The 72,089-nt window shown below is 37.4% G+C and overlaps 2 protein-coding genes across 3 annotated transcripts; one reads left to right on the forward strand and one right to left on the reverse strand.

The window, feature by feature from the left end:
- The first annotated feature begins 14,140 nt into the window (after positions 1 to 14,140).
- LOC148874413 (MACPF domain-containing protein At4g24290-like) lies at positions 14,141 to 48,006 on the forward strand. Of its 2 annotated transcripts, none has more exons than XM_088965562.1 (7): positions 14,141 to 14,820; positions 25,334 to 25,572; positions 37,846 to 38,044; positions 38,123 to 38,203; positions 38,320 to 38,503; positions 38,835 to 39,001; positions 47,118 to 48,006. In XM_088965562.1, the coding sequence occupies exons 1-7, from the start codon at positions 14,578 to 14,580 to the stop codon at positions 47,826 to 47,828; spliced, it is 1,824 nt and encodes a 607-aa protein (XP_088821688.1). In that variant the 5' UTR covers positions 14,141 to 14,577; the 3' UTR covers positions 47,829 to 48,006. The 2 variants fall into 2 exon arrangements, with proteins under 2 accessions (XP_088821688.1, XP_088821689.1); XM_088965563.1 differs by lacking the exon at positions 14,141 to 14,820 and adding an exon at positions 21,487 to 21,700.
- Positions 48,007 to 60,368: 12,362 nt separating this feature from the next.
- Positions 60,369 to 62,838, reverse strand: LOC148874414 (rho GDP-dissociation inhibitor 1-like). The gene is made up of 6 exons (XM_088963806.1): positions 62,013 to 62,838; positions 61,836 to 61,902; positions 61,422 to 61,640; positions 61,193 to 61,317; positions 61,028 to 61,109; positions 60,369 to 60,746 (listed from the first exon to the last, which is right to left on the reverse strand). Exons 1-5 carry the CDS (start codon positions 62,319 to 62,321, stop codon positions 61,029 to 61,031), a joined length of 801 nt encoding a protein of 266 aa, XP_088819932.1. The 5' UTR covers positions 62,322 to 62,838; the 3' UTR covers positions 60,369 to 60,746; position 61,028.
- Positions 62,839 to 72,089: the final 9,251 nt, after the last annotated feature.

Consider the following 72,089-nt stretch of genomic DNA (forward strand, 5'->3'; position numbering starts at 1 on the left):
TAAGCATTAGAGAACTCACCCTTATGACATATCTTGAAACTCTCTACCTTTTTGCAGGTCTTTGGAAGCAATTTGGTTTGTCTACTCATGTCGATTACCCTTTTTCCTCCTCTTTATCTATTGCTCAGATTTGGATTGCAATAGATTGGCACCATCCTAGGAACTAAGCAAAGATTCCATCTCATTATGCCTTTGAAGACACACACCAACACCCATAGGGACTCCTACAATCAACTCTTTCTCAACAAATCTCTACCACCATGAAGGAATGTCATGATAACTTACCTCCACTACCAAATCCTCAACCAGCTCAAGAAGTCCAACCTATAATGCAAGAACAATTTGAGAACCTCCAGCGTTACATCAACAACCTCATCACCCTTTTGTCTCGTGATCATGAAGAACCTCAACAATAAGATTGAGATCCTGACAACCTCAGTAGTAAAGCAAAAATTTGTCTTAGAACAACCACAATCCTTAAAGCCTTTGGTAATTGAGTCCATGGTCTAGAAGCCCAACACAACCAGAAGTAGAACCAATAACCCTAAGACAATGCTTGGAACCTACCAAAGGGGGCTCCATCCAATGCAAACCCCTTCTAATAGTTAACAAGACCAGACCAACTCAATTACGGAAGGACACAACTAATCTCCAAAACCAAGATGGAAGCAAAAACTTAATGAGGAGTTAAAGGAAATGTGTGTTTGGCTCTCAACGATCAAGGAAGAAAGTCATGACTTAACCTAAGGCAGAAGTTATCCAAGGATCCACCATTCACAACATACATTCAAAATGAGCCACTCCCAGTAAACTTCATTATGTCAAACATGAAGACCTACAATGACACCGAGGACCCCATGGATTACCTAGAGAATTTTCAAGCACTCATGGTCCTCCAAAGATACAATGAGCCAATCACCAATCAGACCTTCTAGGCCACATTTACAAATGTGGTTCAGTAATGGTTTTTTGAAATGCTACCAAAGTCAATTGAGTTATGGGAAGAATTCTCCACAATTTTCGTTAATCACTTGATCAATAGTAGGAAGTATTAATGGACCTTGGCATCACTAATGGCAATTCTAAAAAAGAAGGACGAGCCCCTTAGAGACTTTTTTCAGTACCCAATTTTTGCTCAGTCCCTTTGACTTACCATTATATACCCTCTTTTGAAACCCCAAAACTAAAAAACCAAATCAACTTGATACTTGCTAAAATCCAAAAGTCCCTCTTTTAGCACAATCCGCACATCAAGCGCCCACCAATAAACTCAATCACAAATTAAAAAGAATATTGAAATCAACATCTAATGCTACATAAACTTCAGTATCTTGATCAAACACAATCCCTAGACTTAGGAAACTAAAACTTAGTTGCATGTTAAATTTTGTGATCCAACTCCAAAAATCCCATTAATCACACCAACCTCTCCTCTAGTTGTCATAATAGATGCAATGTTAGAACCTTGACTCAACAAAATCAAATCCAGCACATCCATTGCCTCGAGAATACTAAGATACGATTAACCTCTAAATATCACCACAAATCTATGATGATCAACCTCAAATATGCAAATATTACATTTCAATAGCCTTGAATGAATAAAACTAGACAAATAAGATCAATATATTCTTTCTCAAATCTAAACCTTCCACATAACTCTTCATTTTAATTTATACCTACACACCAAATTTCAAATCAAAATCCCCTTGTTTAACTGTTTGGTCAACAAAGTTTATAATTTGATATTTATGGTTAAAGTGCACAAGTCGTAGTTCGAATAACCAAACACTTCTTATTAAGTCAAAAATCCCCAAAATGTCCACATATTCAATTTTAGCCTTAAATTTCTTAATTTCCTTCTAAAATAAGCAAGGTTCTATTCCAAGCCTTGTCAATGGGTGATAAGCAATAAACTAAAACTTTGATTTAAACAAAATCTTTCAATCCACATTTTTGATAAAAAATTTGTCTCTTTCATCAGATTTTGAACGTTCAAAAATGCTTACCTACCAAATTTCGTCCCAAAATTCCCTTGTTTAACCTACCATTTAGCTAAGATTTTGTTTCAGTAAATCTCATTGATTAAAACATATCAAACTTTATAAATCTCCATCATCCAAGCCCTATTTGATCAATCAAACCTCACCAAAATATTCAAAGGCCCAAAAAAACCCTAATACATTAAATTTCATGAACTAGTTCCTCTATTTAGTTGTTAAACAAGCAAAATTTCATTTCAAGCCTTCTTATTAATTGATGAATCAAAAGCTAAAACCTTAATTTGAACAAAATCTTTCAATTTACACCTCACATACCAACCAAATTTCATCCTAAAATTTCCTCGTTTGACCCACCATTAAGTTATGATTTTGTTTCAACAAATCTCATTAGTTAAAGCATGTCAAGTCATAAATCTCCATCACTCAAGCCTTATTCGACCAATCAGACCTTACCACCACATTACCTAGTACATCAAACTTCTTGACCTAAATCATCCGTTTGACCATTAAATTAGAAAAAAAAAAATATTTTGACGCACCAAATTAAATGACCCCTTCATTTGTCCCAACCTAAGATCTCAAGAGAGTGGGGACTAATGTCCACCCTTTACTTAAACCCCTCTTTCTCATCAAAACAATTAGAACAAGCCAAATCACTAAACAAACCCAAAAACCCAAAATAACCCTTCTTGAAAATAGAAATTGGCATAATGACTCAAATTTATGTTTTTTGTTACTAACAAGTCAACTTCGAACCTGACATACACAGGTTTGAAAATAACCCCATTGAGCATGAGAAACCATAGAAAAATTGTGAAAATCTTGGTTTGATGATTAAACCCTTGAAGATCCTTTGGAAAAAGCTTATTAGACGAAATTTTTTAAGTCTTCTTGTGTGTTTAGGCTTTCCTAAAGCCCAAGCCTTGTGATGGGTAAGTTTCATACATGGTTTCCCTTCCTTTTCTCTATAAATAGTGACCCAAATCAAGCCTAAGGTTGTGTTTGGGAGTAGTGTAAATGCAAAAAATACCCACAACAAAACATCACACATTTGATTTAGGTGCATGCATTTAAGGACTAGATTTAGCATTAATTTACACACTTCTTGTTTGGCAACTACCGATGCAAAACGAGAGTTCTAAATTGTGAATGTTCGGATATTTTATAATGATACAAATTAACCTCTTCTCATTTTTGCACCAAAAATGATCATTTCCTTCACTAGTGAACTATGTCCAAGTTATAAAATAAAATTGTGTTGCTCAATGACCTATGCAACCCAATTAACATCTCGTTTTAGAATTGAGGTCAAGAAAAACCATTAACTTTATTAGTAAGGCCAATCTATTACCCATTAGTTCTATTATTGACTAGTGCCTCAAAACCCATTAACTTTGTTACCAACTAATGCCCAAGCTCTGACTAGTTGGTGCAAAAAATATGTGTTCTAAACTAAGATATTGATGCAGTCTAGTACAATTGTGCAATAAAATATGATATTGAATATCTGGTTTATAGCCTTTGTTTGCAAAAGCTAGACAAACAAGGATAAGGAATTACTGTTGTTGCCTGAACTAAAGCACCCCTGAAGAAGAATTCCATTACCACGATTTGGTTGAATATCAAAATACACAATCTATGTTCATCCGAGCAAAGAGTGCAACACTGTACCTTGCAGCCGAGGGAGAGGTCCTCTCTTGTCAGGAAGTGTTTGATCATTAAGGGCTGAGAGGTTAAGTGTAAGACCATTTAGGGCTTTTATACCTGATGGGCTATATCTCACTTAAGTCCATTGTCCTTGGGCCTTCATAGGATAGTTAGACTCAGGGACCATTTAGTGTAAATGTTGGGTCCATTAAGAGCCCATAGTAATGGACTTAGGGGTTCACTGTGTCAATAGTGAATTCGGCTAGGCTTTGTTATAGAAGCTAAGCTGAACCCATATGAACTTTTGTGAGGTCATTGTTACAGTCCCACGCCATACAAAGAGAGCCAAGTTAGCCAGCAATTAATAAGGGATGTGAGCCACCTCTTTAATGGGCCTAAAGCCCAAAGATTAATTGGATTAATCAGGAAACAATCATGTGACATGGGGGAATTTGTATGTGGATATGGGTTTGGATTAGCATATAGGATAAGAGGATAAGCCTTATCCACATAAAGAGTCCAGATCTAAATAAAGATTTGGATTAGGAAGCTCTTAATTAGATTAGGAGAGTTGCTCTTTAAGATCTATAAATAAGAGAGGGCGAACTGCTCTAGTTCACACAATACTGCTCTCAGTTCTCTCTCCCTCCTTTTACTCTTGCCGCCATACACACCCATTCGTTCTCCAATTCTTTGACTGATAGAGATCAGTCCGAACCTCTGATTTTGCAAAAAAATTAGATAAGTTTTCGTGCTCATACTCTCTTGCTTGATCCAAGCTGTTGGATTGCAGTTCTTGCTAAATGATTGAATTGTTGAACCTACTTCATCTCAAGCTACGCCATCTTCAGTGGAAGTGGGTTTTGGTACCATATTTGGGTGTGAACACCTACTTTGAGAACTACACGTGTGGATTCCATATCAGGTATTCCTGTCTCTTTCTTTTGGTTTCAGATCTGGTCCAGTTTGGTGCAAGAACGATCATTGAAAAATGCAATTTTTTCTAAAATTGGGAATACAATTCCCGGAAGGAGAAAAGAAATGTTTGAAATTTCACCCTACCACCCAACATGGTTTGGCCATCCATATGATGGATTTCCCCTTCCTTCAGTTAGGGCATCTATTCAGACTTGTTATGTAAAGAATCAATAAAGTAAACATTTATAAATTGAATTAGATCAAAGCATGAAAGGAATAAAAAGAGTGGTAAAAGTGGTTTAAACATGTATAGATTAATAAAAATATCTCCTCTCACTACCAAGTTAGTTTACTAAGTCAACTTAGAGATGATGGATTGGACCATTTTGACCCTATGAGGCATATCTCTAGAAAGAAATATTTTGGCTTCCCTATCATTTTAAGCAAAGTAGCCAAACATATCATCTAATTCTTCATTATCAAAACCATCCAAGTCCATGACCTCATTCCATAGCTCCTAGAGAAATTCTTGCTCACTTTGAACTGTGAGAGCAGTTGCAATTTTGTTTATTGTTTCATTCATCAGAACACTTGCACTTATAAACCCTATCAAATTTCATCTTGCTTCTATGGACCCTCTTCTTCGTATTTGTTGAAGAGGTATGTATTGGGCTCTAATTGAATCCCCTCATTGATAAGCAGCAGTGTTGAGGCATCATCATCAATATCTACATCATTTTCATCATAACTAGTTCCTTCAATCTATTTTTCATTTGCCAACTCAATACCTGCTCTAGCATCTTCACCTGTGGCTTGGTCAGCTCCCAATACCACTTGCATTTTATCATACATCTCCATGACACGGCCCTTTACATTAGTTGCAAGTGGATTGGCTTACATTATGTTATATTTACATGTAGATACTCTTCCCAAGGTTTGCATCCTACTCTTAATGTGTGGTGTTTTTAGTTCAACTTTGAATCGATTTGTTATTTCCTTGCATACATAAGTGTGTGTTGATGTTTTGAATCCCTTGTCAAACTTGTTGCCTAAGGCAACTCGATGAGAAAGTAGTTAAATTAATGCTTTACCCATTGCATCACTCCACCAAAATTGTAGAGTTATTTTATGCTTAGTAAAGGTAGAGTGAGAGATAGATAGGATGTCCTTACCCTTATCCTTTTGCTCCTAGTAGATGAAACTTGAGTATCTTTTCCAAAAACCATCCCTAATAAGCATTACATCTCATAAATAAATAGTATACGTGTAATTAGCAAATACAATTAAGAAATAAAACATGTATGAGTCAAAAATTCAATTAACATATTGACAAATCTAATTAAAGATGTTTATAATACAACAAACATGTTCAAAAAGCTAATTAAAGAACACATGCAATAATAAAAACAATGGTTCAACATCGATGATGTTCTAGTACTTAAAGACACATCATCAAATATGACCCCGATGCATTCTCCTCCAATCACAAAACATGTCTAATCCAATTTGATCTTTAAATGATGATCATCTTGCTAATTCATTCCTTTGGAGTCTTTGTGTTAGAGATTGTGGGAAGGGATCATTATTTACATCTCCAACCTCATCTACCATAAATTTCATCCCACGGCCCTCACATTTGACTCACTATCAAGCAAATATTTTATTTTAATAAATTTTATTGATTAAAGTATATTAAGCATAAATATCCATCATCCAAGCCTTATCTAACTAATCAGACCTCACACCATGATCAATGGCCTAAAAAATCTCCCAGTACATTAAATTTCATGACCTAACTCACCCATTTGGTCGTTAAAGTAGAAATATTCTATTTTGATGCATCAGATTAAATCGGTCATTCATTTACCCAACCTGAAACCTCAAGAGGGTGGGGTTTATGTTAACCTTATACTTGACCTATTAAAACACCTAGGCCAATAAAATTGAACCTAGTAGACTGAAAAAAACCCCAAAAACCCAAAGATGCCCCTACTTAAAGTTAGGAAAAAACAAAATAATAATTATGGTTGACTTAAATTTATATTTTATGTCATTGAGAGACCTAAATATGAGCTTACTGTGATAGGCACACCCAAAACTCTTATTATACGTGCAACCCCATGGAAATCAATTCCAAATTGAGGAAAAATATTTCACCAAGAAGGAAATGTTGACTTTAAACCTTATTCATTTGAACTTTTTCCTATTTTCATGAAAACACTCTCTTGAGACCTAACTTTTGTGGTTAGTTGAAGTCTTAGACTTGTTTTTTCCCTCTTACCTCTGTAAAAGGACCCAAATCAAGCCCAATAGGAAAGAGATGAGCTAGAAGTATTCCCAACCTTTGCAAGAACATCATTCTCATTTTTTCACTAAAAACTTCCATATCTAGTCCTTGAGCTTTTGACCTGCCCCAAAAAAAGCTTCTCCAATCTAGTAGACATTGCTCAACTTTGATTGACTTTGAAATAACTTGGAATCCTCTCCCATTTTTTTGGTAATTCAATTGGAGGCATCTTACCAACTTAAATCTTCTATAAAATACCATTTTCAAATTGTTCTAACTACTGAATATCAATAATCAAGATTACATTCAAGAAGTTCTAGAACTTATTTCCCTATCTCTTTAGTTTGTTTTAGATCATTCCAGATTTTAGTTAGGATCAAAGAATAAGGTAAAGATGAGAGGGACAACTAGTACATAACTCTTGATAACATCACCTCATGCCAAGTCTAAAAGGAAGTTAAGAATCTTTTCCTAAAGTTTTGGTGTTTTGGTCCTTCTTGCTTGAAGTTGTTTTTTGAAGTTTAATCCTAAATAACCCCTATATTATTAAGTTGTTACATGCAACTTGGAAAGAGGGGTGCCCAAAACCTTCCCTCTCCTAATCCATTTGAATCTGAAATCTCTTGGTTGAGTGTATTTTTCATAGAAAAATGGAGTTACTATCTAGAAAATAAAATCAAATTTTTGTAGCTGAAACAAGGGCGCATTTCCTTCAAAAAATGGGTGGTGACTCCTTCTCTTTGAACCAGCCATGAGCTTTCCAGATCTCCCTTTGAATTTCATTGGAGCATCCTCATTGCAAAAGATAATAATTAGTGTAGTGATTATAAATCTCAAGCAGTTGAAACAAATAATACTTCCATATCTTCTTCTTTAGCACCAGTATTTCTTAATACAATTGAGCTTAGATAATATTTACATAAGTTACATACTTAACACACCATTAGTACTCTTAATGAGTTTATTATCACTAAAACACATAAGGTCAACATTGGCCTCAGACTCACGCTTGACCTTGTCATCCACATTGACGATGTTCACTTCTATATTCCCTACCCTTGGCACCCAAAGACACAACTTAACTCTAGGCTTTAGCCTCTTCTACCTTAATCCCAAAGCGGCTTAATCCTCGGTTAAATAACTATCAACCTCACTCTCCCTAACCTCAACCTCCTCGGTTTCAACTACCAAGATGGAGTGGCCTCTTCTCAACTCCAACCCCAAGCCAGAATGCCCAAACTAGGAATTAGAACTTGAGCTAGAAGACATAATGAAAGAGCAGGGTAAGGGAACTTATCGAACCAACTAATAGAAGACATTGATCAACCAAGCCAAGCTCAACAATCTACCTAGCTCTGCTCTACTTTCTCAAGCTCTCTAGAAGCAAATGACAAAGTCCTATCACTCAAGACTCCTTCTTACATAAGAACTTTAAAGGCCTAGATTAGTCCACCATCAATGGTCCAAATCTCATCTTGATCAAACACCCAATATAAGTCTTGCTGTGAAAGGGTCACTCTGATAGATGCCTCGAAAGATGAAGCAACACACTAACTCAAAAGTGACATGACCCCCAAGAGAATGTGTACAACCCACACACTATGGGTGAAGAATGACAATACAGCTCAGATCCGGCTCTTCTCTCATTTAGTAACATTAATTTCTTCAATCAAGCTAACCTCCCAAGAAGCAAGATGATTACCTCTATCACAAAAGTGGGGGAAAATGTTGAGGGCCATAGGTGCAGACTAAGCCCGTGCCACCACGTATCTTGGAACAAACTAGAGAGCTCCCTAGTTACGTGAACTAGCTCGACTACCGAACCAACTAGCCAGGCTCCACTGTCTATGAAGCATGACTAGATAAGGACAAGACATTGAGAAGCTCAAGCCAACCCTAATGATCGTCTCCTTGCAGGATCAGGATTCCTTAGCATGACATGTCCTCTATATATAGGTATGGCATCCTCGAAAAATGGTATGTACGATACAACCTTCTCTTGCCTCCTTGCTTCTCACTTTCTTGGTTGACCAACCTCCTCTGCTTGGCCCAACAACTCATTGCCTACATACTAATACCTCAAGACTCTCAACTTTCGTGCATGTCTTCGGAAGCAACTTGGTCCATTTAGCTATATTGATACTCACTCTATCTAAAGTTGGTTTTAAACTTTTCCAAGAGTATGTTATTTTAAGTTACAGGTGTTAAAAATATTTTCTGAGTTCTTATTTAGTGTGTTCATCGTATGTTCCTACTTGATCGGAACTGATTTGTTAGGTTTTTCTAGGCGTGTACTTTTGTAAGTAGATCCTTGCAATTTTATAGATGGAAGAATATCCCTCATCATTGATAGATGCATTGATGGTCATACTATGGATTCTTCCATCCAACTAAAATAGTTTAATTTTTTCATTTATTTTGTTTTGAGACAAAATTGGAGTAGTTTTCTCAATAGACTCCCATTTCTATTTGGTTCTTCTTAATCACATGCATATATAGGTAGTAGTCATTGAAGATGAGATTGTTTCTTAATTTGTTCTCCATAAATTCAATATTATGTAACTTCTTCCATATTTAGTTTAATATTGTTGTTCCTCTATCTTATTCCAAATATCATGATATGTCGCCATTATGTAAGTTGTATTTGGTACCATGGCTATTTTTACCTGAAATTGTTTTGATTTGATCAATACAAATTGGTGAGAAATATGTATTTCAACTAGAATGTTTAGATCTCACCCACTCAAATGAATATATATATATATATATATATCAATTTTGACCTTTCAATTATAAACATATGGGGTATTCAACAACATTAATCAATTTGTTCTTAAAAACAATGGTCAATCAACAAAAATGTGGCAATTGTTTTTGTTTTAGAAAACAAAATCATTCATGTCAAACACCTTGTCAATGATTAGTCACATACATACATTTTTAAGGTATGCCTCTTTCAATCATGAACACCCTCAAATTACAGTTCTATTCCAATTTGTATTGATAAACCAGTTATGTAGAAATAACAATGATGCCTAACACACCGTGGTCCTAGCTATGAGTAGTTGTCCTTGTTATCTAACCATTATGATATATCCTCAAAATAACCCCACAATGAAGTGATGGTGTAACTTAATTGGGTAAACTTTTGTTAATTTTTAAAGGGCTTGGCCTAACAGGCTAGGCATGATTCAAAGTATCTATACTCTCAATACACAAATTTTGCACACCAAGGCCATGTTTGATTTGAAGGAAAAGGTAGGGAAAGGAAGGGAAAGATAGGGAAACCAATACAAGGTTTGTAAAGGTTTCCCTACCTTACCCTACATTTTCCTTCAAACCAAACATAACACAAGTTTATGTTGACCAAATGGGCCCTAAAATTGGGGATTTATGATATTGGGTTTCAAAAGCATAAATCCTAAAACTTATCCAAGCACAACCTAAGCCATAGACTTCAAGATACTTTCTCTAAAATGGAAAGATCACCCACATGGTGGTCCCTTCTTAAAAATTATTCATGGACCGAAGTTTGATCATTTTGACGTACCAATTAATAAGGCTACTATATAAAATTATGATATGGATGCAAATGATATTAGTCAAATATTATACATAAAAAAATAAGGGTCATTTATTAAAACACCCCTTGTTGTTTCATGGATTTACTAAAACCAACCCTATAGTTTACGTTTTATTTAAACACCCCTATAGTTTGCAACCAATTTACTTAATCAACATTTTATTAAGAATCCTTTGTATTTTTGTCTAAAAATGGTAATTTGACAATATAAACAAAGTGGAAAATGTTTTAAGGATATGAGCCCATACCTTTTTATTTTGATAGTACCCCTAAAACATCATATCAAGTTTCTAGAAAGAAACGATTTTTTATTTTTGAATCTATCAAAAATGTTTGGCTTCAATAGAATGAAGAGGAGAGAATAATGACATCCAGGGTTCTTTGTAACAATGGTATGCCTTCCTTCTTCAAACAAACAACAAATTTTACTAGATGGTTGCCTGTGTTTTACTAGCGACAATAATAAAAAATCCATTTTTATTTGTTGTATATTAAATTTGTTTGAATTAGTGGATGTTAAGGTTAAAACTATCATTTTTCCATTTCCATCTAATGGAAGGTTGATTAAGTAAATTGGTTGCAAATTATAGGGTATTTTAACAAAACTCAAACTATAGGGTATGCTTTAAAAAATCCATGAAAATAAAAGGGTGTTTTAATAAATGACTAAAAAAAGATTCTATTAAACTTGATAAAATAACCCTTTCATAAAAACTCTTATTTACTTTAGAATTAGTACCACTTCTAACCTTCCAATGCACATAAAAGGATCACCGTGGGATGTCAATGATTAAAAATGGGTTAGGGTCCCAAACTAATTAAATGAAAATGGGTATCAAATAATTAACCCCTCTTGCCATGTCCCAACACTCAATTAAGTCTTTATATACAAATATTCCAATGCTATACTGATGATCCAATAACTGAGTTAGTCATTCAACATCCCTCCAGAGATGGAAGAGTGGGGTCAAACCCACATAAATTGTAGGCTCTCCAAGGTAAGATCAATGGACCTCGCATCCACCCTAATCTGTAAGATCGGGTCAATGTGGGTTTATTCGTCAACTTGATCCATTTACATCCTCTAAGCCAGTCATGGTACAATTCAAATTGAAATTTCTGAATTCATCAAAAAAAAAAAAAAGTATAATTATATAAAGTTTGTAATTGACAAATTTAATATTTTATATTTATATACATTTATTATACATATTTAAATTAAAAATAATTAAGTTTTTTTTTTTTTTTTTTTATAAAATGTCATCATTTTAAACACTAAGATGATTCTAGAACTGAATCCAATATGTTAATCAGATGCCGATGCGGATTTAGAAATTTTGGATCCAGAGATTTTATAATTAAGTGCAAATTAATTAATCTGAATCCAATTCATTTACAGCCCTACTACAACTACTTGAGCATATTTTGGCTATTGGACCCCAATAGCTTAATTTCTTCCCTATGACACGTCAACCCATTAAAACCCTTTTTGTCTTTTTGGTCAAAAGATTATTGGATGCAATTACACTTTTCCCCATACCCATGATAGCGTGCCATGCAGCATAAGCTTCTCAACACTTTTCCAACTACCTTCTATAGTTCAATTTCGGGGAAGTCTCTTAAACTACCTCTAAGTTTTAGGAAATAGAAACAAACTTCACTTACTATTTATAAAATTTCTTAAAGTATCCTTAGGTTTTCTGACAATTGATATCACCATACCTTTGACAGTGTGGCAATAGCAAAACTAAATCAAAACCCTCCAAATCTCATAGAAAATTTCAAAACCATACCTTAAATTCATGCTAGAACCCATAGTCTATTTAGAGATGAATCACAACAGAAAAAACATTGAGTTTGGGATCCAAGCTGAAACGCACTTTGATTTTGCATCTTGAATCAGGGTCTAGGGGTGAAAACTCGGTTCAACTATTAAAGCCTAAACCTGCATTCAAAACTTTGAAGGCCCCAAATGAAGGCCATAAAGGACGTCAAACTTGACGTTGGAAAACAAAGAGTGGAAGAAAACCAATCTTCCAATTAAACCGTTTTCTAGGGATAAATTAGCAAATAAAGCATGTGGAAACCCTACCCTTACCCTTTGGTGAGTTCCTAGTTTGGTCACTAGAAAACATAGCATACAAATTATAAAGGTAGAAAAGAAAAAAAATGGGTATGAGCGGTTCACGGGATTTGGCTATGAAGATATGGGGGAGAAGACAAAGGAGTCAGTTGAATATTTTAAGGGTCGTAATAAATTAGGATTTTCTACCCACTCTCTACCTGCTGTGAATTGCAGTCACACATCTCTATTATGATTTGAAGATGACACCTTGACTCCCTAAACACAAATAAAACCTGTATTTGATCTATCATAGTTAAAATGAAAACCCTCAACCTTCTTGAAAGCTTCCGAAGCCAGATGTAGACCCATCCCATCCCACGATAACAGAAAGATTCAAAACCTGAAAATTTTCAATTTGTGTTTGTGAAAGGCTTTCTCCTTCGTCTTTCTTTGGGTTTGAAAGCATTTTATCAAAGCAAAACTCTTTCAAAATTATCACCAATGATTGACCAATGCAATGAGTTCTATTTTGTCATCTCTCAGACTAACAAGTTGGCTTTCCCATATCTTGTCATTTACATTATGGTATATCATATTAGTCATACCATTATGTTCACATTCTTATTCCCTGTTTTTATTTTTAGTAAAAGGGAGAATCATTCATTTAGGCTGTGTTTGGTTGCAGTGCAATTTTATTTGCACTAGTATAAATGCAAAAAATGTAAATTCTTATTTAATTTTGTTTTGGATTTTACTTTATTCTGTTTCATGCCTTAATTTAATTCATTTGTACTACAATCAAATAAAATAAGTTAAAATTTAAAACAAAAGTAGGTCAGAATTTAGACTCAAATCATTTGCACTGCCATAGTTTTGCATCAATGCAAATTTATTTGCATTACAACCAAACAAAAGTAGGTGAGAAAAATGTCTAGAATTCATATAAGACTCGTCAAAATGACTAGACTCTTTGAAACAGAACAAACGAATAAGCAGAGATAAGAGGACGAAAGGTCGCCTCTGATTAACAAAGGGCAAAATTGGGCAAATATAGTTCCAATCATCTTTGTTAGACTTGCAAAAATTTCCTTTTTTAATTGTCGTTGGTTAACAAAGGGCAAAATTGGGTTTTACAAAATTTACAACAGCCACATTATAATCACGTGTGGACGGAAGGTGACGATAGGGGGCAGAGTGATCAATGTTACAAAACATAAGGATACTTTAAGGATTTTTTAAACATTAGGAAAGTTTTAGTCTACGTGTAGACACTAGTTCGATAGATTTCCCCTTCAATTTAATGCACATAAGACGGAGGCTTTGGAAGGTAATCCACGTTGACCGAAAGTTTTCCAAACTACATTTGCTACGACTGTCTCATAGAAATACGCGGAAACAATGAAATCGAAGCCCTCGATCTCGATGTAGTGCAGTAGATCTATGGCCAATGGTTCTCGGTTTTAGTTTTAGCTCGGCGCCATGATACTGTTGTAGCAAAAACGAAATCAAACTTCTCTGGTCTCCCTTCCCCACAATCAGCTCTTTAAAGCGAACCCCACCAGAAGGAAACAACCTACTATTGGGTCCCACGCCACTGCGTCACATTTTGATATTTGACGCGGTCATGATATCCGTCTGACCGTCTCTAATCTCCGGCCTCCATCCGCGCGAGTCTTCGAAGAAGCCAAAGAACCAACAGTCCACCATCGAGGAGTCTGCTTATTTGAACAGGAGAAGGGAAAGAGTGTCGCTTTAGGTTGCGGAGATGTTTACGTCAATTCTTGTGTAAACAGACGATATGCCTTTCTTTTTTAAATTCATTCTAATCGATTTCCATGCCTCCTCTGGTTTTTAAAATCCTCTGTTTTCAGTCGTAAATGGCTTCTGCTGGAGTCAACACTAGGCCACACTCCTGAAGGAAGAAATCTTATTCCACTCTCAAACCTTCCCTAAGCGAATCCCTTGCTTGATCGCCTTTTATAGGGTTTAGTCAGTCTTTCTTCTTCTTCTTCTTCTTCTTCTTCTTCTTCACCAGAATCTTTGTTCTGGGGTTGTTCTCTTTGGTGGGGGGCTGATGGAGGAGCCGATTGAGGTCAGAGCCTTTAAGTCGTTAGGGTTGGGCTTCGATTTGACGAATGATTTCAGGTTGCAGTATGCCAAGGGGTTTCCTGATGGAAGGTTGGTTGTGTTGGATGAGAAGAATAGGAGGGACATTGTGATTCCTGGAGGGGTGACGATTCCTGGGGTCTCCAATGATATCAAGTGTGATAAAGGGGACAGAATTCGCTTCATGTCTGATGTGCTTGAGCTCAATCAGGTGATGAGTTTATTTCTGTTTTTTGTTTTGATTTGAATAAGTTGTTTTTGTTAGGCGTTTGCTCATTAGAAGAGATGGGATCTGTGACTGAAAAAAAAAATTATTTGATCGTTTGACAGACTGAAGTAGTAAGGATGTAGAAGTGGATTTAAAATCTAACTTGATTGTCCGTTGTTGTCACTATGTCTAACTGAACTTGTGGACATTATGTGATGCAACATCAAGTAAATAACAACAGTACTCGAATTCTTCATTTGTCAAAATGACACGAGCCTAATTCCAACCGATTGATAAGAAATATCTGGGACCTCTTGTCACCAAAATCCAAGTCCAAAGCCTACTGAACTCATCTCAACTCAGCCTTAGTCGAACTATTTGGGTGGGCTACAGTAGCCTGATGAACATTACTGTGATTGAAAGTGCATTTTGAAGTATCCAGATGCTATACAATATATATTTCAGATGAAGAATGAATTCGATATGAAGTTTAGATAAATTAAGATCCATACATTGATTTTCATGACAAGATGGAATGGTTGGGACTGGTCCAAGAAATTTGCATAAGCTGTAGAGCTTCGATAGCTCACTTTTGTTGATGTTTTTGGTTTTACGTTTGTTTCTATTTTATTTATATGATACGTGTTGGCTAACATGTTCCTTGCAGCCAGGCATGGTGCACTTTCTTTACCCAAAGAAACTCCGAGAGTGAGCTAAGAGAGGGAGAAGTGGCACATAAAGAGAGACAGGAGGAGGAACTAGAGAAGATATGGGAGTAGATATGTGCATTGCTAGAGTATAAAGAGAAGGAGGAGGGATTAGATCACAGGGAGTGAGCGGTAACTCCTCAGAAGAAGGACTGCTACAGAAGCTCTAATTTGGGGTGGGGGGGGAGGTGGTCAAAGATAGTGCATCAACTAGGAAGACCGAGGGTAATACGAAAAGGAAAAAGAAAAAGAGATCAGAAGTTGAGAGATTAATTTCAGATATTGAGGGTGATAACGAATTCAGTGGTAGAGGGGAAAGAAGAAAGATTTTACTGTAAGGTGGAGTCTTTTGGGAAGGGTTTTTTGAAAGAAGTTTTTCAATGAAAATCATCAACTGGAACGTGAGAGGTTTGGGGAGTGAAAGAAAGAGAAGGGCAATTAAAGACTTACTAAGAAGAGAGAAACCAGACATAGTGTTGGACTTTGGCTCCTTCTTGGGGAGTCGTTGGAGGTCTAGTTACCTTATGGAGGGAGGATGTTGTAGAATTAGTGGAGGTTTTCATAGGGAGATTTTTTGTGTCTTTAAAGTTCAAGAATGTGGGGACGATTTCACCTGGGTTCTAACCAATGTCTATGAGCCAAACACTTGCAGAGAAAGGAATGAGATGTGGGAAGAGTTGTATGGTATATGAGGCCTATGGGATGGTCCATGGTGTGGGGGGGGGATTTCAATGTAATTAGTTTTTATAATGAATCTAACAACCCCCAAAGAACAATTACAACCAGCACAAGAAAGTTCAATGAATTCATTAATACTTGTGGCCTAAAGGATTTACCCCTCTTACAAGCCAATTTTACATGGTCTAATTTCCAAGAAAGCCCCCTTTGTTCGAAATTAGATAGATTCCTCTTTAATGAAGAGTGGGAGAACCATTGGAGGAATTTGATAGCTAGAGCTTTACCTAGAGTCACTTCTGATCACTGCCTTATCTAGTTAAGTCCTGAAATACTAGGCTCTGGTCCATGACCTTTTAGATTTGAGAATATGTGGTTAACTCACCCAGATTTGGCGCACTTGGTTGGGGAATGGTGGAGAGAAGATTTGAGAGGGGTGAAGTGGAAGGGAGTGAGATTCCCCAAAAAGATGAAAAGATTGAGATCCAAAATCAAGGAGTGGAATAGGGAGCACTTTGGAAGGGTAGAGGAGCAAAAAATTAACTTGGTGTTTAGGATTGAGGAACTAGATTCCAAAAAAGCCCAAAGGATTATGAGTGAGCAAGAAAGGGTTTTGAGAAGAAACCTAAAGAGGGAATTGGAAGAAGTCCCTCTGAGAGAGGAAATTTCTTGGAGGCAAAAGTCAAGACACAAATGGATTAAGGAAGGGGATGGAAATACAAAGTTCTTCCATGCATTGGCTAATAGGAGGAGAAGGAAAAATTTTGTGGCTAAGTTTAGAGGTGAATGGGGAGGAAGTCACAAACCAAGATGAGATAGCCAAATGGTTTGTGGATCATTTCAAATCAATCTAGGAAACCGTTGAATATTAGGCCAAGATTGGAAGGTTTGGATTGGACTAGGTGCTTGAAGAATAAGTAAACTGGTTAGAAAGGGGTTTTAGTGAAGAGGAGATCAGACAAGCGGTGTTTTCAATGGGTAGATCCAAAGCACTTGGTCTAGATGGCTTCACCATGGCTTTCTATCGGAACTGTTGGGATGTGGTTAAAGAAGACCTTGTTGGGGTGTTTAAAGAATTTGTAGACAAGAATAAGGTAAGCCTTGGAGTTAATGCTACCTTCTTAGCCCTAATCACAAAGAAGATAGATGCAAAGGACCCTAAGGATTTTAGGCCGATTAGCCTAGTGACAAGTATATATAAAATCTTGGCTAAAGTGCTTTCTATGAGAATTTGAGTAGTGCTGCCCTCCATCAGTAGTCAAGCACAAGGTGCTTTCGTGCAAGGAAGGCAAATAGCGGATCAGATCTTAATAGCAAATGAGTGTATGGAGGACATGAGAATGTCGGGGAATCAAGGTTTTGCTTGTAAGTTGGATTTAGAAAAGGCCTATGATCTTGTGGATTGGTGCATTTTACTAGAGGTCTTTGGGTGTTGTGGATTTAGAGATAGATGGTGCAATTGGGTAAAGGGCTGTATTAGCTCCTGCCATTACTCAGTCTTGGTTAATGGGGTGGTCAAAGATTTTTTCCCAGCTTGTAGAGGCCTTAGACAAGGTGACCCCCTCTCCCCTTTTCTTTTCACCTTAGTTGCAGATGTCTTCAGTAGATTAATTTCTAAGGTAGATAGGGAAGAGGCAGTGAGAGGTTGGAGGGTAGGAAGGAACAATGTACGGGTGACCCACCTATAGTTTGTTGATGACATTATAATCTTTTGTGAAGGGGGTGATAGGCGAGAAGTGAGGAATCTCAGAGCCTTGCTACAACACTTTAAGAATGTCTTCAATCTGAAGATAAACCTAGATAAGAGTTGTGTGGTAGGTGTTAATATGAGTGATAGGGTTCTTGAGTTTATGGCAGATTGTTTAGGTTGTCCCATTTCTTCTTGTCCCTTGCAGTACCTAGGTCTCTCTCTAGGGGCTAACCCAAAGGAGAGCAGTTTTTGGACCCCAGTTTTGGAAAAGTTTGAGAAAAAATTAGCTTCTTGGAAAAAGAGTGACCTTATTGAAAGCCACCCTAGCAAACCTACCAGTCTATTTTTTCTCTACTTTTCGGTTCCTATTAGGGAGGCTAAGAAGTTGGAGAGATTAATGAGAAATTTTCTTTGGGAGACAAGGGAGGAAAAGAAAGATCATTTAATTAACTGGGAAATAGTTTGTAGGAGTAAAGAGGAGGGTGGCCTGGGATTAGGAAGGCTAGTTCTCAAGAATAAAGCTCTCTTAGGAAAATGGTTGTGGAGGTGGCCCATTAGAAAGGGAGAGGTTGTGGCATGAAGTGATAGTTAGTATACATGGCAGATTGGAAAATGGATGGGATGCTGGTGTATCATGTCGAGCTACGTTGGCAACTCCGTGGAAAGCAATCTAGAGTATCCTCCCTCAATTTCTCAATTTTGTCAGGTACGATGTCAACTCTGGTAACTTTGCTTTATTTTGAGAAGACACTTGGGTGGGTACTTTTGCCCTTAAGGGCCGGTTCCCGTCTCTGTATTCCGTTTCCCTTTACAAGGAAAAAGCTCTCTCTCATTTTCTCCCAACACATGCCTCACCCTCATCCTTAAGTTGGGACTTTGGTTTTCGTAGAGGCTTGAGGAATAATGAACTTAGTAGTGTTTCAGACCGGTTGTCTCTTCTTGGCAGTGTTTTTTGGACCCTCTTAGATTGGATGTGAGATTATGGTCCCTTCATCCAAAGGGTTACTTCACGTGTGCTTCCTTTTTTAAGGCCCTTTGCTCTTCCACGGGACAGTTGGGTTTTCCGACCAAGGAGATATTGTCTAGACCTGTTCCACCTAAAATTATTATTTTCTACTGGTAGGTGTTTTATAGAAAGATCAATACCTTGGACTGCTTGCAGAAGAAAAGGCCTTTCGTGTGTTTGTCCCCTAACTGGTGTGTACTTTGCAGGGCTAGTGGTGAGGTTTGCTCCCACTTGCTTGTATCTTGTTCCTTTTCTGTTGCTATTTGGAGTTGGATTTTTGTTTTGTCTGGGTGTAGGTGAAATCTGACCACAGACTTAAGTCAGCTGTCTGATCCTTTCTTTTTTGTGTGGCCTACAAAAAAAGGAAAAACTATGTGGAGATGTATTAGAGCAGCTGCCTTGTGAACAATCTAGGAAGAAAGGAATGCAAGGTTATTCAAAGAAAAGGAAAAAAAGCATTCAGGCTGTAGAGGATTGTATCTTGACTAGGGCCATCCATTGGTGGAGAACTGTGGACTTCTTTCATACATTTTCTTTTGATGATATTTGGAGAAACTGGATAGTGCTGGCTAATAGTCATACGAGGAAGGACAGGGAATCTGCAGTGTGGGTGCCTCTTTCTGAAGGTTGGGTAAAGCTGAATTTTGATGGTAGCAGCCAAGAAAATCCAGGCCCATCGAGGATAGGAGGAGTGCTGAGAGATAAGGACGGCAACATCTTAGCCTTGTTTTCAGGCCCTGTGGGAATAAGAGACTCTAATAGAGCTGAGATTTTAGCGGCTGTATAAGGTATTCAGATTGTAGAACAATTAGGAGTTCAGAATTTGGCAATTGAAGGAGACTCCCAAATTGTTGTGGGATGGCTGACAGATCCAGGTTCAGCTATGTGGCAATACAAAGACTTATTGAGTAAAGTCAATTGGCTCACAAGAAGCATGACTGTTACCTCTCTTTGGGTGGGAAGATCAGCAAATACCTTAGCGGATGGGTTAGCTAAGCAAGGGGCTTCAAGGGAACATTTATTTTGGGCTGCACTGTAATTTTATTTCTGTTTTTTCCTTTTTTAACTTGATGTAATACTTTGTTAGAAGAGGTAACAGCTCATGCCTTTCCATGGGTTTCCTGTAATGCCTTAATTCTCTGTTTCAACTATGGCCTTCACCTTGTCTAGATCAGTCTTCACATCATTAGCCGAAACAACAGGGCCAAGAAATACAACACTAGGCACCATGATACAACACTTCTTCAAGTTAACATAGAGCAAGGCAAGGGAAGAGGTGAGGAAGTTTCTAAGGCCTAAAAAAGCAAATTTGAAAAAAAAAGGGAGCGATAAGAATGAATGTCTCGGTTGAGATTAGAAAATGAGAGGAAGAGAGATGGGTATGGGTGATCACCAGGTTTGACAAATGTGACAAGAAGAGGATTATAGATGGTACAAAAGAGATTTTCAACGACTATCTGTTTTCTCCCGTGACTGGTGATGCCGGATGTTATTCTTAGGTCAGTAGGGGATCTAATGGGATTTGTGTTCACTCTGAGTTAGGGGCTATGAGTATGACGCTCTTAGTGGACAGTTGCGATTTGAGATTTTCCGAGTTTAGAAGAGCTAGACTCTACTGAAATAGAGAAGCTGGAGGAAATGTTGGGTGTTGATTTGGGTAAGGCTGGAGCCAAAAATTGAAGACGATGATGGCGGTAAGGCTGTAGGAAAGTAAGACTTAGATGATGGTGAGTCTTCTGGTGGACGGGTTCTAAGTCAGGTCGAAGATGGCCTACAAATTGAGGAGGTTGTGATTGGAAGGTTGAGTGTTGATTTGTGTTGAGGGAGCAAAATGGAAGAGGAGGATCAGTTTGGTGGGATAATCAGCAAGAAATAACATAATATGAGAACTCACAATATCGTTCATGTGACGAAGATCTTTTCAAGACTAAAACTCGGCTTGGTAGGGGCAGGATCTACAAAATGAATATAAATGGGTGTACAGAAGGATAAGGGTGAGAGGTAATTGGGACAATTGGTACTGATCATAGGGAGGTAATAGTGCAAGCTCAGTCTATGGCCCCCCCTTTCATTGAAGGAACAACAGGAAAACAAGGTGAATGATGTTGACCTTGAATCTGGTCCGATATGGCTAAGGCAGGATAATGATGTTGTTGATGAAGTTTCAGGTGAGGTGACTATCCAAAAAATAGTTGCTAGGAGGCCTTTCGAAGAATTTGAAAGAAAAAAAGAGGAAGAGAAAATGAAAAACAAAGTGCATCTGAAAGGGAGTAAAGGAATGGGACGGGGAATACTCAAACCAAGAGGATGCACTCACAGATGAAGACTGATTTGGGCATCTGGAAGGGTTCTTGTTTTTGTTTAGAGAAGGGTGATGGTCCTTGTTTTAATGAGGATTTTGTATTGGGTCTGACCCATGATCTTTATTTGGATCTGATTGGGTAATTTTTATGTTTGCAAGGTGTGGTATTCTTGGGCCTTTTTTGGGTTTCTTGAGGGTGTTTCTTGCTTTTGGTGATTTCTTATCACCATCTGCTGTATTTTACCTTTTATTTTAAGGAATTTTCATTTTATTCTTCAAAAAAAAAAAAGTGTTGGAACTGCACATGGACTAAAGCTTTCTCAGATGAAACCTTTGGACAACTCTTCAACTTACTTTTCAAGTTGGGAATTTGGGAGCCTGGGACAAAATCAGTAGCATGCTGGATGTTGCGCATTGGTAGCAACTCATTAGGAATTGTTCTGGTGCTACATCTGAAAAATCTGACAGGAACATGTCCATTTCTTGACGTGCATCTGCAAGTGGTACATGTGCTGTTTTCTCTACTTCTTTGGCTACTATTACCATATATAACCCCTCTGTCTTTGCTTTCTACCTCCAACTTCTTGGTGATCATGTGTAAGGCTTTCTTTGATTTAGTAGCACGCTTGGATGTCTTTTTATCATCATTTCTAATTTGTTCTGTTGACATTAGCCTTAAAAATAACTTGTTGGTTATTAAACATAAAGTCAAAAGTGTTTAGCTTTCCACACATCACGATCATATAGCCAAGATCGTTCAAGTAAAATGTGGGTAGCATTCATGGGAATAACATCACACCAAATAGAATCTGAATACTGATGAATGGAAGAAGAAACCAAGCACCATTTAGTTATCGGAAGGGAAGTGTTGTCAATCCAAGCAACTTTGTATGGGTGAGGATGTGATTCCATTGGCAACCTCAAGTGCTCAATAGTTGCTTCAAACACCATATTTCATGCAGCTACCAGTATCAATAGTAAGCTTTTTAGCTTGACTTCCACAACTAACCAAAGTTTGAAAAATAGTAGTACGTCTCTAATCCTCCTCTTTCTATGGAGTAGAAAGTATTCATCTCACCACATTTACAAGGGAAGCATTTTTATCATAATCAGCACCATCATAGTTTCCAAAATCATCCTCCTTGGGTGAGTCATACTCGTAATTTTATGGATCATGGGCTTTGTGGTTCAAACCTCTCTTCATGTTGCTCAATAAGCACATTCAAAGCCTTCCTTGTAGGACACTTATAAGCCATATGGCCATGTTCTTGGAAACTAAAACAGATTGGCCTCTTATCTCCCTTTGGTTGAGGTATACCATATGTGGATTTCCTTTAGGATGATATGGATCATTAAGTTTAGATCCGTTTGGCCGATTAGTGGTGCCATATGGTGGTGATGGCCGCATGGTTTTAGACATGTCAACAGGTCTTCTAGCCGTTGTCTCTCCAGTTTGAGAAGGAAATTTTTTAATATGAGGTTGTCACATGCACTTCTCAATCTTCAAGGCTATTGGAAGGCTTCACATCATAGAAGCGATGAACAACCATCTGGTTATTTAACCCTCAGTCCAAATGTGAAAGTTGGCGTGGATCTTCAATTCCTCTACACCAAACTTTCTCTCTTCAAATTTCTTTATATACTCCACAAGCGACGTGCTTCCTTGCTTTAAACTGTTGAGTTTATCAAAGAGATTGTCTTGATTATCATAAGGAAAAGACTTCCATTTTAACTTTAGCTTCATCTCCTTCCAATAGATAGTGGATGGTTGTTCAACATCTCTTAAATCATTCTCTATACTAGTGCACAACACTTTTAGGGTTGTCCAACAAGCTTCATGACAACAAACTTAACCCTCCTTTCATCTAACATATCATACCAATCAAAATGAATTGGGATTTACTCCTCATAGAGCACATCTCACACCAACCATGTATTGGGAACATCTCCCATGAATAAAATACACTAGTACAAAAGATGTTCTCAATGTGCAGCTGGGATGTGTTGTGAGGTTGGTGTGAGGAGAAGATTCGAACTCAACCAAAATTCCTTTCTAAGGTGGCAAGCCAATTGGAAAAAGATCGAGGATTGATCTTACCATGAAAATCTGTCCCTTCAACTTATACCTTCTTGGTGATATCCCCAGTTGCATCATAGGTATCATATCTCTCATGTTGATCTTGCTCCAGTACTTCATGTGCCATCTCCAAAAGAGATGGTTGAGGCCTTTCATACAATTAGGTGTGAGCATTGTTTGGTTAAAACCAGACCAAAAATTTTGGTTTTTAGGAGTACAAATTCTATTAACCGGAAAAATCAAATAAACTGAATTTTATTCTATATCATGTAATATATTAGAAGATGTATGATATAATATATTATTTCGCCAATATATATAATATTAATATATGCATTAATATATATTGATATACATTAATATATATGTGTGTGTGAAAAAAGAAATGGAAGTAGGCTAAAAGCCCTTGGCAATCACACCCCCAACTTGGCAATCACACCAAATTCTGCAGAGAAGCTTTCTTTGTTCATTAACCAAAATTGTTCTCCAAAAGAGCCTTACAAGGTCCTAAAATTGTTCTTCAAAAGAAGCTTCCAAAGGAAGAAACTTGCCCCACAAGCCATTTAAAAAAAAAAAAAAGATTAAACCTACCCCCAGTGTTTGCTTTTTCAGGACAGATAAGTAATAGATGTATGGATAACAGTCTTTTAAGGGACATCCACTATTTGATTATCTAAACTTGCATCCTAATGGAATGTCAGTTTCTCTCTGGAAGCCAATAATATTGTTTCTGTTATTTGGTCAATTGCCAAAGGCCATAGATCTTTCCTTGTTCCTTGTCTACCTGATCTTTGTTTTGGGACCTCCTTACCTTCAATAGGGATTCTCTCATAGCCCAAGAAACTGACTCCTTAGCCCCTGAACCAGTGGCAGGAATTTAGTTGTTGCAGTCACTGGATCCTACTGGGCCTATAATATAAATGAAAGAAAAAGGCAATGGTGGCCTTATACTCAGGAGCTATTGGGTTGGAGATTCACTGAAAGCTGAACTGTTGGCCTTGCTGCTAGGTTTAAGATTTGCAAAGCAATGTAGCTTTTGCAATTGAGGTTCACTGAAAGCTGAAGGGGACTCAAAATTGGTTCTCTCTTGGACAAGAATTAGCTGTCAAATACCGGATCTACAGGCATTCCTTCAGGGAGATAGAAAGCCTATCAAAGGAATTAAAACATCACCTTTAATTGGGTAAGGACTGCAAATGGGATGGCAAATACTTGAGCAAAAATGAAAAAAACGAAATTTTCTTTGTAATTTTGGACACTGGTATAATCCTTCTTGTACTATTGGGTGGTTGGAGTTCCAATCTGTTGTACTAATAAATTTTCTTTGCTGATAAAAAAACGAAAAAACTAAAGGAAGAGGCACAAGAGGGCAGCAAACCCTCAGCATGAAGGTTATAATGTGCAAAGAAACAACCGCTAAAAACCCTAATGAACACTAAGAGAATAAACTAAACCACAGATCAAAGCATCATAACTGGAGCCAAAATACCACCTCCAAATGCTCACATCATATATTGCTTGCATAATGCACTACTTACTACAAGACAAAAAAATGAAACAAAAAAAGAAAGGAGAGGCGGATAGCTGTCTTCCTAGCACTCATCAGATGCAACAAATAGTAAAGCTAAGCAGCTTCCTTTACAACTCCATCCATGTCTCCTACCACCATGTGGGGTTACTAATTTACCACCATTCATCTTTGAAACTTAACCACTTCAAAAGCTATTAAAGATCTGATTGCCTTATTCTAACAAAATATAAAAAAATGAAAATAAAAGACAAAACAATAAGCTTTTCAGTTCAGCCACTTCAGATGCTTTCAAATGACCTGCTATTATAGTTGAAGGCACTTTACCTCTGCAGTGCTTATAAAATATTATTTCATAGATTAATTATTGTCTTGCTTGACTATGAATATCTTTAGAATGGTGAAAGTGCAATTTATCCTTTGTTTTGTAATCTATCTATTGTATTTTATCGTAGATGCAAATTTAGAGTTCTACACTTAAATGCATAGTCTACTTTCTAATATTTTTGGCTTTATATTGCTTCATTGCAGATGTCAGAGTTTTTTAATCAGAAATCTTCCATACAAGGAAAAATTCCTTCAGGTTATTTTAATTCTATTTTTCAATTAAATGGAGCCTGGTTGAAGGATGCCACAGACAATAAATATCTTGCTTTTGATGGTTACTTCATCTCCATGTACTATTTGCACCTAACGGCATCTCCTTTAGTTCTCCAAGACAAAGTGAGGAAGGCAGTCCCTCCTAACTGGGACCCAGCATCACTATCTAGGTAGATATTTTCTTGTCATTCCTCATGCATAATACAGTGCTTTTCTTGAATATTGGTTATAAAAAAGATAGGGAAATTTACTGGTGTGAGTTATTGTTATTTGTCCTTGTCAAATTTTCAGGATGATATTCTATATGAGGTATGGACTATAAAGATATCAAACTTTCTAAATAATCTCCCAATGATCAACATAGCTTTTAAGGCTATTGTCTTACAACTTGCTTCAGGTTGGTAGAAGTATACAAAACTAGAAAAGAATTGGAGCAAAGAATGGGAAGAGAAGGAAAAAAAATGCAGGTGCCAAAATGTTCGGTTATGGCAGCCACAAAGTACTTACGTTATAAGGGTAGAAAGAAAGGGCCATACCCAATGTTGGTTCTAGTTATCGGGGTTCTTTGAATGGGTAGACTGGTTATGGTCCTAAGCTTTGGCATTTTTTTGCACAAAGAGGCCACCCTCATAGCTCATGTCCTCATGCTTGTCAGCCCAAGATTTCACTCATTACACCAAGTAATGGTCTCTATTATAAAAATATAAAAAAAAAATCTTACTGATTGGTAACTTGTGTGTTATTAATCACAAAAAATGTGTATATATATTTTCAACTTCCAGATAGCCCCAAATGGTGACTGCAGCCATTGTACCCTATCCCAACCCCTTCTGACATAGCCAAACTATATGTATCTGTGAAAACTGTCCAGTCGAACTGAGAAGAGAAAAAGAAAAGAGAGAAGGGAGAGAAGAAGAAGAGAAGAGTGTCGAACTAAGAAGACCAAGAGTCTAACCCAGTTGACCATCTAACACATTACTAAGATGGAAAAGACTAAAATACCCCTCTTTAGTCGACTCTAACACTCTCCCTCAAGTTGGAGAGTATATATCATATAATCCCAGCTTGTTACATGTATAGCTCACTCTTCCCGAACTCAACCCTTTTGTAAATAGATCTGCCCATTGATCACCTGTTCTCACATGCTCTGTGCTTATCACACATTGATGACTTTTTCCCTTACAAAATGGCAATCTATCTCTATGTGTTTAGTTCTCATGAAAAACTGGGTTGGATGAGAACTGCATCCCAGTTAGGCACTCGAGGATTCTACGTAAACTGGCTTACCATACTGACAGCAAATGAGATACCAGGCCTAGTGATAGATAATTCAGTTTTCCCACTAGCTTTCTATACCTTCCAGGATTATCAAACAATTCACCTGTGTCACTTCCCAACTTTACATTCAATTCCATGGGAGTTTCAATTGGTTTAGCACCTAGTAATCCTGTTTCTTCCAATAGGTCAAGAACATATTTTTGCTGACAGAGTTTTATGCCTTGCTTTGACCTAGCAACTTTTATACTTGGGGAATACTTCAACTTTCTAAGATCTTTTGTCTGAAAGTGATCTTGTAGGAATGTCTTCAATCTATCAATCCCAATTCTATCACTCCCAATTATGACTATGTCGTCAACATAAACTACTAGCAAGATCTTCCTGGCCACAGAGTCATAGCTAAATACTAAGTGGTCAACTTGATATTGTCTCATTCCACCCCATTTTGCAACTAAATGGGCTTTCAGGCATTCCATTCTCCCATCTGATAGATACTTAATACTATACACCCATTTACAACCAACAACATGCTTACCTGGGGGAAGATTGGTGAGTTCCCATGTATGATTGTGATGAGGAGCAAAAAGTTATTCTTCCATAGCTTTTTGCCACCTTGGCAAGGTAAGAGCCTCCCAAACATCTTTAGGTGTGGATACAGAGGACAAAAAAGTAATAAGCTCACGATGGGAAGCGAAAAGGTGAGATATAGAAACATAATTGGATTGTAAAGTGCAACTACGTTTATCTTTCCGCAATGCAGTAGGAAGGTTAAGATCATAAGGCAATTCAGGTGTGGAAGGAGCTGGATCAGCCAGTGGAGTAGAAGGTGGTGGAGGTGCTGGTCTCTGTCGATGAGTATACACTTGACGGATTGGTGGTCTTCAGTATGCTCCTGCATTGGGGAGGCTCAGGCATAATGGGAACCACTGGAATGGAATTATCAACCGGAAGAGGAAGAGGAACCTCTGTAAGAGGAGGGATATCAGGACCAGAGAAGTACGACACCGATTCAAAAAATGTAACATTAGGACAAACAAAGGATTTCCGAGTAATAGGATTGTAGCATTTATACCCTTTTTGGGTCCTAGAGTAGCCAAGGAAGATACATTTAATGGAGTGAGCATCCAACTTGTCTAGACTAGGACCAAGATTCTGAACAAAGCACACACATAAAAATCCTGGCAATTAGGGGATATGGAGACAAAGTGGGAAATAAGATAGAGAACGGAGAACTACCATCAAGAATGGACGAGGGCATGCGATTATTGAGAAAACAAGCAGTAAGTACTGCATCACTTCAGAAACATTTAGGAACATTCATATGACGAAGAAGAGACCGAGTTGTTTCAAGTAGATGCCAGTTCTTCCTCTCAGCCACCCCATTTTGTTGAGGGTGTGGGCACAAGATGCCTGATGAATAATACCATGTTGTTCCAAGTATTGCTGAAATGAAGAAAGAAAATACTCTCTGCCATTGTCGGAACGAAGAATTTTAAGTGAAACACCAAATTGGGTAAGAACTTCAGCATGACACTTTTGGAAAATGGAAAATAATTCACTTCTTTCTTTCATTAAATAAAGCCATGTCATTCTTGAATAGTCATCTACAAAGATAACAAAATATCTGTAACCATTATAAGACTCAATTCTGATTGGACCCAGTAGAAGTTCAGGACTATTATCAGTCTTGAACCCTAATGGATTTCAGGATCGAAGATAAGAAGAAAGGTAAGAGGAAAGAAGAGGAAGAGGGAGAGGGAGGAGAAGTAGTAGAGCACAAGGGTTGAAAGGAGGAGCAGAAGCTTGATGTTCTGCCGCTGCCACTTTAATTAATATTTATAGGTTATGCTCATTACATGGAAAGGACAGATCTGCCCTTAGTCTTTACATAACAAATAGAGCAAAAATAAGACTGAAATAAATACAACTGAAACAACTAAATGACCAATAGCTAACCCTAGGCAAACTAGAACATCTTCTACCCTACGAACACAGTGGGACCGTAGCTATGGGGCCCGCATCAGTGTTCTCTACACTCCCCCTCAAGTTGGGAATAAATGTTTGTCATTCCCAACTTGGATAGATCTGCCTCTTGAAAGAATGGTAGGATCCATCTAATGGACGCCATAAAGGTTGCGGAATGGGTGGGCGAATTTCAAAAATTTCCTACCTTCTCCCAACTGGGAATCATATTCCCTAAATTTAGAATACAATATTCAAGGATCCTACTTGAACCATAATCAAACCAGATCTGTACCAAAAGATAAATGGGAGGAATATACCTGATCCGGAGAAGCAGTATCTCCCAAAATTGGTGTTCACGCCCAAAGAATGCTCCAAGATCCGTTCCTGCTGAAGATGACACAACTGTGAATGGAACAGAACCAGCAGGGTGCGTCCTACACACTGGATCCTTCACAAGAATCCTCTGGAAGTACTAAACACTGAATCCTTTTCAGTCTTTCTTGCAAGACTGATGTCAAGAACAGATTTCTTGACTTTCTTTTCTGCAAAGATCTAATCTTGCAATGGCAGATGGCGGCGGCAGGAGGAGATCTCCAAAACGAAAAAGGCTGAACTGCTTTTTCTGTTATTTCTGGAGAGTATCAATTAGATCTGATCTGAATTCGCAGGAGATATCCTATACCTCTTCAAAGTGGTTCGAAATCTCCTCCTTTCTTCTTGATTAAGAAACCTCCTTTTTAGGAGTTATCCCAATCCAAATCAGTATTTGGATAGGGGATAATCTTAATCCTTTCTGCAGATAGAGTTAGCTTACTCCTGATCTTATCAGGAGGTTATCAGATTCAAATCTAATTTGAATTTGGTCTCTAAGAGTGGATAAGGCTAAAGGCCCAATCCTTTTACTAACTTTAATCTCAAATTCGCCCCATGGATGGGTGATCATATCAGCCCACCTCGAAATGGGCTTTTGGCCCATTAAGTGTTCAGTGTCTAATTACTTTCCAATCTGCTGCCCAGTTGGGCTTCTTTGTATGGCGTGGGACCCAAGCATTGATCTACACACCAGCCACATGGGTTCGGATCAGCCTCTAAAACAAGGCCCAGCCGAATTCACTGAAAAACTCAATGAACCCCTTGAGTCCATCATATGGACCCTATGGGCCCAACACTTACATTAAGTGGTCCCTGGGCCAAGCCATTTTATAAAAACCCAGGGACTGTGGGCAGGTGCAAGATTAGCCCATCAGGTATTATCCTCAACACCTTCCACCTTCATGTGGTCATTGTTCTTGAATAGTATACCTCTACCCGGTCATCTCTTCAAGTATGCTAGTATTATTTCTACTGCTAGAAGGTGCGTGGTTCTAGGAGAATGCATGTACTAACTGACAACACTAACGACATAACTGATATTTGGCCGGGTGAGGCATAGATATAGGAGCTTTCCCACTAACCGCTGGAACATAACTTTGTCTTCAAGCAGCTCCCCACTCTCTGCACTAATCCTGTGGTTCTATTCAATGGGTGTATCTGCAGGTTTGACACCTAGCTTTCTAGTTTCAGCCAAGAGATCTAAAACATATTTCCTCTGAGAGACAAAGATCCCCTGTTTAGATCTAGCAACCTCAATACCCAAAAAATACCGTAGTGTACCCAGATCTTTCACCTCAAACTCTTGATGAAGGAGCTGTTTGAGGGACTCAATCTCATGGTTGTCATTTCTTGTCACCACAATATCATCAACATATACTGCAAGTAGTGTCAGTGACGACTCCACCCTCCTGATGAACATTGTATGATCTGATTGGGCCTGTACATAACTGAACTTCCCAAGGGCTAGTCTGAATCTGTCGAACCAAGCTCTAGGTGACTGCTTCAAACCATACAATGCCTTATTGAGCTGACAGACCTTCTTACCTGCCTCTGTATCATAGAATCCAAGAAGCAACTGCATGTAAACCTCTTCCTGCAAGTCCCCATTTAGGAAGGCATTCTTAACATCCATTTGGTACAAAGGCCAATTGTAGCTTGCTACAAGAGCTAATAGAACCCGAATGGTGGTCATCTTGGCTTCCGGGGCAAATGTCTCCAAGTAATCTATACCATAAGTCTGAGTGAACTCTTTTGCAACTAGTCGAGTTTTGTACCTCTCAATGGAACCATCCGCATTGTGCTTCACAGTAAATACCCACATGCATCCAACTAGTTTCTTTCCTTTGGGCAAGTCAACTAGTTCCCATGTATTATTTTTCAACAAGGCATCCATTTCAACTTGCATTGCACCTCTCCACTCCGGGACTGATAGGGCTTCTTGCACTGTTCTCGGAATAGGGACATCAGCAACAAAGGTGAGATAGGACCTGTAGGAGGGAGATAGGCGATCATAGGACAAAAACTGGGAGATGCAGTGGACTGTAGATGTGGTGCAATGCCGTTTTCCTTTACGGAGGGCAATGGGAAGGTCAAGGTCATCTGCAGAGGGTGAGGTAGCAACAATGGAAGGAGTCTCTGTGGGTCCTGGGACTGTAATATCTGGACTTGGAGCCGCAGAAGAGATTGGAGCTGGTTGGGACTGCTGATGACCGGGATCAACCTGCCTGCATCGCCTGTGATAGACTCTCAACTCCAGATCCCTTTGACCACCCTCGCTACTACATCCCTCATCACCAACTGGAATAGGTAAGGGAATAGCCCCAAAAGTATTAACCCTGTCCTCACTGCACTCCCCCTGAAGAAAAGGACCCAAATCTCCATGCTCACTACTCTCCCCCTGAGGAGAGACCCGAGAATAGTAGGGTGTCTCCTCAAAGAAAGTGACATCCATGGATACAAACTTCTTCCCTGAGACAGGATCATAACAATAATAACCCTTTTGAGTTTGTGCATAACCAAGAAAGATGCATTTGGAGGCCTTGGGTTCAAACTTGGAGTGATGGGGACCGAGAAGTTGAACAAAACAGGTACAACCAAATGTCTTGAGGGGAATAGTGAACAACTCCTCATTGGGGTATAGAAGGGAAAAATGAGGTTTCATATCAAGAACCCGAGAAGGAATCCGATTAATAAGATATACCGCCATAAGGATAGCATCACCCCAGAAGCGAATAGGAACATTGGAGGTAAACATAATACTTCTAGCCACCTCCAAGATGTGCCTATTCTTCCTCTCTGCAACCCCATTCTGCTGAGGTGTATGAGGGCAAGTGCTCTGGTGGATAACCCCATGATTAAGGAGGTATGATGCCAATGGATTAGCAAAGTCTTCTTTTGCATTATTAGATCTAAGCACTTTGATCCTGGCATCAAACTGGGTTAGGATCATTTGGTGGAAGTTTTGGGTCAGGGCAGGCACCTCATCTCGTGATCACATAAGATAAACCCAAGAAAACCGGGTGTGGTCATCAACAAATAACAAAAAATACCTGTACCCACCCATAGAAGGAATGTGATATGGCCCCCAAACATCAATATGCACAATATCAAAAGAACTATTACTCATTTTATTACTCAATGAATAAGAGTTTCTACAATGTTTAACAAACTCACAACTTTCACACTTCAACTGAAATGACTCAATAGACTCAAACAAAGTAGGAAACTGACTCTTCAAGGACCGAAAAGATAAATGACCCAATCGGTTATGCCAATAATCGGACTCACAACCTGAGAAACAAGTAACTTCTTATCCACTGACTCTTTCCGACGAGAACTCTCCCTGAGTAGGTAGATCACATTCGTCTCACAGCCAGTCCCAATCACCTTCTTCGTCTCTAGGTCCTGAAAAACACATCGGTCAGGAAAGAAAGTTACTGAGCAGTTCAAATGTTTGGTAATACTACTAACGGAAAGGAGGTTAGTATCTAGTTTAAGAATATGCAAGACAGAGGACAAGGATATAGTATCCGACAGTTTGATGTCACCCTTGCCAGAAATAGGGACAAGAGAGCCATCAGCTATAGATACTTTATCCCTACCAGAAGATAAGTAATAAGTAGTAAACAAAGAGGGCAAGCTAGTCATATGGTCGGATGCACCTGAATCTATTACCCAACACGATTCAGTAGTGCCTGGAGCGGAGGCATGGTAGGCTGAGGCTCGAGTACCTGAGTGTGCAAAGGCCGATGTGGCCGGAGCTGATGATGACTGCGGTAACTGAGCTGAACTGCCAACTTCCTTCTCCAATTGTATTAGAGCAACCCGAACTACAACTAAGGTCTCTAATGGTGTGCCTCTCGTGCCAGATGAGGATGCTGAATCAGTAGTCATAGCCACATGAGCATTACCCCTTTTATTTCTCAACTTTGTTGGGACCAAATGTGGATGCAGCTTCTAACATGTTTCTTTTGTGTGTTTAGGTTTCTTGCAATGCTCACACACCACATCCCTTTTATCTTCCTTCTTTATGTCCCTCTCTGAATCGCCCTCTGTTTTGGGTTTGACAGCTACCAAGGCAGGTGTAAGCGGCTGAGGTTGCATCATGACTTTCTTCCTGGTCTCTTCACTGTGCACTAAGGAGTATGCCTGAGAGAGGGTCACACTATCTCTTGTCAAAATCTGCTGCCTCACAATATCATATTCTGAATTCAGTCCTACCAGGAACTCAAACACTCTGTTTGTCTCGATGTGCTTTCTATGTATCTGAGCATCTTTGGTACTCTCCCACTCAAGAGTCTCTAAGTGATTAATCTCATGCCATAGGGACTTCAAGGTAGAGAAGTAGACCGACACCGGTTTCTCTCCTTGTTTAAGGGAATTCACTTCACAATTCAACTCATATGCTCTGGTAACATTAAGGGGTTGGGAGTAAGTCTCTTTCATCACATTCCATATCTCCTTGGCTGTCTTTGCCCATAAGTAATTTCGGCTGATATGGGGCTGCATAGAATTACAGAGCCATGTCATAACCAAGTAGTTTTCTTGGACCCACTTGGTATACATAGGGTCTCCCTTGGAAGGTTCTGCCACATCTCCCAAAAGATACCCTACTTTGCCCCTTCCTCCAATAGCCATCATGGCTGATTGGGCCCATTCCAAATAGTTTGATCCATCAAACTTTACGGTTGTAATCTGAAAACCTATCTCAGAACCAGCACCATAATTGCTGTTCCCAAAACTGCCTTCTGCCTGATTTTTAAACTCCATTTTGGTCAAGAACCAGAAGTCTCAAAATTAGGGTTATTACAGTCAAAACAAACACTAGGACTACCAACCACAATCACAAAATCAGTATAGAACCAATCTGTACTCACAGTAGATGTGCATGAAATATGTATAAAACTGATCTGAAAACAACAACCACACACAACAACAACAGTCCGAACTGTTTTCAACCCTTTAGAAGTGTTTGAAACCCCAAAAGAAAACTGAAAAACAGTTTGAAGAACAATCTGAGACCTTAAACTGATCAATCTAATATGCTGAAACCCTAAAACTGAACTATTAGGATTTGCCGTAGGGATAAGATCACAAGGTTCAGTCCAATACTAGGGTCTGCCGCAAGGACAAGACAAAACCCTAGAGAATAGAGAGATAAAACCCTAGAGTGGTTCGGCCACCCTTGCTGGATAGGTCCAACCTATCTTCTCTGATGTTACTTCTCTCAGAAAATAAAAGACTTACAATAGGATGCAGATCGTTGCCTACCAAGGTTACCTGAACCCTAGCCTTCTCTGATTCTTCCTGATCACCAACTCGCTGCAACTGTGGCACTTCTTCAAACAACTGCTAATCCTTTGGAGATCTCCAAGAACCAATCAACGAACTCTGCTTTCTCAGCTTCCAGCCTTAGATGGTTCTCATGTGGTCGGCTGGACTAGACTCACATGAGAAGCCCTAGCTCTGATACCAAGTAGAAGTTCAGGACTATTATCAGTCTTGAACCCTAATGGATTTCAGGATCGAAGATAAGAAGGAAGATAAGAGGAAAGAAGAGGGAGAGGGAGGAGAAGCAGTAGAACACAAGGGTTGAAAGGAGGAGCAGAAGCTTGATGTTCTGTCGCCGCCACTTTAATTAATATTTATAGGTTATGCTCATTACATGGAAAGGACAGATCTGCCCTTAGTCTTTACATAACAAATAGAGCAAAAATAAGACTAAAATAAATAACAACTGAAACAATTAAATGACCAATAGCTAACCCTAGGCAGACTAGAACATCTTCTACCCTACAAACACAGTGGGACCGTAGCTGTGGGGCCCAGATCAGTGTTCTCTACAGACCCCAAACATCTTAATGAACTAAATCAAAAAGACTCAACATACGACTATCAATTCTAGGACTGAAGGAAACCCGATGGTGTTTCTCATACTGACATGACTCACACTGCATAGATGACATATGACTCAATGATGGAACAAGAAGCTTGAGAGCTTTAAGAGATGGATGGTCGACTTTACAATGCCATTGAAGAGGAGTCAAAGAGGTTTGAAGTGCAATTGTAGAACCACCACCGTCAAGGTAATACAATCTGCCAGCTTCATGCCCTCCACCAATCTTCTTCCCCGTCGTTAGATCCTGAAAAACACAAGAGGAAGGGTAAAATATGATAGAACAATTAAGGGATTTGGTTAGTTTACTAACAGACATAAGATTAAAAGGAAACTTGGGAACGTATAAAACAGAAGACCAAGAAAGAGATGTTGTGTTAACATTACCAACACCGTAAATGGGGGAAGTAGATCCATTGGCAAGGGTAACACTATTTGATGTGGAGGTTGGAGAAAGGGAGGAAAACACACCTAGAGTCCTAGTCATGTGATCAGAGGCTCCAGAGTCAATTATCCAGGGTGAAGGTTTGGATGTTAGGCAAGCTATAACTGAATGAGCAAGGGTGGAAGTATTCTGATGTGAAGTGGCTTGAAGGAATCTCTCATACTCCTCTCTTGGAATACTCATCATCTCCTTCCCAGAAGTAGTTGTGACTATAGAAGATGTTGGATCAACTGGTTGAGTATCATTGGCTTCACCACCACCAACAGCTACATGATTAGCCCATGTAGATGGTGGGCCATGCAAATCATAACAAAAGTCAACTGTGTCCTTTTCTCCCACAATGTGTGCATTTCCTTCTCTCTCTTGTTCAAACTGCACTGACAGAAGCAACTACTGTGGAGTTACGCTTGGTCAAGAAGAATTCGTTTTAGTCTCATCTAATCAAAACGTTGAAGTCTTGCTTGGGGGGGGGGATGAGAAAAAGTTTACAAAAGAGAAGGAACGAGAAGAAAACAAAGCTGGGGTGGAGGATGTTGTTGTTGATGGAGTGGGGAAAGGTGAAAGAACATGGGTTTTGAAAAAATTGTGGTTACACAAGATCAGATTGAGGAAGAAGAGGAGGGGGGGGGGGAGTTAGGGGGGAATGGAGTTGAGATTTCAAAGGATAGTAACTCTAAGAAGGGGACAGTGGGTATTGATTGACTGGTGGACAAACAAATGGAAATCGGGAAGATTATAACAAATCGATAGAACTTAGTGAAGGGGTGTGGTTTGGGAGAAAGGTTAAGAACTTTAGTAGAGTGATGGGGGGTTGTTGTAGAGTCCGCAAATGAGTTGGGGGGAGGGGGGAAAGGTTAAGAACTTTAGTAGAATTTTCGGGTTATGGTGCGTGGGCTAGACTAAGGAAGAGAGACCTTTTTGCAGTCAAGGTTGGAAGTGGGACAAGCTGATGGTGTTTGCTGGTTTTTATATCACAGTTTGGTTGAGTCTTTCTCTCTCTGAGTTGTCTAAGGCCAGGTGTGTTGATTCTGGTGATAGCTTTGGGAGGGGGTGGATTTCAAATATGTAATTTGGATATTTGAAGATAGGTATGTTTTTGTTTTTGTTGCTGTTGTTTGGTAATATCTTATCACCCTCCTAGTTTGTATCATTTTTTCCTTTTTATGAATTTTTATTTTTAATTATAAAAAAAAAGATGTGATTTCATTAGCTTTGCAAAGGAACAAGATAACAATATTATCTGCATTCTCACCATCCTTGAAACAGAAGACATGCATCAAGGGCAGTGTTTTAAAAGCACAAGGTGCAAGGCGAGGCACGTGCCTTTTTAAGCAAGGCACAAAAATAAAAAAAAGGCTAAAAAATCAAAAAATTAAAAAAATGCAAAAAAAATTATTAAACATAATATTAGTAGAAATATAAACTTTAATTTTAAAATAAAAGTTAAAAAAAACCTATTATCTAATATTGAAATACATAAATATAACATGTAAAGCATATTCAAATGAGAATTTAAAAATAAAATCAAATATATAAAACATTTTCCAGCATATAAAACCCCCAATCTCTTTTTTCCTCAATTGCATTACTAAAAGTAGCTAATGTGATGTAAAACATATTACATTCTTGATTCTACGAGCCGCCTTTGTACTATGTCCATCGAGGCAAGCCCAAACAAGTCCACATCAGGTCTTAAATTCTTAGTTCTCACACAAAAAAAAATAATGATTTTATAGTTTTAATTGCTTTTTAAGAAGACATTTTATTAGGATGAATGAATGAACAAAATTACCAAATAGGGGGTAAGACAATTGTGTGAGAACTAAGATTAAGACCTAATGTGCACTTGCTTGGGCTTGCCTCGATGGGTGTGGCACGGGGGTCTAGGGGGCGAAGCCCTCGGCCCAGCCGTTAGACACATAAAAAGCAAAAAAGCGTCACTTGAGCTGGTGTGCGCCTTTTGAAAGGGCTGCACCTAGGACCTGGGTGAGGCGCCTACCCTGAAATGTGTCTTGCCTGTGCGCCTAGGCGCGCCTTTTAAATCACTGATCAAGGGACAAATATTGATTTGGTCTTCTTCTCTGGAGCATCTCTCTTGTGCTAGTAATCATTTTAAGGCTTCCTAGCAAAAAATCTTTGACTTTAGGTGGAGAAGGGCTACCCTACACTGCTTTGACTGATTACAAAAAGGGATTGGGGAGAAAAGGATCAATGGTTTTGAAAATAGATTCACAAGAGAAGGATCTGCTTAACTGAAGAAATCAAACCTGTTGATTGTCATTTACCTTTTTTTTGCATCTTGTTAGTATCCATATTTGGACATATTAGCCTTGCCAAGATCCCAATATTATGTTCTTATAAATAAGTAATTATGATCATCAAAATAAACAAAAGTAAGTAATTATAAATAATGACTTTGGAGTTAAAGTAGGAATCTAAGTAACCTTGAATTAATTTGATGCTTTGCTGACTAGATTTATTTGATAGGTTCATTGAGACGTATGGGACACACATAATTGTAGGAATGGCTATTGGTGGTCAGGACGTAATTTGTGTTAAACAGAAACATTCCTCATCCATTCCTGCTGCTGAACTCAAAGGATATTTGGAGGATCTTGGAGATTCTATGTTTTCAGATAGGAGCACTTCTCCTTTACAGCAGAGAGCTAGAGAATCCAAGAAAAAGGTAATTTTTGTTTCACATTATGACTTTAATGTTCATCATATTTATGCGCTTGTTTGATGCATGTTGCCCGTTCTGTAGGTTCCCGAGGTCTTCTACCATCTTTTGCAGTCAAACCCCAGGCAGATTTCCAACACTGTTTTAGAAGCATCCAGCAAAGATGTAAGTCTTGTATTCCACTTTCTTCAGAAACTCTTGTAACACATTGTATTCATTTCCTGCTTAGAGAATTTCAAATGCAATTTCAATCTTGAGCGTATATGGATTGATTTGAATAGGGCCTGACCATCATTTGCTCGAAAAGAGGAGGGGATGTATATTGCCACAATCATTATAGTTGGCTCCAGACAGTGCCTGCTAAGCCAGATGCCATACTCCTTAAATTTGTACCCATCACTTCTCTTCTTACTGGGATCCAAGGCAGTGGCTATCTTAGTCATGCAATTAATCTATATCTTCGCTGTAAGCACCTCGGTTCTACTTTGATGGGAGAAAAATAGAAGTTTCTTGTATTTTCATTAGTTCATTGTCTTCATCGTCGTATACTAGCATGTTAGGATAACATGTATTTCACTCAGTCTATGAAATTATTCAAAAAGGAAAAGTCATATTATGTGCAAGGCAAATTAGATGGGGGAAATAGGACTTAAATTGCACTTCAAAATACCTCTATCTGGTGAAAATTCATGATGTTTATATATTTTCAGATTTGTTTTTAGTTCTATATGATTATCAATTTGCCAATGGAAAGCTGACAAGTTGTAATTTACTTTCCTCTGATTTCCATGCCCAGACAAACCTGCTCTTAAGGATTTACAGTACTTCTTGGAGTTTCAAGTTCCCCTGCAGTGGGCACCTATGTATAATGAGCTTCCTCTTGGGCCCCAAAGAAGAAAGACTTCTTGTCCTTCATTGCAGTTCCATTTCTTGGGTCCCAAGCTTCATGTCAACTCCACCCAGGTAGTCTGTCTATCATCTGATTGACCTTTTCCTTTTAAAATTTTCAATCTAACATTCTTTATTATCAGCAATTAAATATTTATTAATTCCTTAGTTACTGATTAAAGTATAAGAGATTTAAAGTTTCAACATTCTAGTGTCTCAGGTTACAACAGACTACAGTTTTTTTCCAGAATAAATAAGTCTTTCTGCTCCTTGGTTTGCTAGAACATATCCCAATCCATCTGCTTCCCTTATTACCCATCCAAAACTAGAATTGAACCTACTTGCAAGCAGGTCAATTTCTCTGAAGACGAATCTAAACTTCCAAGGTGTTGAACTGATTTGCTTTCCCAAGATATGACCAGGAGTTAATGTCTTTTAATTTCCAGTTCTGCTGCTCCAATCTGCTCAGTCAGTTTCAATCCTTGTAGGAGAGCCAGAGTTTCAGCCTGAATTGAGTCACCAAGGCTGTCCTGAGAATAGGGCCACTACTACTCGATGATTTCTAAACACTCCCCCTATACCTGCTCTCCCCGGTTTACCCAAAGAACTTCCATCAAAGTTCAGTTTTATTTTATTTGGTGCAGGTGGTTTCCAAAACCATCCTCACACTCTCTATGTAAATCTGTTTGTATCACTTTAGTCCAGTTCCTAAGAATGTTATTTATAGACATTCCTGAAGAGTTCCATAGTTTTAATCCAATGTGCAGATCTGATTTTCATTTATGATTCTTTGATTTCTTTCCTCTCAGATGGTCCGCACCACAGCCGCTCTGCCTTCCATAGACATTTTCCCTTTTTTCTGTTGCCTCAGCAAAGTAGAGCTGAAGAGACTTGCTACATCCTGTGGGCGGGCTCATCTGCAACCAAAGAGAGAACAATATTCCCAAATACAAGAAACAAAGAGTTGGAGATTAGTGAATGGGGTAGGGTTTCACCACAAGCCTTACAAAGGACACACATATGAGGAGAGAGGCACTTATTCGGCCTTCTTTTCTGTAGCACGTCATAGGTGTATACCTTCCCCAGAAACACTTCCCAACAAAAGGCTTGTACTTTGGGAGGGATTGAAAAGGTAATTAATACAACATGATCATAGAAAATTTATTCCTTATGCTCAAAACCCCATTATGAACCAGCCCAGAACAACTGTGGTCTTGTTACACACTGTTTAGCCAGAGTCAGCAAACTGATTCAATCTCCTTTTGACCCCCTTAAACTCAGCCCCTATGTCTTCTACAAAGAGAGAACAAAAAACTGATTCACACTCCTTTTGCATCCAAAGAGAAAAAAAAAACACCTAGATTCTTTGCACAAAGACGAGAATAATAAATGGGATAAGGTATCACCACTACCCGCACAAGACGTTCTCACAGGAATGCTCACCCTCAAAGGTTTAAAATGAGTAACAGACTAAAGAAAGAGGCACAATAAAATAATCCATCAGAGGTTGTGAACCAAATTCTACTATCAGTAACATTGTGGTGCAAGTAGACCTTTTCCAGGGTTGAAATCAAGAGAAGTAGGGAATCACATTTGTTAGAATTGTTAGAATGTACTCTGTTGCTAGTAGTTGACTACACGCAGAGATTTCTTAGTAGTCAACAACTAACAATATACTGTTTTTAGTAGTCGACTACTAGACAAAGATATTTCCTAGTAGTCGACTACCAGGGCACCGTTGTAATTTTTCTCTTTTATTTTGTTGCCCTAATATAAATAATAATGCTAGCGCCGCCAACCTATCTTCTTAACTCCAAATCTTCTCCTCTCTTCTATTCAACAACGTTTCTACCAAGAAGACAAGGTATCAGAGCATCGGTTTTGAGACTAAAAATAGTTTAGTCATTAGTTCTACTAAGTTTTCTTCTATTGATTGAGGTTGACTGGACTGTTCATGACACTATTCACGTCTCAACTTTTTGTGCCCTAGGGATAGAGAATGTTCTCCAGTCCTTGTTGGAAAGGAAAAGGACTCAAGAGGACTGATCGTCCCCTTTGAAAAGAGGCTTTAATGCCTGAAGTTGCAACGTTGTGTGAGTTGGTGGTGCTTTTCTAAAAGCCCTCTATTTGGTAGTTCAAAGAGGGCAGCCTTATGATGTCTCAAGTTGTGAGGTAAGTGCTTCTCAATGTGTGGTGGTTTGTGGTGTGGTAAAATCTTTTGGTAAGTGTGTGATCTTCCCCTAGTGTTTCTAAAGTAGGAATGGCAACGGGTAGTGTACCCATGCAAATTGCCCTACCCGTTCCTGAACCCGCCTATGTATCCCTGATTCCAAACCCGTCCCAAACCCATCTAACTTTTCCTCTCAATTTCCCAGATCCATCCCGTCCCAAACCTGTTAAACCCATCCTGACCCGTCCTACCCATTAAACCCCTTGACCAAAGATTTTCTACTAAAAAAAGTTTCTTAATGCTTATAGTGTGACTTGAACCCGAGTCAATTAATGATAATGCCAAATCTCTTAACACTACTTTAAGCTACTAAGCCATCTTGCCTTTTGTGTTATTTAATGAAATAAAATAGATTTTATTAACTTCTGTGTTCATCAAAACAATCAATACATGTATATGATTAACAATTCCAACTAAAAATTAAAAAAAATAATATTCAAAATTAGCATTTTATAACTAAATGAAATAAACAATCTATCAAATCCAAATTTACCTCAAATGATGATTTTAATCCCAAGAAATTTATACAAATAAATATTAATAATAGAATAATTATCTTAGTACTTAAAATTTATAAATTTGTGCATGAGATATAATATAATAGGTTCATATTTATGCATCTCGAGTATCGGTTATCGGATACCTTAAAGTCAAAACCCAAACACTATAGGGTTTTTATCTAAAATCCCAAACCCTATTAGGGTTGGGACGGGTCGGATACCCGAAAATTCCTGCGAAATTGCCATCCCTATTATAAAGTAGAAGGGTGGTTATTCATAGTGTTTCCCAAGGAGAAAGTGTACTATAGTAGGTGCATAAATTGTTTAACCATTTGCCTAGGTGACACACTAGCAATCTCTTCTCATATTCATGGCTTCATCAAGTGATAGCACCAAACCTATAGTAGTTGTGCAATCAAATGTCATGACTTCTCAATTAACTATAATGAAACTTAATAGTACTAATTATATCCCATTGGCCAAGTTGGTTGATTTATCCCTCATTGCAAGAGGAAAGTTCAAATTCATCAAGGAGGGTCCATTGAAAAGTGAATCATAAGGGTACAATGAATGGGTACAAGAGAATGCCCAAATTATGACATCTCTTTAGAATAGCTTAAGTAATGAGCTTAATGTTTATTGACACCTATCTATTGATTTAAAGAATCAACAAGAACAAAGAGAATATCTAGATGTGGGAAGGTTTTTATCTAGGTTGAGGTCTGAATTTGAACCAATGTGGGCCCAAATCTTAGGTAGTAGTGATCTTCCATCCTTGTCCGAGGTTTTCTCTCACATAAGGAGAGCCTCAAATCCACATAGTGATCATTCACCTTCAAAAAGATCAGCCATGGTGGTTTCCAGAGGAGGTTTTCCCAATAGAAGTATGCATGGTAAAGGTGGAGGTAGTGTGAGGGGTTTTGGCTGTAGGCCCAAGGGTGGACGTGGAGGTGGTAGAGAGGTTGGCAATGCAAGAAGTGATGGTGGTCGTAGTGGTATTGGGCGTGGTTCAGCTCGTGAGTGCTCACATTGTGGACGAGGTCACACAGTCAACTTTTGTTATGATCTTTACGGCCCTCCATCTTCTTGGGCTAACCATGTAATGGCGGAAGGTGACTTTAGGAATCTTTGTATGATTGAAGATTCTCTTGCTTCTAATGTTGGTAAGGATGAAGACAATTTCTATCCTACGTGAGGAGTTAGGTATTGCTTGGCAGTGGGCGTGGTTCTCCTACATCCTCCAGTTTTACCATTGCTACACTTGTGAGGTCAGGTACTACATGCCTCGTTTCTAGTTCTACACCTTCAACCTAGGTAATTGATTCTAGAGCCTCAAACCACATGACTTGCTCTTCAGATATGTTTGTCTCGGTCACCACTTTCTACATTCCTAACTATTTCTTTAGCTGATAGTTCTTCTTCTACTATTTATTGGTACTGGTAATGTGTCTCTTGGTTATGACCTTAGTTTACGCTATGCTTTTTATGTTCCCAAGTTTCCCCTTAGTCTCTTGTCTGTAACTAATTTTACTCAAACCCTTCATTGTTCAGTAAAATTTTGTCCTAAATAGTCTTTCAAGATCTCAAGACGGGAAAGATGATTGGTGGCAGTTGTGAAGTTGGAGGACTGTGCTAAATATTGTCTTCATTCCTTTCTTACAACACATCAATGGCATTGTCATCCCGACCATCCTTCTATGTGTGTTTTGAGAAAACAAGTCCCAATGCTAGAGTATGTAACTCAGATTGTGAGTCATGTCATTTAAACAAACATCATAAAGTGTCTCATTCCTAGATATGATAAGAGCGTCTTAAGTCCTTTTGCTTTAGTCCACTCGTATGTTCAGGGTCCTAGTTGTGTGTCAACTTATAATGGATTCAGATACTTTGTAACATTTATTGATGACTATTTCAAGAATGACATGGATTTACTTAATGTAGGATTGTTTAGAATTGCTCTCTATTTTTCTATCTTTTTCATGCTGAAATAAGGAATCAGTTTGGTGTATGCATTAAAGTGTTTCGTTTTGATAATGCCAAAGAATACCTTCATAAAATGTTTCAGTCTTATTTTGACTCTCACGGTATTATACGTCACTACTAATGTTTTGGAAATCATAATCATATCGTAAATCGTAGAAAATTGAATCGAATCGAGTCGTGAATCATATCGTAAATCGTAATATTTTTTCTATTTGATACAAACTTGTCAACAAAATTAAATATAGATATACTAAAAGGCTAAATATATATAGGAAAGTGATTTACCCTATTTTTGATCTATATCTACCATATATGTACTTAAAACAATAGAACTTACCACTTATACAATAGAAGTCTAAGATGATATAATCAAGTTTGATTTGAAAATCAAACAAGTCTAAATACAATGCCCTTCAATGTATATATGATAGAAAATAAACTCAATTTCTGGTCTTGAATAATGTAAATAAGTCATTTTCTAGTAAGGGCTTAAAAAAAGAGTCTCCCACGGCAAAACTAAATATAAACAAAAAAAAAGTAGAGAACTAATTCTTAATTGAATTTATTTGAATTGTCGTGAATCGTAAAAATCATAAGATTTATGAATCATATCATAAGATTCAAATCGTGAATTGTATGGCCCAAAAATATATTTGGATTCATGATTCAATCAGCACTACCCTTAAATATATTGGAGTGATGCAGTCCTCACGTCTTGTTTTCTCATAAACCGTATGCCCTCTTCAGTCCTAGATGGTGAGCTATCTTTCTCTATCTTGTTTCCTTCTACTTCCCCCTTCCCTCTTCGTCCTCATGTGTTTGGTTGCGTGTTTTATTCACAAATTGGGTCTAGGCCATGATAGACTTGACTCTTGAACTATCAGATGTGTTTTCCTTGGTTATTCTCGTACTCAAAAAGGTTGCAAGTGTTATGATCCTGTTGTACAGAAAGTTTTTGTTGCTCTGGATGTTACCTTCTTTGAGAGTTTACCCTATTTCTCTAGACATGCACCTACTCCTATTTCTCTTCCCTCTAACTTCGGTGATGTCCTTATTCCCTTGCCTACTGTGGAGGAGCCTATTCGACTATCTATTCATCTTTTTGACTCCAAATCTCTCTCCTCTGTTCCTTTCTTCTCTTCTCTCTTCTATTCAGCAACGTTTCGACCAAGAAAACAACATTCATTATCTCTCATACCACTTCTAAACCCAAAGTCTCAAAATAGGCCCAACTCTAAATGCACACCAAACCTAGCAACAGGTTCAGCCTTAAGTTTTGACAAGGAGTAAAGTTCAGGGGACTAGACATTAAGGGGCAAATTCCCTATCTGTAGGTCTTCCCAGAATAACACTTTATTTATCTCTCAAACTACTTCACAATCCTCACAGGAAATGATAATATCATTTGCAAACTGCAAGTGAGTCACCACCACCTCCAACCTCTAAATTGATTTTCTTGATGAGCCTTGATGATTTTGCCTACTTAGGACCTCAGCAGCAATGGTGAACAAGGAGGGGGATAGGGGATCACCTTGTCATGGTCCTCTTTTTGCTGGAAAGAAATTATTTGCTACTCTATAAAAGGATTGAGAAATGTGCCGAGTTAACACAACCTTTGATCTATGATCTCCATCTTTCACCTAAACCAATCTTTTCCATGACTCAAAAGGAAAGACCAGTCCACCATGTCATATGCTTTTTCCAGACCTAGTTTACACATTAGACCTTTCCCTTCTTTTTTTTTTCTTTGTTGCCACATATTCATTTGCCACTAGGATTTGATCCATTAGTTGTCTTCCTTCCACAAAGGCTCCTTTGTTCTGAGAGATATCCAAGGGTAAGATAGTCTTTAGTCAACCAGCCAGGACTTTAGCAATGATTTTATACATATTGCCCACAAGGCTTATCACTCTGTAGTCCTTTGGGCTCTTGGCCTCTTTCTTCTCAGGTACTAGAGCAAAAAAGGCTGCCTATTGGCCTTGCCTAGGCAGTCCAAAATACTTAGTTGTCTGTTTAGTTTTCTTGATTACTTTGACATATGTTTGCAATTAATGGACACTTAAAATTGGGTAGAATTTGTGTCAGACATGTTTTGGCACCAGAATTGACATAATAATTGAGGGTCTATTCTCCTTGTTCAATCTGTAATATGTGATTAAAGAACCATGAATTCTTAGCATAAATCTGGGGATTTGTAATACTTGGTAAAATTGTTTCCAACCCATGGTTGAACTGGCTTGGTCAGACCAGTTGACCCATCACCTAGCCAGGCTTCCAGGTCCATTTAGCCCTCAAACCATTTACTCACAAAAAAAAAAAGAACTGTTGACTCAGTTAACCATTTACCCAGTTGGTTGAACAGCTGAACCATTTGACTCAATCAGCAGGTCATGGATTAGACATCAGTTATCCTTTTCTTTTCTTTTCTTTTTTTGTGTGTGTGTGTATCCATTTCTATCACTAATGACAACAATTCTCATTTTTGAACTATTTTTTGTTTAATAAGAGATGAATATATAATATTAGAAACATGCTTAATTGACTTATGAAATAAAATGTACTCAATTGGACAAGCACTTGAGTTAAATTATTAAGTAGATACTGTTAAAATAAATATTTCAATTTACAGTTGAAAATTGTAAGTATGTGGTTTTCAACCAGGAATGCTTTTTTAATCTCATGCAATGTGGATTGGAATATGCTATTTTAACATGAGATTTCAAATATCATGTGACAAGTTCTCGTATGTCAGCTTTTGTTGATTACATTTTGTTTGGATATATAATACTGCATCTAAAATATTAAACATCGCCAGTTTGCATAATTGGAAGTTAACATTTATTTATTATCTAATATACCATGTCTCCATATATTTGTACGAATTGAAAGTCCTGCCCCAGCTGAGTCCCCCATAACCCAAGATTTTGGAGAGACAGGTTCGACTGTGTGATACATATCGACTTGTTATTCAAACCTGTATAACATGTCTTATGTTGCTAGGATCATGTTCATGACAATAATTTCTGTAAGATTTTAAAGTGACAGGATCTGCTGCCAGCAAATAGCATGCTAACATGCTGATAGCAGAGCTTCCAGATGCACATCAGGCACTTCTCCCCATAGCGTGTTAGCACACTTTTTGCTGGCACTTGGCTCAATTTTAAATGCGTTGTGTTTGTTTATTTTCAATTAAAAGGATGTTTGTCAAATACTTAATTCTAACTTCTGCTTATTCAAGTACATCTTGTTCACTTTTGAAAGCTTAGATTAGTTACTAGGATTTTTGGTTGACAATGTGGAGAAGCTTGGTCTTTCTAGCTTCATGGGTAGTCCGGTCCTTGAGTTGAAGTTTGTATTCTTATGTGATGTCATATTTGTCTTCTAGCTCTTTCTGATTCTGCATCATATTGGAATAAAATATCTTGGTGGTATAGCATAAGATTTTCTGCTTAATTATTTTATCTTGGGATCAATTTAGGTCTCAAGTGATCGGAAACCAGTGACTGGCCTACGTTTGTACTTGGAAGGAAAGAAATGTAACCAACTAGCCTTGCATGTACAGCACTTGTCAAGTGTTCCACATATGCTAGAATCATTGTGGGCTATTTCTACCAGACCTTGGTCATGTCAGTGGAGAGGGTCTGATGATGATTTATGCAGCAGACAATACTTGGAGCCAGTCAAATGGAAGAGATACTCAAATGTATGCACAGCAGCGGTTAGGCATGACCCCAAGTGGCTGCAGAGGGAACCTGGTGGTGTTTTTGTGGTAACAGGTGCACAGCTTCTCACCAAGGGGAAGTGGCCGAAGACAGTGCTTCATCTTCGGCTGCTCTTCACTTACCTGCCCAGCTGCAGTATTCGTAAGGCTGAGTGGGCAGTTGCACCAGTTGGTTCTCACAAGTCAAGTTTCCTCACAAACCTCAGTACAACATTCACGCAAAGGGAAGCAGCCACCGCTCCCCCAAAACAAGTGCCTGCTGTGCTGAACTCAGGTGTATATCCTGATGGCCCACCATCGCCAAATCAATCCCCGAAGATGCTCAAATATGTTGAAACAACTGAGGTGCTGAGGGGTCCGCATGATGCCCCTGGGCATTGGCTGGTTACAGCTGCTAAGCTAGTAACAGAAGGTGGCAAGATTGGCTTGCATGTAAAATTTGGCTTGTTAAATTATTCTACAGAATAAAGAGTGTTGTATTTATGATTTTTCTTTTTGATTTGTTCATTGTAGTAAGGTTATTGCTCGTTGCTGCTAATACAGATGTAAATAAGAAATAACTTTGGGTACAAATGGAGCCAATGAATATACATATTGATGTTATTTCTTTGTATATAAGAAATATAGAGCAGATGATTTAATTTTAGTTTGGAAATTGTCAAATCTGCTTGCGAACTGGGTGACCAGGTTTAATTGTTCAAATCTTGAAAACAGCCTCTTTGTATATGCAGGGGTAAATACATCTGTCCCTCTCCACACCCTGCATTGGCTGGAGCCTCTGCACTGGGCTGCTAGCCATCTGGGTGCCATTGAATCTCAAGTTAATTGGTATTCTCTTATATGTAACATTAAAAACTATCCTAGTTGTTCACTTGTTTGGCATCGCGGTGTCTATTTAGCGTTGGTTGAATCAATTTACCATATTAGCCTTTCAGCCTTTGTAATAAATGGGCAAAGAAATGCAGCACTATACTCTAGAACTTCATGAGGAAGACTAGAGAATGATTATAACCTGGCCTAGGGGTGAGTATGGCTCGGTTTGGTTCGGTTCCAAGGAAGAACTTGAACCTACCCTATAGGGGTCAGTTCTAGGGTCCAAGGTTTTAAATATTGATACAGGCTAAAATGCTCTACTGGTGTATCGACCTGTACTGGTGCTTTTTTTTTTTATGTTTTATTTTTCTTCAAAACTGATTCAAAGGGTTGGGTTTAAGTTCCGGTTACTCTTTGAACCATGACCTGATCCGGTACACCCCTGTAGGGGCGTATCGGAAAAGTTCTGATACGATACGTATTGGTCGGATACGTAACAATATTTTAAACCTTGCTATCTACGGGTGGAATCTGTTCTAGGGTCTACGGGTTCAATCATAATAATTAAAGCATATACTATCTTTATTGGTTAAATTGAGTGATTTAATGATATATTAATATATGCTTCAAAACTTATTATTATAACTTTATTTTTGTAAATATTACCTTTTACATTATTTATTATATATATCCAAATATTAAAATGAAAAAAAATGATCAAATTACTTGAGTGACTCAACGGTCAAGTGAAATTAGGGCCTTTGTAACCATGGGTGTTGAGGTTCAAATCCTTACATCCTCAAAGTATTTTGGGATTTATTTTAAGGCAAGTTTCATTCTAAGGCCATTTCCACCAAGGTCAATCAAGGTCGGTTGTCAGTTCGAGTAGGACAAACCCCTATGCCTTAGAACTAGCTTGGGTGGGGTTAATTCTTAGAATTTGGAACCACACCCTACCCAATAACAGATTGGATAGAGTCAGTTCAAGGTTGGTTCCAACTAGAACCTACCCATTTGCTAACCCCTAAGTTGGGCCTGGCAACTATGGTAAGAACTAAAGGATGGAATTTGGCGGGCTGGGTTGGGTTGAGGGTTGAGAGATGAGTGAACAGTTGGAAAAGGTTAGTTTTGTCATTAAAAAATATAATTACATTTATGGGTCACTCCTATCATGGTCACTTGATGGAAAATCTTTGAAGAGAGAGAGAGAGAGAGAGAATGATAGTGTTGTTAATAGACTTCGAAGGTCCAATACCTAATTCTATTATGAATCCAATTATCTCGAATTTAGATGTTAGAACTTGCATCTAATTTATAACTGGATTGGATGTGGATTTAATCCCATTGGATGCAATTAAAATCCAAGTCTAATAAAAAATATTATTTATGTATATATGTAATATAATTATGTATTTAAATATATATATATATATATATATATATATATATATATATACATTATGTTTTTATAATATACAAATATTATGTGTATTTGTATGAAGTTTTTAATTGTTAATTTGAGTACTTTATATTATATTTATTATACATATATAAGTTAATTATTAAGTTTTTAAAACTTTTAATTTTTTTGGTCATTTAAAACACGTATAAGAGAATTGGGATTAAATATGAGTCCAATACGTTTACAGCCCTAGAGTACAAAGCCTGTTTGGGAGAGCTTATGTATTGATTTAGTTTTGTTGACTGAGTCACTTCGAAGAAACTACAAGGAATAAGCTCAACATAAAGTTGATTTTCCAGCTTATGTAAGCCTACTTTATCTTTTTGGATTTTCCACCAAACACTGTTGGGGAAGATGGGGTCACTGTAACTTTGGAGGAGAAGCTCTGAGGCGCATCTGAAGACAGTCTTTATAACGTTATTTGCCCCCACTCAATTTTACTGAGTTTGTTGTTGGGTTACAGGCAAATTCGTTCCCAGGATACAACAGAGCCTTGGACCAGAATCTGCAACCAGCAAAGTTGAAGAGTCTCCAGAAAAACCTTCTTGGAGACTGTAGTAGACCAGATTGAGAGAGAGAGAGAGAGGGTGAATTTCGATATTGTGTGATTTGGAGTCTGATTCATGCTCCTTAAATAATTTGTGAAGAGATATGAAGAAAATGTAGGTGCTGGTTTAGAGAAGGCACCTTGAACAGTCACAATTTCAAACATTGTAACTGTTTAAAAAATAGTTAACAGTTGGTGACTGTTAACTTTGAATTGTGCCTTTTGATCACACCGATCGAATCGTGTTTGTTGATCTCATCAACGGTCATCAACGCACCAAAACCAGAGCCGTCCATCGCGAGCCACGTGGGTGCGAGCAAAGTGCAAATAAAGTGCGCATCTAAAGTGCCTCATTGTGCCACACACATGCGCGCGTTGCGCGGTATCGAATCCCCATACTCTCCTCTACTAATTCTAAGGAGTGTAAATCAGCTCCTATTGAAAAATTGAAAACAAAACTTATAATTTTCCAATGTGGGACAAGTTCAAAACTGGGTTTTTGTAAGAGAAAAACTGATTTTTCAACCAAGTATGCAGGTGCAATTTCTCATGTAACTACAAGGAATAAGCTCACCATAAAGTTGATTTTCCAGCTTATGTAAGCCTACTTTTGTCTTTTTGGATTTTCCACCAAACACCACTTCACGACTTTCCATGTGGAGCCTACCTTGCAACACTAGAAGCCACTACATGAAAGCCCTCCCAAATGGGCACTACATTCTTAATCACCAAGATGGTCACTATTGTTGACCCCATGTATTTTGATGATAACAAAGTCATAGAGAGTACTAATCTATATCTAATTATTAAATGGAATGTGCCAAGGTGGCACTTTCCTACTGCTTGGTTTATTCTAAAAGGCATTTTATCTTTTTTTTTGTTTTTTTAATTTTAAAATTAAACAAAAGTGGTCAATCACCTTTAAGACATTTAGCTCTCCTCATTAACTCACTCCTCCTTCCCATTCCATGTGGAGCCTGCCTTGCAACACTAGAAGCCACTACATGAAAGCCCTCCCAATTGGGCACTACATTCTTAATCACCAAGATGGTCACTATTGTTGACCCCATGTATTTTGATAATAAGAGAGTCATAGAGAGTACTAATCTATATCTAATTATTAAATGGAATGTGCCAAGGTGGCACTTTCCTACTGCTTGGTTTATTCTAAAAGGCACTTTATCTTTTTTTTTTTTTATTAATTTTAAAATTAAACAAAAGTGGTCAATCACCTTTAAGACATTTAACTCTCCTCTTTCCCATCAACTCTTTTAATTATCTATCATTAATTATACCATTAATTCTCTCATTTAATAACTCATGCCATTAATTCTCTCTCCTCTTATTACTCCATTATATGCCTAAAATTCATTAACTTTATCTATATCTAATGTATGGAGCCATATAATGTCTAATGTATAATTTTATATGCATTAGATATATTTTCACTAAATTTTAATTATTAATAAAGATTGTCATAAAAATTATTAATAAAGGTTAATTATATTGAAATGGAGATATTCAATGATATATTATTAGGTTAAATAATCTATTTCCATTTAAAAGCTTGATTTTTAAGTTAATTAATCAAATAATTTGCATTTCAAAATAAATATTATTTACTTCACCCAACAAATAAATTGTGCTTTAAAAATTGACTTGGAGGCTGAATAATTTTTGCCTCTAGGTCATAGGTCAACTATTTAACTATCGGGTTGGACAAGTCAAACCAAAATATGCCATCTATCCATCTATTTGTTTTTAATATTTTTTTATAAATATAACAACTGGATATTGAAATTTTAGGTCAACAATTGAGTTTTTCTTTTTTGGTATAGTGGGGATGCAAAGATCATAAGATATCCAAAAAGAAAAAGATAATCCCCAATCAGACAACTGAGCACAAAGTTAAATCCTCCAAAAAGTATCAATACATTGTATATTATAACCTATGACCCAATAAGTAGGTCAAAAGGGTTAATGGTTCAACTGCCCAAGTTGAACAAGGCAGGTTTTAGGAAATACAAAATTAAAAATAGGGTATAGTGATGGTTTGAAAGGTTAAGCTATTTGATTCAACGATGGATTGAAAACATTGAACAAAACATCATAAAAATTATTATACATTTATATTCCATTTGAAAATAATAAAAAATAATTAACCATAGTAAGAATAATTTAGTAAGTTACTTACATAAAAAAAGAATAATAATTATTTATTTTTATTCATAAAAGATATCAATAAAAAGGAGTAAGATAAATTAATAAAAATAACTTAATTAATAAAAAGGAGTAAGATAAATTAAAAAGTAATATCAATTTAAAATGAATACAAAACTATCTAACAATTATTAGTTTTGTAATTAACTTTTACTAATTTAAAACCAACTTAAGCTCTACTAAAAAAATAAAAACTTAATATAGTTAACTACATTTAATAAGGATTAATAAAAACAAAAGCTAATAAAAATTATTAATTTTAAATATATTTTAATTAAATTTAGTCTATATCAAAGACCACTTGTTCTTGTTTTTAGTTTTTTTTTTTCTTTCAATCTAGTTTAGGGCGATTGATATACTAGCCTATATCAATCTAGTTTTTTTTCAATACGTATCGGCCGACACACCTTGATACATTGTGATATTTTGATCTTTGATATAACCTCTTTGAGTTATCTAACAATCCTATGAAACTCCCCTATGTTTTGACTTTAACAAAAACGTCCCATATTGTTTTGAAAAAAGGTGCAAATTCCTTCCTTCCGTTAGCATTCCAAATAAAATGCTGATGTAATGCATTATTTTTTTTAAATACCATATTTACACTAATTTAAATCAATTTAAAACCCATTTAAAAATAGGAAAATTATAAAAACCTCCTTAGATTTTCTAGCAGCCCTATGAAATTCCCCAATGTTTTGACCTTAACAAAAACCTCCCCTATTGTTTTCAGAAAACGTGCAAATAACTTCATTTTGTTAGCATTCCAAATAAAAAATGTTGATGTAATGCATTAATTTTTTTAAAATATCAAATTTACCCTTAACCAACTTCATTCACATGTAAATTTACTAAAATACCTTGAAAAATGTTTTTTTCCTTTTACTTCACTTTAGCCTTTTTACCTTCATCCAAAAAAAGTAGGACATTTACTCTTTGAAAGTTCTGTAGAAAAATAAATTAGTGGAGGATAAAGTTAAAACTATAAATTGTGTACAATAATGCCTTAACAATGACAAGGGTATTTTGATAATTTAATGCCCTTGCTGCTAAAAAGTCAAGGGAATGAGGTACTTTTTTTTCAAAACTATAAAGAAGGTGTTCATTAGGTCAAAATACAAAGGTTGTTTATAAAATTGTTATAAGATGAGGTTTTTTTCATATGGGAAATTTCTTAAACTATCTCTACTGTTTAGCTAATTGACAAACTATACCCTTACTGTTTAACTATTGTCTTAAGCCACCCCTATTGTTTTTGTCAATTGTCATCGTCATTAAATAAAAATGGAAATGATGAGATATACCTTTTGCCCTTGGTTTCTTCCTCATTTACCTAATTGAAAAAATTTATTGTTCATACGAAGCTAGACAAGCTTGAACGCAGGCATGTTCCTCATCTAAAACTATAAGTGGTCAATGGAGTTTATGGATGCCTGGGCAAAAATGGGGCTATAGATACCAAATTACAAAGTGGGAGAAGACCTAAAGATCAACCTTATCGAACAAGCTCTTCCAAGAGGCCAACAATCAGTTGGGTCTAGTTTGCTTGTTTATTGGAGGAGGAGAATTGGATGGACAAGATTTACTTGGAGGGAGGTTGTCGAAGAGTTCCACCTAGAAATACACAGAAACCCAGAAAACCCACTGACAACAAGTTCCATTGATTAGGACTTTCATAGGGGAGCGAGAGAGAGATGGATGTAAATCAAGGAGGTCACCGAAGAGTTCCACCTAGAAACCCAGACTTCGCCGGATTTGAGTGAGGATAGGGGAAGCTTTGCTGGGCATTTACATCAGAAATGGAAGCCTGAGTGATTATCTTTCCATCTCCTTCAATAGCTCCAATATGTTTTTTCTCTTCAACAGTTACCAAGTTATCGGAAACCCACCATAAAACAGGAGAGATGCTTTGCCCCGACGGTTTTCCTTTTTCTTCAATAGCTCCATTGTGTTTTTCTCTTTAGCAGTTACCAGACCATTGGAGATCCATTGTAAAGCAAGAGATCTGCTCTTCCCCGATGGTTTTCCTTCTCCTTCAACAACTTCAATGTGTTTTTCTCTTCAATAGTTACCATGTCACAGTTGATGCTTTTTCTACTACAGATTTCTCTCTGAGCAGCTTCGGTTACTTTGGCTCGAGCTTCCAAGGAAGCCAACCAATCGATCTTCTTCCTCATTTCTCCACCTATACTCTCCTCAAACTCTCCACCGAAGCAATCAAAGCAAAACCCCATCTCTCTCCCTTTCCCTATCATTGAGTTTCACACTCCAAACGGCACCAAAATGTGCTTATGTATTCCCATTGGCAGCTGAGGGATTTGTGCCATCGAGAATATCAAGGAGAGAAAGAGAGAGAGAGTGACTAGAGGTAGAGGGGGTTGTCGTTGCTAGGCATGTGCATAAAAAATGGAAGTCAGAAGTATAACTTAGATTGGCCACTCTCGCTAAAGTATAACTTAGATTGTAATTGGATAAAGTATACATACTTCGAAATGTCATAGAGATTCATCATCAATTTTTCTTATAAATAAAGCTCATGCATCACATTAGTCTTGACTAGTATTGTAATTAAGTGTGGTAATCTTTAGTAAGCTTCTTTCTGCCAAAAATACATTAAATCAATAATGCTACCAAAGATGATGAAATGGAAGCTTTATTGAGTTATCTGCTTAAGCTACATGATCTCTACACCATCACCACATCTCTCCAAGTGAGGATGTTTCAAGCAATTTAAGAATATCAAGGTTGCTAAAAAACTTAAATAATTTTGGAGCTACTTAAATGTTAACTATTACAATAATTCATTGAGGAGAAAGCTACATCAAGTTGTGCTCAAAATGTGTCAATGTTTTAGGATCTTGATTCAATCAGTTGCATATGATGCACTTTCTTGATACTCAACAAAACTGAACTCAATATAGATAACCTTAGAAATCAATGGCTAGAATAGTTTTGGTTCTTAGGCTTTCTTGAATTTAAACAAGTGATCATAATTAGAAAAATACATATTGAAAGTCAACGAAATTAAGATATCCCAAACCTTTGAATAAGAATTTCCAAAGATTCTAAATGTTGGTTTTTTGTTAGGCAAGATTGATCATGCTCCGTAGGGTAGTCAACTACTTAGAAATGTATAATTGACTAACTATGACAACTGAGGTAAGTTCAGCCTGACTATAAGACATAGTTGACTATCCAAAAATGTAGAATCAACCAATCATGGCATCTACAAATAGAGCAATTTTGCTTGATTCAAAAACAAGAAGCACGAGATTAAAATCAAGTTTGTAAAAACAACTTGTGCTTTTCTTGTTTATATTGTATAGTTGTTTTTAGTATATGCAGTGTGAGGACGGTCTAAGTTCTAGAGACAAGTAGAATGCAAAGGTTAAACCGAGTCTAGGATACTTTGGAAAAGTCCCTTATTGTGCTAGGAGTCTGACTATTTATAGGAAAAAGTAAGGTTTCTTTGGGAATGTGCATGAATCAAGAATTCTAGAATATTCTTCGAATGGTTATGGGTTTGAATCATGGCATCATTGGGATGGTAACACATGTCAGGCTGTGATGTGTGGAATTTGCTCTGATTCCTATGTTCACATGCGCCTATTACGTCACTTTAGGGGGGAGACATACTCTGATTACACTTAATCATTCTTTTAGTTGTTGATTCCCTGAGCTTTGCCTTTGACTTTGGGTCTTTATGAATGAAGTTACATTAGGTTACATCCACGGCAATCTTACTGGGTGAGCTTTGCTGTTTCAAGGTCCGTATTATGTAAGTGTATTCCCTTACAGTTGTAGATCTCTTTACTAAGTTGAGCATTTATAGAGCAACTGTAGTAATTGAATAGTTTGTGCTTTTATTGTTATATCTACCCATTCAGAGCATCTATAAGCAGGTAGGTGTTCAAAGTTTTTGGGCACCATTAAGGTCTTGTCGGCACCTCTATTAAGCCTAACTACACAAGGTCTTATAGGCACCCAGAAGTCTTACTGGTTAAGTCTTGTTTGTACCCACGAAGTCCAATTGGTTTAGGTCTTATAGGAACATATGAAGCCCTAAAGGTTGTAAAAAGCTTTGGTGGCACCCAGAAAGTCTAGCTAATTAGTGAAAATCTTTAGTGATGGTTTGAGGTAGAGGACATAGGCAAGGTTTGCCAAACCTTTATTAAAATTTTGTGTACTTATGTATGTGCTTTTATTTTCTTCAAGCTTTTCAATTTATTTGTTCACTAAATTTACTAACATTCTCTCATAACCACAATAACTTGAGATCTTGCAATCATTGCTTACTTTGTTTCTTTTTCTTTAGATCTATAAGATACAAGAGATCATCTAGTGCAGTTATTAACCTACTAACCTCACTAACTTTATTAACTGCACTAGCTTCTTGGTTCAGCAATTTGGGCTTTATCTACTAGCATCTTCCATCTGTTAACCATTTACATTAACTATTTTACATTTATTTCTTTACAATTGCTTATCTTTATTGTTCATTTATTATTCAACTATGTTTACTTTCAACAGTTAATTTGTTCTTGAGATTCCTATAATATCTAACATGTTCTTGAATCTTAAGTTGATTCAACTTGGATAGTTGGTCTTTATCTTAGCTCCCATCTTGTAGCTGGTCCTTCTCTTGTGGTTAGTCCTCTCTCTCCAGCTACAATGCATATGGCATTTGCTTTTAATGTTCATTTATATTCAATCGTCCATTTATATTTCTGGATTTAATTTAATTTCAATGTTTATTTTATTTGTTTAACTACATTACCACAAACCAGATAGCAGGTTGTAGTATTTGCATGTCTCAACTGCTATCATCTTGTCAGTAGTTATTTGTTCTTACTATTTATATTTGTGACCTTAATTGCAACTCTTGCTATTAGATTGCTTATTTGTTTTTGTAGTTACAACTCATGTTCAATAGTTATGTTACTCATTGAGATCAATATCTTGATTAACTATTGAACTTAACTCACTAAGCCTTTATTTAGGTGCATATTGATTCTAATTATCAAAAAGTTTTAACTTCAATTTTAGGGGAAGAGTTTGAGCTTAACTTGGTTTTAGTCAAAGAATTTAATTTTTAAAGCTCTACCCAATTCACCCCCTCCCCCCTCTCTTAGGTAAGGTCATTGGTCCCAACAACTCTCACTTAACATTTCTTCAAATATGGAGGCATGGGATCAAATCTGCAAAATTATAGGCTCTCCCCATTAATGTCATTGGACCTCACCACAGTCACTTTGATTCCCCCAGCTCCCCCCCCCCCCCCCCCCAAAAAAAAAAAAATAATAATAATAATAATAATATCAATTTAAACTTGAAGGAAGAAAAGAAAGAAAAAGATGAATTTAAAGTCAATTGGGAAAGGCCCTTGGGGTAGGACCATTTAAACTTGTTAAAAAAATGCTCTTCTTGAATCCACCCAAGTTGCAACCCTCCCATTTTCTTTATTTTGTTTATATGTTAAATATACTAGGGATTACCAAAAGATTTTATGTTAAAATATTCAAGGTGAATGGCGGAACCATTAAACCATCAGTTAAGAAGGAAAAAAAGAGTAAATTATAGACTGCAACCCTAGTTTTCAGGGACAGAAAAAAATGCAACAAGAAAAGAAGAAAAGTGGAAAATAACACAAAATATAAAAAACAAAAAATTGCAAAAATATATATATATATATATATATATATATATATATATATATATATATATATATATATATATATATATATATATGCACACACACAAATATACAAAAAATAGAGAATTGCAAAAGAACAAGAGAAAATACAATAAAACACAGAAAATTGTAGATAAAGGAAAAGATAAAAGTATAAAAACATAAAATAGACATTTTCACAATTTTATCTTTACTATGGAGCACAATAAATAAGTTCAGAGTCGGTCTTTGTCCCAAATGAAAATTCGGGGGCTAAAAAAACAATTCAACATTTAACTCAGTTTATACAAAAATGTTCTCAATGTGCAACCGTGGTGATACGTGGTAGGTGTAGGTAGGGTTCATGTGGGCAAGAATTCACGATTGGTTTTTAAGACATGAACCTAAAATGATATCTTTATTTTTTTTAGTTTTATTGATCTGATTATTTTAGAGAAGAAAAAGGAAACAAAAAAATGGATAAGTACAAACAGACCCAATGTAGATTTCTAATTTTCACTAAAGAGCTATAAACATTTAAAATGTCAAAAACCCCTCATTCTACACACAAATCCATTCCAACTGTACTTTGAACCTAAAATGATATCTTTATTTTTTTTAGTTTTATTGATCTAATTATTTTAGAGAAGAAAAAGGAAACAAAAAAATGGATAAGTACAAACAGACCCAATGTAGATTTCTAATTTTCACTAAAGAGCTATAAACATTTAAAATGTCAAAAACCCCTCATTCTACACACAAATCCATTCCAACTGTACTTTGAACCTAAAATGATATCTTTATTTTTTTTAGTTTTATTGATCTAATTATTTTAGAGAAGAAAAAGGAAACAAAAAAATGGATAAGTACAAACAGATCCAATGTAGATTTCTAATTTTCACTAAAGAGCTATAAACATTTAAAATGTCAAAAACCCCTCATTCTACACACAAATGCACCTCACAAATTGACATCAATTCCGAATTGACGCCCATTCCAACTGTACCTTGAACCTAAATCTTTATTTCTCTCTCTTCTAACACACAAAAAGAATGTTGTGCATCTACTTATCACGTTCAGTATTTTAAAACCCGGCCTTTGCAACAATAAAAATCTATGGATTCAAATCATAAATGTCTCAAAATTTAAAATAACTAAATAATACAAAAAATAATCAACTAACCCATTTATCAGGTTAGATGGGTCAATGGTCAACCATTGAAACTAGTAAATAGGGTCCAACCGGCTGGGCTGGATCAACGACGGATTAAAAACAATAATGATCGCGTCAGTATGGTGGGCCCAACTCCCAAGTACATCTTCCCGTCCTTATTGGGCTTTTCATTTTCATTTCTCTTTTCCAAGAGAAAAATGTCCACCTGATTGACTGAAAAAATCATACGGAAGTCTTTCATAACTTTCGTGTCTCAACACCTCAACTTTGATAGTATCACCAGTGGGCCCAAACCTTGGCGGATTTGAATTGATGCAGATAGCAAGTATGCTAGCATCACGGGCCTTATTTACCAGTCACCTTATTATCACAAAAGGAGGATCTTTAAATTATAGATATCTAGCTCCAATCATCAAATAATTTTCTTTTCTAGGTCTTTAGCCCATATTTTAATATGGGGCCCAAATACCGAATTAATGGTTTGGTGGACCCTGATTCCCCTGTAGCTGTAGGCGATCGCATGCCAGTTCAGTAGCATCCCAATCTGACGATGAAGGAGCGTCCTCACTGTAACATTTCTTTCAAAATTCTTCATACCAGTGGGGTCTCTATTGGTTGGGGGTAATTCGTTTTAATTTAAAGGTCATGATCCACTTTACTGAGTCAAAATTCGTAGGAAGAGTGGAAATAGTAAAATTGTATGCAAACTTGTTAATTACAAAAAAAAAAGAAAAAAGAAAAAAACATCTTAGTGTTGTTTGGTTGCCCTTTCTCTTTGGGTTTGGGGTCCAGTTTTTCTTTTCTTATTTTTTTTTCCTTTTCTTTTTATGGATAAGTGTGAACTTTGGGGTAGTGGGCAGCCCAAAAACTGACAGTCCACTTTCCAGATTGATGGGCCGTCCGTCCTGCAGACAGTGAAACCGTGAATGGGAAAACAATGCAGCCTGGACCGGCCCAAGTCCCTTTTCCCATTCATCAAATTTTGAACCTGAGCCTCTCTGAGTCTCACTACATGCTTTTTCCCACTCCTTTATTCAAATTCACAAGGCCTGAGTCCTTGTAGAAAAAGGGTCCTTGGACCACCCAGGAAATGACTGATCAGAGAGAGAGAGAGAGAGAGAGAGAGGAAAAGGAACTGTAACATTACTGATTATCAGGCCTTATCATGTGGGCTCCAAGCTCATAAAGTTATCATCTCATGTTCGTCCTTGTAAAGAGTAATTATTCAATTCTAAGGGGCGTTTCTTACTGGCTATAGTACTAACCCCACAGTAGAACTGTAGAAGTAAATGCCCAAGTCATGACACACAAGGTGAGGAACAAACAAACAAACAAAGAAACAAACCAACTAGCAGAATAAGCAAGCATGTTGTACACAATAGAAACTCGAAATAAAGAAAGAGAGGAAGCACTGAAGAGGCATGCAGGTCATGGTGCTTCAATGCCATCAAACAGCCTTGCATCTTTAGGAGCTTCAACTTCAGAAGGTAGATTCAACACTGGACCAAACATTCCCCATGGAAAAACAAGAAACAATAGATCATAAGAGCCCTTGTGTTCCAAAGAATTCAGAACAGAACTTCATATACAAATTCTATCTAAATTAACTACCCATTTTGCTTCAATCACCAACTCTGTCCTAACCATCCTACTGAAGAAATGGGTTATAATAAATTCACCCAGTTGGGTTGCAGCTTTAAAATGGAAGAAACTTCTCTAAATTGGTCATTTAGTACAGTCCCAAGCTACCATGACTGAACTGCAGGGAGAAGATGAAAACCTCAAGAGGGTGATGGCCAATCCTTTCTGATTTCAAAGCTGTAATTCATGTCCAAATAACACTTGCCATCATCATCTACAAACTGAAACACAGAGAAGAAAATGGGTGTTAAGAAATTAAGCAGCTTCTATTTAAAAGATGCCTGATTTCTGTTGGGGTATTTACCTTGGTTCTTGCAGAGTATGAACCCCTAGCAAACATACCAGAAGGAGTGGTCTCTTCTTCTAGTTCATAAGTGTATGGCTCTTGCTGAGGACTGAAAGTTCCTAGCATCACTCTTGTATTCTCCACTGTCAAGAATTGATCAACAACATTTTAGAGGAAGAAAACTCAGACCAGAAGAAGAAAGATTACAGAATTAAACGACAATGAATGGAGAAATGGAAATTTCTACCTCTGACACCAGTCTTCCAGACAGTGTTTCTATACTTGAGCCCAGAGACAATGTTATTGGAGACAATGAAGGAGAACTTCAGTCTGTAGCGGCTTCCGTCCTTGAGGACAAATGCACAGCCCTTAGAATTTGAAGCAAATGGAATTGGTAAGACCAGATCTGGCCGGCCTGGTGACAGGATTGTGAGGCTCAGAATCTTAACTTCTGGTTCTGCATTTTCTGTTCAAATTCCAAGAAAAAAAAGTGACAGATCTGCTTGAGAAATCAAATACTGCAGGAACGACAAAATTCACTCTAATTAATGAAATGTTGTACCGAATTTGAACTAGAACTTGGGTGTAATAAAAATTCTCAACTGGGTCTCTGAGAGAAAAGAATCTACAGAATTCTAATTACAGGATAGGATTTGCATACCTCCAACTGCAGATAAATCCACACTTCCAAGAAGTTGTTCTTTCCATCTCCTCAGACTCTCATCATCCTAAAATATAAACTATTCATATTAGCAAAGGGTACCCATTTAAGAAAATGGAGAATGCAGACAAGAAAAACAAGGGAAAAACCAGTAAGAAAAAAAGACCATCATGAGACCTTGTCTTTTTCCATCTGTTCTTTGAGGCTGAACTGAGGCCCAAGGTCTAATTCTTTCTCAGCTTTCGACTTGGCGTCGTCGTCTTCATCATCTACATCATCGATGCCATCATCGTCATTCTCTGTAGAAGACAGAGAAGCAGAGCTGAACTTCCTACTGAGGTTCTCTGTTTCATCCTCATCAGCTAGCTCTCCCTGTTGTGCACAGTTGTTGCTTTTCGTGATGCTCTTCTCCCCTTCTTTCTCCATTCCAGTAGGATTGAAGGGAATATCCTTGGAGCCAGAGAGAGCTCCCATAACAGCCGACATTTTGCAGAAAACAAACCCAAAAAAAGCAAAACCAGAAAGGGAAAGAGAGGAGAAAACAGAGAAGAACAAATCTTTGTTCAACGTCTGCCCTCTTATCTCCCCCAAAGAGGCTATTTGGCTGGTTCTCTCTCTCTCTCTCTCTCTCTCTCTCTCTGAGGAGGATGAAGGTGATGGGGTTTCGTTGTTTTTGAGGGTGGGTGCCGGCTAGTGTTGGAGTTGGAGGGGGCACCTTATCTGAAGGAAAACAGCAGTTAGAAGATGACCAAGTTTGGAGGAGAAACCGCTAAATTTGGGAAGGCAGGTCGCAGAGGGTAAACTCTCTCTCTCTTTTTGGATTGTTTATACTTTATATTTTGGGTTGAGAATGGATGACTATTATTATTATTATTATTATTATTATTATTATTATTATTATTATTATTATTATTATTATTATTATCATGCGTAAGTTGCATGTAGAGAAACAAGAGTGAACTTAGTGAATTAGTTCTTGTTCACGAGATGAACAGTTTCTCTCTCTCTCTCAATTTCTATACATATCCATACATATATACACTCAAGTAATTCATAATGGATGTTTCTTTGAGAGAAAAAAATGAAAATAAATGATAAGATGGTAAGCAAATAGGATGTATCCCTTTAACTACCTCCCCCTTCCCCACTTCCCACCCAACCCATGAAACAATTGATTAAAAATAACAAAATTAAGTCTATATAAATCATGAACTCTTATCTTCTCATTTCTTTTGTCAATTCATAAACCTCTAAAACCACTACACTATGTTATAATGATTTTAGAGATATACTTCTACTGTTCTACAAAGAAGGCTACATTTACAAAATGTTGGGTTGCTTTCATCATTGAGTATGGAAAAGGGCCTAAAGTGAAAGAATGGTAGGATCTATCTAATGGACACCATAAAGGTTGCGAAATGGGTGGGCGAATTTCAAAAATTTTCCTACCTTCTCCCAACTAGGAATCATATTCCCTAAATTTAGAATACAATATTCAAGGATCCTACTTGAACCATAATCAAACCAGATCTGTACCAAAAGACAAATGGGAGGAATATACCTGATCCGGAGAAGCACTATCTCCCAAAGTTAGTGTTCACGCCCAAAGAATGCTCCAAGATCCGTTCCTGCTGAAGATGACACAGCTGTGGATGGAACAGAACCAGCAGGGTGCGTCCTACACACTAGATCCTTCGCAAGTATCCTCTAGAAGCACTAAACAGTGAATCTATTTCAGTCTTTCTTGCAAGACTGATGTCAAGAACAGATTTCTTGACTTTCTTTTCTGCAAAGATCTAATCTTGCAAAGGAGATGGCGGCGGTAGGAGGAGAACTCTAAAGGCGAAAAGGCTGAACTGCCTTTTTTTTTTTTTTTGGAGTATGAGATCTAATCTCAATTCGCAGGAACCTTTCTTGCGATTTCTCTTGGTTTGAAATCTGTTGTATTTCTCTCTTTCTTTTTTTGTTAGGGTTTCTCCTCCTTTCTTCTGGATTAAGAAACCTCCTAATTAGGAGTTATCCCAATCCAAATCAGTATTTGGATAGGGGATAATCTTAATCCTATCTGCATATAAAGTTAGCTTACTCCCGATCTTATTAGGAGGTTACCAGATTCAAATCTAATTTAAATTTGGTCTCCAAGAGTGGATAAGGCTAAAGGCCCAATCCTTTTACTAACATTAATCTCAGATTCGCCCCAAGGATGGATGATCATATTAGCCCACCTTGAAATGGGCTTCTGGCCCATTAAGTGTTCAGTGTCTAATTACTTTCCAATCTGCTGCCCAATTGGGCTTCTTTGTATGGCGTGGGACCCAAGCATTGATCTACACACCAGCCACATGGGTTCAGTCCAGCCTTTAATTCAAGGCCCATCCAAATTCACTGAAAAACTCAATGAACCCCTTGAGTCCATCATATGGACCCTATGGGCCCAACACTTACATTAAGTGGTCCCTGGGCCAAGCCATCTTATAAAAACCCAGGGACTGTGGGCAGGTGCAAGATTAGCCAATCAGGTATTATCCTCAATGGTCTTACACTTAACCTCTCAGCCCTTAATGATCAAGCACTGCTTGACAAGAGAGGACCTCTCCCTCGGCTGCAAGGAACAGTGCCGCACTCTCCTCTCACATGGATCCCGGGAATTAAAACCATTTGCAAATAATTTGAAACCGTACATATATATAAATATATTAATTTTGCAAAACAAAATTCCAACGATTGAAATCAACTGCCGGCAGTTTGGTTTCCATCAGAGAGAGTGCAGTCCCAATCATTACCCTTTGTCCGACAAAGTGGCTGATTCTGTCACTATGATCACCCACTCAGATGAATTCTCAAACTGCCCCAACATACCCAGGTTTTGATCCCCGCTAAGGATCTCACTGATTGGCATATCAAAGGCAGCCTGATCCAACACCTAGTGAAATGTCATAATCGAGTCTAGGGGTCAGGTGTAACTTTCCAGTTTTGCCCATCTATCTCCAAGGTCCAGGGCAAGACTGAAAATCTGGTCCGGTTCAAGGATTCAAGTAATCCCATACTGCATGTGCCTCGAGTCTTACCCTAGTGGCTGAGACAGGCCATCCCAACACTTGGTGGCACATCAATATCAGCCTTGGCAGGATAAATCTCCCCAGACTTATCCAATGGCTGTGAACATTTAAAACTAACACGAGTCTCTATAAATGTCCAGTTTTAGGGTTTTACACAGTATTAAACCAAACAACATGAATCAAACCTGCACTTTATTTATTTCCACTAAATAACAAAAGTACATCAAATCAGATTGAAGCTAAGGGCATACAAAAACTGTCTAACATAAAGGTCATTACCCAATGCTGTCCTAGCTACCTGGTGATTGATGTTGTACGATTCGAGGTGTGTTGAATTGAACACATAACAAATAATCTTGTCAATTGGACGAAGCCAAGGTGGAAGGACAAAGTCATACACTGAGGAGATTTGCAAATAGAGAGGAATCAAAGGCCCGAGGATGAGGTCTTCGGGAAGGCACTCTGATGCTCAAGTCAATAATAGGGATGAAGTTAGTCGAGCAAAGCCATAGAGGACCAGCTGGTTCGAGTTGAGGAGAACAATAAAAGAGCAAAAGGGCGCTTCTTCTTGTCTGTTTGGGACTCTACTTCTCTACGAAGTCTTCGATGATGTAGTTGTCTACATAGGTGGTCAGCGTGCTTGCATAGTCCAAACATGTTAACCATGGAAGCATCCATGTGGCAACTTTGGCCAACTAGGGCACCACCCAAATTTGAAGAACTTTTGAAGTGCTCAGCTGAGAACTTAGTTTATTTCTTTAGCTGGTCAAAGCTTCGTTGGACTAGTGAACAAACCGACATGCTAGTTCAAGATTTCTACTGTTGATTGTATAAATCAATGGTCACACCATTTTGTCTTCCCAATCTTACATGCATGCGGAGTGCAATAGCACATTTGGACCGTTGGTCAGGTTTGATCTTGACTATTGGCTGCCTCTATATAAGGAGAAGGGGGCAAGCCATTTACTTTGTCATTTTCAGTTCATCCTTCCTTGGTGCTTCAAGTGTTTCAAGCTCTTCTTTACCTTAGTAAGATGTCTTCCACTTGTCCTTTTCTTACTTTTCTTTGATTTCTAGAAGCTTTACCTCGCGCCGAGGGGGGGGGTGAGCATGAGCTGAGGCCCCAATAGGAGGCCGTCGAGGTTAGGGTTCCTGAAACTGATGCCAATGTGGCTCAGGCCAACGAGGAGTTTTGTGAGGGCACAACCGAGGCTATGGCAACTAAGGTCCCTAAAGAGGTCAAAGTCAGGGGGAGTGCCGATGTTGATGTTGGAATTCTGTCAAAGGAAGAGGAGCAGGGCACCCCTTTGAGGTTTAGGGAGCACTTCACTTCGACCCCCTATAAGCTATCAACCGAAGACATGATTCGGATCAGGGAAAAGTATATCATTCCCAAAGAGTTTGACTTGAGGTTTCTGGGGATAGGTGAGAGGGTGACCTCAATCTATCTTGGTAAGATATATGTGTATGAGCACAATCTAATCATGGGCCTAAGGTTTTCATTAGATTAGGGTGTTGTGACCGTGCTGAGGTGGCACCACGTCCAACCCTTCCAACTAATGTCAAACAACTTTTGGTACTTGGTCGGGCTTCTTTGTTATTGTACCATTCATGACATAGAGATCACCCTATCGATGTTCAAACATTTTCTTCACTTAAAGAAACACCAACAAGGCTATTACTATTTGTCAACTCAGTTGAACACCAAGGTGCTTGTCAAAGCCCCTTCCTTGGTTAAACACTAGAAGGAGGGCTTCTTCTTCGTGAGGCACTGAGACAACTAGCCATTCCCTTTTGAGCTAGTCATCATGAGGACAAAAGAAAAGGCCCTGACCAAAGCTGAGTTGTTAAAGGATAAGGTGGCTGCCATCCTTGAGGCAAATTGTGAGGGTTCATGTTTAGGAGTACACCTTGTCTGCCATGTTGATCCATGTCGGGCTGATGCGGCCCTCGACTGGTCAGATTTGACTTGGCATGGTTTTCACATCCACTTTTTAGCTTTTCTATTGAGTGTTGATTGTCTCCCTTTCATGTCGTGCAAATACAGATATGGTCGGCGTCAACACTAAGAAGATGAGGTGTTTGTAGGCCACAACCCAGAGGAAGGTGGCAATTGTTACTACCGTGCAAGCTCTCAACAGTGTTCCACGGAATGTACCACTCGGCAGTCAAAGAGGCCAAGGACTTCAGAGGTGATGGTCAATGTGGATTTTGAGGAGGTGCCCCCTCAACACTATCGTTAGCAATCAACTCCACAAGGGAGCCTTTAGGATCAAGCTGTAACCAGAGGAGGAAAGGAGGATGTCATCTACATGGCAACCTAGAGTGTTTGAACTGGAGATACTTTGGGAACTGAGGGTGTGGCTAAGAAGATTGCATAGGGCATTATGTTACCCGAGATCTAGAGGGAGGCCATCTGCCATACTATCGAATTTTTGGTGAGTTCGGCCTTGCATCAGACCATGGTTGTAAGTGTTTTTTTTTTCTTTCATTTTTTTATTGGCACCTTTCTTTCCACAAGTTGTGTGGTTGGTCTTGGTTTGGTTGACTACATATGCAACCTTCGTCAATTAGCCAAGGTAAGAGAGGTTGAGAATGCACAACTGAAGGCAAAGCCTATCGAGGCAAAAAAAGTCATGGAGGACAAGGAGGATGGCCTTAAGAAGCTAAAGAGTTGTGTTCACGAACTGAAGGAGACAAGGGAGAGAGCAAAGAAGGCAAAGGAGGAGGACGAGGTGAGGGTGACTCAGGAAAAGGAAGAGGTTGTCACCGAATACAAGGCCTCAAAGGGCTTCTAGATTCAGTTGGATGATTATGCTACTGACCACCTGGTGATTGATGTTGTCCCAACTATCTAGTGATTGATGTACGATCTTAGGTGTGTTGAACCGAAAACGTAGTAGATAATCCTACAAAGTAGATGAAATCAAGGTGGAAGGACAAAGTTGTGCATCAAGGAGATCTACAAACAGAAAGGAATCAGAGGCCTGAGGATGAGGTCCCCAAGAAGGCACTCCAACCCTCAAGTCAATAATAAGGTGATAAAGCTAATCGGGCCACGTTATTGAGGACTAGCTGGTCCAAGTGAGGAGAACAATAAGAGATAAAGAGTGCTAGAGTTCAGAGAGTTAAAGGTCATTTACCATGACGGGGGGTCTTCAAGAGAATCTACCTTCCCCAACGAGGATGCTTCTCCTTGTACATGTGGGACTTTGCTTCTCTGTGAGGTCTTCAGTGGCATAGGTGTCCGCTTAGATGGCCAATGTGCTAATACGGTCCGAAGACGTTGGCTATGGAAGCATCAATGTGGCAACTTCAGCCAATTAGGACACCACCTAAATAGTGATTTTAGAGGGGTAGATTGGATACAGTCCTAAACTATGGCAATGGCATTTTTTTTGGTACAAAGTAATTGTTTTCAAACTCGAACATACATTCTCACACTTGCTATCTTGAAATTATACCATAATACCAAGTAATGTCTCAGTCAAATAATTACATTAAGCCTATTGAAGAAGCTTATTTAGTTTAGTTACCTTGGAAGTATTTATTTAATTTAGTTATTGAAAAATTTATGTGGATTGAATTTCAAGGCATATGTTAGGGTTTTGGTGAGTAGTTTCCCTTTTGGGTACCAACTTAACCACTTATGGACATCTTTCCAGTGGTTTTGGTTATTACATATATAATATATAAATGAAAAAACATGTATTAATTTGGGTTTGTAAGAGACAAGATATGCTGGTTTTAGAAGATTATAGTTATAAATAATTTATATTTCTTTGAACATTTCTATCAAAGGAGATCGATTTACGGTGTATTGCTTAGAGTGTTTCATGTTTTGGAGTATGAGGAATTTCTCTATGTTGGCTCATAATAGTACTTCTCTAGGGAAAAGAGAGTTTCCCTTTTAACTTTTATATGTAGTTATCATTATTTGTAACTTTTTCTTGGCTTATTTGGTAGTGTTTTTGTCCATTGGCCTTTGTAAGTTGTTCTTTCAAAGGTTCAGGTTTGATTCGGGTGAGAGTATACCTGACTTGAACTCATAAATAAATGTGTTGAACCAATTGTCAAACAAACCCTATAGGGTTTGTAATGACAGGCCTAGAACTAACCCAATAATTAATTGGGACTATTGGGCTGATTAATAAGACATTATTATATTTTTAGCCTATAATTTGACAATAAACCTACAAATTTGTTGAACATGATAACATAACAATATTATAAGCATTATGACAAAGACATGCATCAGATCATACTAGGAGTATCCTTGTAATATGTGTGGGTGGTGAGATAATGTTACAAGGGAGGTCTACCTAAAAGATGGTAGATTACCGAGGAGGTGGGAGAGGATGTAAGGATATAGGCTAGGACAAGGTAACAAGGAACTCTAAAGGCTGGATTGCTTGGGTTTTTGTAGTGCTCCTAAGGTGATTTCATGTGGAGGGATTTAAGCCTCTCTTATTTATAGAGGGAGAGGTTTAGCTATAAAAGGGAACAAGGGGAATGACAAAAGGGAAACTTTCTTGTCCCAAAAAAGTGGTTATAATTTGTTAGACATAAAATGGGTAAGCAACTCAGGGTTTTTCCACATGTCCATGAGGTCTCTTAGGATTAAGAATCTCTATCTTTAGAGTTCACATGTGAGTATGTTTATAGTTATAGCACTTTTTGAAAATTCACACATAGCCACGTGGGATGGCACCCTTCTGTAAAACACTTAAGTATTTACATGCGGCATCATAGATAGACTATCATTGTTGTGGCGCTAGGCGTTGCCTAAGTGGCATCGTGCAATGTCAGGTTAAGTGATGGGATGAATGAGATAGCGTGTGATTCGTTAGTTGCAATGTGATGTTTGCCGCTATCATCACAATGTCTTTTCTTGCAGTTATGTGTTCTGGGTGACATTGCTATTGATAAGAAGATAAGCAGGTTCATCACAAGTATCATTGTAGGTTTTATAAGGTTTTGGGAGTCATAAAGTTTTGTGATTTCAATTACCAATTGTGTAATTTGTACTAACTCTAGTAATGAATGTAGTCTTCATTGCAGGTATGTGATCGTTACCTTTGCATTATTATGACCCTCCTTATCACAGGTTTAGTGATGGTTGTCTACATGTACTTACAATATGCTAATGTATAATTGTATATATAATCAATTTAAGTCTTAATTGGGTTGGAACAGCTAAAATAGGAGTGGGCAATAGGGTAGGGATCATATTCTCCTTCCCCTACTTCAATTCCCACTAGGGATAAAAATTGTCCTCCATCCCTGATCCCTGACGGAGGAAAGTTCCCTACAGGGACCCGAATCCCTAAAATTTTTTAATTAAATAAAAGAAAATAAAATTTTAAAATATGAATAATATTTTAAACATATTTTGATAGATATATAATATAAATAATATCATATAAAATCATATATATATATATATATATATATATATATATCATACATAGGAGTCAGGGCAGAGTGGGGACTTCATTCCCCATCCCCGACCCCATCAAGTCAAGGAGGTCGAGTACTCGGCAAGGATGAGGAAAATTGTCATCCCTAAACTAAAACCCATTTCAATCCAATTATAATCAGCACACGTAATGCAAACCTAGACCTATATAATTGGGTTGGTTTAGTTTAGTTCTGTCATGTTTACTTGACTCATTGATAGCCCTATTTATGGTTAATAGGTTTATGGGAGGGGGGTTTAAGCATGTGAACATTTTATTTGTTTAAGATGATTGAAACAATAAATCGTCTTACTTGTGGAGAAGGTGTCTCAAACCAAAGCCGTGATGGAAAAAACAAAGCAACAATTTGTGAACATATGTACCCTTTTGATTAAAAAATGACTTTTCAATACTACTTATCTGCTGATTCTTGTTATTCCAATGATAGCCACATTTTGAATAGACTAGTAAGCATGTACGTGCTTTACATGTGGTAATTCTAGATGATAATAACAATAGTAATAATGTATCAAAAAATTTTTATAAATATATAATTTTATTTTTATTTTTATATGCCCTTTGCTTTTTATTATTAATCAGATGCATATTGCAAAATCCAAATCTAATTACATAAACACTTCATCTAAATATGTGATAATCAAATCAAGTTGTGCAGTTTTAAGTATCATTGATAGGTCTACCTACTTGGTTAGACTCTTATTTTTATAATATTTTATTTTTTGGTGTTTTTTGTTCATTTATAAAAATGTAAGATTTAAATAGAGGGAATTGAATGAGGTGAAAAGTAGTATTTCAATTTACAATTTAAACCTCACAATTAAATAAAGACTAAATTAAAAAATGAGTATTTTAGTCAAAAGAAAGTTCCACAATCTTATTTATATTTTTAATAGTAATGTAAATATAGGTGTGTTCAAATTTTCCTATATTTTTTTATATTTCTATGTAAAAATAATTATATATGTCACACTTACTTTTTATTTGATATAATTATTAATTAATATTATATATGTGCATGAATGATTTTTTGCAACATTTATGTATTTTTTTTCATTTTTGTATTTTTATACTTCATTAATTTTTATTATTTATTTATGATATTAAATGTTAATACATTTGACCCAAAAGTTGAAGTATTGATCTTAGCCAAATAGTAAAATAATTTCATTTTTATTCAGTTCTAAAGTATGTATTTCATTTTCATTATCAATAAAATTAATTCTTTTTATTACAGTTAGTTTTTTTTTTAATTTGATTAATAAAAGTATCATAAATGTGTCTAATTTTTTCTATATTTTTTATAATTTTCTATATTTATTTCTATTTTAAAATTTTCATTACCTAACTCGACTTCATAGGCTTATCAATTTGATTTGAATGGTTAAATTGCTTAGCCATCACTTGGATAAAGAATTTTTTTTTGTTTTTTTTAGTCAATTTTAAAATATATGGGTTTGTATTATTAAAAATTGACATAGATCTAATTAGTATCATTTATTGGTGAAAAATAACTTAAATATAGGGTTTAATAAGAGAAAATGGGAGTTGCTTAATACTTTTAAGTGCAAGACTTAATGAAAGGGAATTAAATGAAGTGGAAAGTAATAATTGAAGTTACATTTTCAACCCTTACAAAAACAAAGAAATAGAGGGTAATTTTAGTCCAAAAATACTTCCACTCTGCATCCACACTTTTATATATACTACAAATCTTT

Source organism: Nelumbo lutea, chromosome 1 (genome assembly GCF_056320005.1).
Source record: "Nelumbo lutea isolate HS-2025 chromosome 1, American lotus-T2T, whole genome shotgun sequence".
NCBI classification, from domain to species: domain Eukaryota; kingdom Viridiplantae; phylum Streptophyta; class Magnoliopsida; order Proteales; family Nelumbonaceae; genus Nelumbo; species Nelumbo lutea.

Coding starts and splice junctions, on each gene's coding strand:
- LOC148874414 (XM_088963806.1), bottom strand. CDS start 62,321: ATGTCGGCTGTTATGGGAGCTCTCTCTGGCTCCAAGGATATTCCCTTC. Junction 61,903..62,012: donor AACAGATGGAAAAAGACAAG/GTCTCATGATGG, acceptor TTTATATTTTAG/GATGATGAGAGTCTGAGGAG. Junction 61,110..61,192: donor CATACTCTGCAAGAACCAAG/GTAAATACCCCA, acceptor TCTGTGTTTCAG/TTTGTAGATGATGATGGCAA.
- LOC148874413 (XM_088965562.1), top strand. CDS start 14,578: ATGGAGGAGCCGATTGAGGTCAGAGCCTTTAAGTCGTTAGGGTTGGGC. Junction 14,821..25,333: donor ATGTGCTTGAGCTCAATCAG/GTGATGAGTTTA, acceptor GCTTCATTGCAG/ATGTCAGAGTTTTTTAATCA. Junction 25,573..37,845: donor GACCCAGCATCACTATCTAG/GTAGATATTTTC, acceptor TTTATTTGATAG/GTTCATTGAGACGTATGGGA.